The 72,089-nt window shown below is 37.9% G+C and overlaps 4 protein-coding genes and 2 pseudogenes across 4 annotated transcripts; 3 read left to right on the top strand and 3 right to left on the bottom strand.

Annotated features, from left to right (window-relative positions):
• The first annotated feature begins 29,823 nt into the window (after window positions 1-29,823).
• LOC121774730 lies at window positions 29,824-36,069 on the top strand (annotated as a pseudogene).
• An 897-nt stretch (window positions 36,070-36,966) lies between these two features.
• On the bottom strand, window positions 36,967-38,417 carry LOC121762032 (endochitinase EP3-like). Its single transcript, XM_042157781.1, has 2 exons — window positions 38,032-38,417; window positions 36,967-37,535 (listed from the first exon to the last, which is right to left on the bottom strand). The coding sequence occupies exons 1-2, from the start codon at window positions 38,405-38,407 to the stop codon at window positions 37,126-37,128; spliced, it is 786 nt and encodes a 261-aa protein (XP_042013715.1). The 5' UTR covers window positions 38,408-38,417; the 3' UTR covers window positions 36,967-37,125.
• A 7,357-nt stretch (window positions 38,418-45,774) lies between these two features.
• Window positions 45,775-46,760, bottom strand: LOC121774721 (annotated as a pseudogene).
• Window positions 46,761-49,035: 2,275 nt separating this feature from the next.
• Window positions 49,036-50,147, bottom strand: LOC121763171 (chitinase 4-like). Its single transcript, XM_042159164.1, has 2 exons — window positions 49,854-50,147; window positions 49,036-49,556 (listed from the first exon to the last, which is right to left on the bottom strand). The coding sequence occupies exons 1-2, from the start codon at window positions 50,125-50,127 to the stop codon at window positions 49,150-49,152; spliced, it is 681 nt and encodes a 226-aa protein (XP_042015098.1). The 5' UTR covers window positions 50,128-50,147; the 3' UTR covers window positions 49,036-49,149.
• Window positions 50,148-59,650: 9,503 nt separating this feature from the next.
• On the top strand, window positions 59,651-60,550 carry LOC121774712 (basic salivary proline-rich protein 4-like). The gene is made up of 2 exons (XM_042171585.1): window positions 59,651-59,797; window positions 59,936-60,550. The coding sequence occupies exons 1-2, from the start codon at window positions 59,651-59,653 to the stop codon at window positions 60,548-60,550; spliced, it is 762 nt and encodes a 253-aa protein (XP_042027519.1).
• A 187-nt stretch (window positions 60,551-60,737) lies between these two features.
• On the top strand, window positions 60,738-61,433 carry LOC121774703. The gene has a single exon (XM_042171578.1). It carries the CDS (start codon window positions 60,738-60,740, stop codon window positions 61,431-61,433), a length of 696 nt encoding a protein of 231 aa, XP_042027512.1.
• The last annotated feature ends 10,656 nt before the right edge of the window (window positions 61,434-72,089 follow it).

Here is a 72,089-nt window from a genome sequence, read left to right as displayed (position 1 = left end):
CTCTACAATTCACTTTTGACCGGATTCAGTATCATTCGAGCAGTTTGCACGAATAGAATCAGTATATTATTACATTGTGTTTGCTTGTGCGTTTATAAGATATTTTATAAACATTTAAATGCATAAGAAGTAAACAAAGCCTAAGTCTTTTGCTTAGTAGACTGGTTGTGGGCGTCGTCCACTTTAAGGTAAGTACAGTCGGTTCAATGCAATGCTTTGCAAAAGAAAAAGAAGAATTTCACAACCTAGATAGGCTTTGGCTACCTATCGTGAAAGGTTGCAATGTCAGTCCGATTATTTCTAAGCCTTATTGAAATAAGATGACGTTGGTGTGGTATAACACTGAATGGATCTAACAACAAGACGAGTCTTTATGCTATCTACTGAAAGACGAGGTCTTGATAATTAATTTCTTAATCTACATACGTTAGCATTGAGCATACGACATTGAGTATCTACTACTTTGACTTACCAAAGGTGCGGGTTTTTCGTCACTCAACGATCCAGGTATATTGGGTAGTGGTGATCATTATCTAGTGGTGCTAGGATTGCTATTATGTTGAATCGTGCACGAGGTGAGTCTCGTTTGATAATGTCCTCAAGAGGAGCTTGAACAAGGTTTTATTATTCGGAAACTGGCCAGTTGGAGTTTTATTACTCTATGAATAATAAATAAGTGTTTCTTGATAAGTCTACTCTTGGAATTAATAAGATGTTAATTAATTAAGTCCATAGCAGACTTTAATTCATTAATGGGCATTTATATCTTAAGCGCGGGAAATAAATAATAAACAAAATGGAAACCCGGAATACTTATAATTTCGGATTTGGATGGGGAGTTCAATATTACTTCTGTAGTGGCTGCTCGTAATATTCCAATATAAGCTTGTATTAAATTGTGGGTTCAATTTAATTAGTAAAAAGCTAATTGGGGGAGCCCATATCCAAAACCTTCCATAGATCCATGACTGGGCCCAATATGAACTATTATAAATAGGAGAATAAAAGAGACAGAAAATCAATTTTTGAGAGTGAAATTTCGTTCCCCTCCTCTCTACAGTAGGGGACGAAAATTTCAATGGAATTTCTCCTCCGTGAGATTTTCAGCTCCTCCTCCGTGAGAAAGTTCTGTCTTCTTTATTCGAGTCCTAGTGTTTCGATAAGATCAGCCCACCCTGATGTCGGAATACAGTTCGGGACACCAGTCAGAAGATCTGTGGTCTAGTATTGAAGATCATCGTGGAGAAGGCGCAAGCAATCGACGATTCTTTGGAGAATCAACGAGGTAAATTGGCTAACTCCGTAGAATTCATGTTTAGGATTTATATTCTATGAGCATGAATTATTTGCGTTCTAGCATGCAATTCTGTGTTAACATGTGAATAGATTAATTCCATAATCGGTCAAATAGATCCTACGTCTGATTTATTTGTTTGTACAAGTCTTCCGCTGTGCAAGGGGCTCCAAAACCCCAACAATTGGTATCAGAGCCAGTTTTTAGCTCTGATTATGTGGATTAATTTCATGTTATGTGAATTGCTTGAATGCATGACGATGATGAGGGCATGTTCGACGAGAATGTACAGCAGGCTCTCGCGCCGGGCTGCACATTGCCGAACGCGCAAGCCTTACCATCAAAAGGTAAATTACATGTGATTTGGGTGAATTAATTCCCAAAAATGTAATCAAAGTTGATTTATTTTTCATAAAATCGTAATGATTACATGCAATCATTAATAATTCATGAATCAATTGATTCATGTTTCTTGACCGTGGAATCAAATCGTCTGTCGCCGAAATTCTTCAAATTGGTTTGTTTAATTCAATAGTTTGAATAATGATCAATTCGTTTTGCCTTACGTGAACTTACATTCTGAGTCGGCAATCGAGAATTGCATCGATGCTGAACACATCAGCGGCAGCGATTCCAGCGACGATCGAGCAGCACTCTAGCGACTCCGTTCAGCAGATTGGATGGCAGCAGCAGCGGAGGTCTGGCGGCGACGGGTGCGACAGCAGCGTCGGAGATCGCCGGACAGCAGCCGCTGCACAGGCAGCGTCGCAGCAGCGGGCACGGACGGAGAGGATTTCCCTGGCTCGAACGTCGACGGAGATGGCTGCGTTGTGCACAATTTGTTACGGCAGCGACGTCTTCGAGCAACAACAGTTCATGTTCGAGTGGGAACCCGAAGGTGGAGTGCGTGCAGCGATGACGAGGACGATGCAGCGGCGACGTCGTCACGCAGGTAGCAGCGGCGAATTTCGTGTAGGAGTACGACGATGCAAGATTAGGGTTTCCCTATGCATGACGTCGTTTTGTCTAGTCTCGTGACTTCGCTTTCCAAATTTTGATTAGGTTTCCAAATCCTTAGATTCAATTTTGGAAATAATTTAAGATAAATATGAAATTAGATTTGAATATATCTTGTGTGGATTTTATATATTATATAAGATTTGATTTAATATCAAATCATGGATTAATTAGATTCTTTCCTTATTTAATGGATTTATATGGATTTTATTCCTAGATGAATCCTAGTTATATTTGGAAAATAATAATCTAATTTTTATCTATATCTAATGGATTTATATGGATTTATTCCTAGATGAATCTTAGTTGGATTTAGATAATGATAAATTATCTTATTCTTATCCTATGAATTTATTCATAGATAAATTGTAGATGGATTTGGATAGTGATAATATAATATTTTATTCTTATCTTATAGATTTATGTGTATTTATTTCTAGATAAATCTTAGATAGATATGAATAATTATAATATAATATTATCTAATTCTTTGGATTTATATGGATTTACTCCAAGAATAAATCCTAGATGGATTAGGATTAATATTTATATTAATTTATTTTATCCAATGGATTTTAATAGATTTAACTCTATTAAAGACAAATCCTAGATGGATTAAAATAAATATTAATCCATGTTATCCTTATCTATTGGATTTATATCCTAGATAGATTAGGATAAAGATAATATATAAGAAAATCCTTATTTAATTGGATTTAGATAAACTTATTTATCTAAGAAATCCTAAGTAATGTATGATATATTCTAGATATCTATTCTAAATAGAATTAATATTTGTATAAATCTTGGTTGGTTGGATTTTATTTATCGTATGGATTATGATGGAATCGTTTCTGTCTAGTAATATCCTAGAACGATTTAAATAATGACAATCCTAGATCAACGTTATCTTGAATTGAAGGATTTGATTTTATCAAAATAAAATCTAGAATGATCCTAAATGGATTTAGATAGTTAACACTATCTTGATAAATCCTAAATGGTTAAGGATAATAATTATCCAAGATAAAACATAATTATTTAATTGATTCTCCCTTGACTAGATTAAATAATTATCATTAATTATCCAGTGTGTTTAAATGCCATGCATTAAATGGATTTATCTGTTTATTTGGTGTTTATCTTTGTAAGTGGATTATCTGCTTTATCTGGTTATGTGATAATTATGCAAAAATCATATAAAATATCTAAGCGATAATTACAACAAGTGCGTTGTATATGGTCTCCATCAATTGGTCTGCAATTTATGAAGCTTTTTTCTAATATTATCGCCACCTGCTCTGTGGGGACAATAATCCTAAGAAATAGCGAGTTCATGAGGGCGGATTTCTCGAAAATAAATAGTATGAACTAGAATGTGGTTTCCAATATTATCGCCACCTGCTCTGTGAGGACAATAATCCTAAGAAACTGCGAGATTCAGAAGTTCACACAGAATTTATGAGATAGCTTGATCTTGTTAGCAGCACATGAGCATTGTTATGGGAGTGTGTTGTAGAAATGAGACTCTGTAATGCTAAATTCGGTGGTCTTGCTTAGGCAACATTAGGCGGTCATGCCACTCTGTGATCTCTGGACTATTCGTCGGTGTTGTGACCAGTAAAATTGTAAGATTTTAATGCGTATTGACTTCCTCTGGAGGGTACAAAATTTTAATTTTACAGTTGCAAGATACATAATTGTTTTGTGGTTATTTGCGATTATGTATTGAGCATAAGTATGTGATAATAAGTTTATTTGCCAAATCTTCATTATGTCATTCATATTTTGTCTGCGATCTTAATGGAATAAACTCGAATGCCAAAATTATGTGGACTGGAAATGTAAATGGATAAGATTCTCATCGCTAAAACTGAGAGTTTATACTCAATAATTCATGTCCTCCATTTCCTCAACATAATTCTACGAAGATTGTTCGAGAATGCTTTTTGCATGTACTTGACAAGTTCTTTGAGGAATAAGGTCAGGCTATTTTCTTTTAAGTAGCACGACAAGTCTTGGTTAGTGACGATGAAAGTTGGATATCAATAGAATCTGACAAGATGATTCTATTGGAATATCCTAGAGGGACAGAATGTTTTGAGGAATCTTTTGATCACTCAAATAGTTTTCTGACTCAAGTCATCGCCTAAAGTAATAAGAAATGACTACAAGAAGGTTTAACTGAAAAGTAGAAAACCTTCAGAATATTAGTCGTTATATTACTGTTAGAGGAAAGTAACATGATAGATGACGAATTCATGAAGGCTGCATTTTTTTTCTAAGTCCTAGTTCATTTGAACAAAAGACTAGATATGGAAATGGGAGAGCCTGAATTGTCATCAAAGTTTGTCTAAAGCGAGTGAAGATGCTTTGTAAGTTGGATTGACCTCTTTTACAGAAGGACAATGACTTACATGACAATGCAACTTCTAAGTAAGAGATCTTGATCCAGTTAGGATTTTGTTGCAGTGGGAGCTTTTAATGCTCAACTATTATTTTATGGTTGATGTTTAAGGCATCATAGTATTGAAACAATATAGATGCAACAAGATTGCGTAATAAACAACACATCGACTTCTTAAACAATAAATGATAAAGTGTTTATGGCTCTTAGTCTTAAGGCCAAGAAAATACTTTGTTATTGTTCAAACTGATCTAGACTATCAAGTTTTTAACAATTTGTTTGTTAAATAGCTTGAAAGTCAAAAATGTCTATCTGATGCACTATGAGTTAGAATTCTATGATTCAGAAAACTTATACAAGTGCGACATAGAAAGACTAGCAAGTCTTAATGGTTTACACCATAAGAAGACGAGCAATGGGTTATGATCAGTAGTGGGAGTCTAATCTCCATTAACGAATCCAAACATTCTTTCAAAGAATGGAATAGTTATGTAAGAAGGAATCGAAGTCTTTCTAAGACAAGTTTGATCAAGTGATGAGTTGTACTCATAAAAATCTTATCATTGATGGGATAAGCGTTAGATATAACGAGATACACCTTAAAGAGACTACCATCATCATTACCTTCTACAAAACACGAGTTGTGGACTAGAGCGACTCTAGTCTAGCACATCTCAAGGTGTAATGTTGTTCCAATGCATGTTGGAAAGGTATCCAAGTAATTGGAGTTGAGTATTGATCAGGCATGTTTTAAGGTTGTCCCAAATGATGTAAGATTATAAGTTCTGTAATCTTCAAAGATAGAACTCTTGTATGAAGATCAAGAGAGGAACTCTCAGGCTAACAGCGTGATAACTCTCAGGACAAAAGAGAGATATCGAATTTTCCACATTACCAAGGAGTCATACCATTGGAAACTTTTACACTAATAAAATCAACTTCAACACCTAAGATTGTAAGAACCATGTCGTAGTGGGAGCGTTCCTAGGAACATAACAAGTTCATGGGTCTAACAGTGTCGAAAGACTCGGTCTTAGATTAACCTGAACATAATCCCTTTAACTACAATGTATAATTGGTTCATTTGGATATTCATCCTTTGAAAGGTTATAGATTCCAAACTACAATCTTAGATAGACAATATGTTTTACTAGACTTGCAATACTACCTACATGCTGTGTCAGTCAGTGGGAGCTAGTACATTTACAAGTGTAAATGTGGATCTCAAATGGCTAGACAATGACAATGGGCTATGCCCAAAGAGAAATATCATCTTCTCGCTGTCATTGTGCCAAGATTTGTTCGATCCTATTGTCTATCAGCACTTACATAATTAGAATGTATGTATCATTATTGTTAAGACAGCTTTCTATTAATAGAAGTCTTGAAGAAATCATCTACATGGAACATCCTAATAGGTATGTAATAGAGGGAAGAAACACATGATTAGAAGCTTATGAAGACCTTTGTGGTCTTAGGCAAGCATCTAAATCAGAGATAAGTGTTTTGTCGAGATTGTCAAATGTTTGGAATTTGACATATGCTCTTTAAGTGTGTAGTAAGCACAAGGAAGTTGAAAGTGCATTAAATATGGTATTATTGGTACTCTACGATGATGAAATCTACAAAAGTTGCAAACAACTAAGATTGGCATCTAGCGTAGGAAACTGGTTGTCTACCCAGTTTAAGATAAAGGATTATAGAGAAACTAATTACATTCTAAGCATCTAAGTCTTTAAGATTGCTAGAAAGAATGTTGAGATTCTCTTAGTAATCCTATATCTACACATAGCTTGGAATATTTTAGCATTAGAATTTCCATGCAAAGGTTTCTACCTTTCAAGATGGAATTGTCTTGTCTCTAATCAAGTGTCGTTTGACGCTTAGTGAGAACAAGAATTATGAGACTAGTTCTGCAGATAGATGTCTCATGTATGCTATGATGTGTACTAAGTTTGATATTAGTTGTGCTTTTGCATAGCAAGTATATATCATATTAACCATGGCAAAGGACTTTGATTGAGGTAATGAATATACCATAGTACTTGAGAAAGACTAATCACTATATTCTAGTTTACCAGTCATTCATGTAATGTCCTTAGGGTTACACTGACTAAGTCTTATGACTAATCAGTGATCGAGTAAGTCATCCTCAGTTTATGTGTTTACATTAGGAGTATACTCCTAGTAGCTTTGATCGTAAGTTTGAGTATACCTATAAGTATTTTTACTCTAGCAAAGGCTAACTCAAGAGGAACACGAAATCATAAGCTAAACAATCACATAGAGAGATGAAATTAATTAAAGATCAAGTACGCAGCAAAGACATAGTGACGCAAAAGATATTATCAGAGAACAACCAAGCAGATTTTTCACAGAAAAATGCCTTTTGGCAACATGTTTCAAACATGATGTGAAATGAATGGTAGTTCGATATATCGAGCTCCAATACCTGCTTTGTGTATAAGTGGGAGAGTTTTTGGCAGTGGGTATACTCGAAAGCATGTTTTGAGTATAAGTGGAAGATTGTTAGGTTTAGTGTACTAAAAAGCATGTTTCGAGCGAGTTCGCACGAATAGAATCTTGCTTGTGTACGAAAAAACTCTGCAATTCACTTTTGACCCGATTCAGTATCATTCGAGCAGTTTGCACGAATAGAATCAGTATATTATTACATTGTGTTTGCTTGTGCGTTTATAAGATGTTTTATAAACATTTAAATGCATAAGAAGTAAACAAAGCCTAAGTCTTTTTCTTAGTAGACTGGTTGTGGGCGTCGTCCACTTTAAGGTAAGTACAGTCGGTTCTATGCAATGCTTTGCAAAAGAAAAAGAAGAATTTCACAACCTAGATAGGCTTTGGCTACCTATCGTGAAGGTTGCAATGTCAGTCCGATTATTTCTAAGCCTTATTGAAATAAGATGACGTTGGTGTGGTATAACACTGAATGGATCTAACAACAAGACGAGTCTTTATGCTATCTACTGAAAGACGAGGTCTTGATAATTAATTTCTTAATCTACATACGTTAGCATTGAGCATACGACATTGAGTATCTACTACTTTGACTTACCAAAGGTGCGGGTTTTTCGTCACCCAACGATCCAGGTATATTGGGTAGTGGTGATCATTATCTAGTGGTGCTAGGATTGCTATTATGTTGAATCGTGCACGAGGTGAGTCTCGTTTGATATTGTCCTCAAGAGGAGCTTGAACAAGGTTTTATTATTCGGAAACTGGCCAGTTGGAGTTTTATTACTCTATGAATAATAAATAAGTGTTTCTTGCTAAGTCTACTCTTGGAATTAATAAGATGTTAATTAATTAAGTCCATAGCAGACTTTAATTAATTAATGGGCATTTATATCTTAAGCGCGTGAAATAAATAATAAACAAAATGGAAACCCGGAATACTTATAATTTCGGATTTGGATGGGGAGTTCAATATTACTTCTGTAGTGGCTGCTCGTAATATTCCAATATAAGCTTGTATTAAATTGTGGGTTCAATTTAATTAGTAAAAAGCTAATTGGGGGAGCCCATATCCAAAACCTTCCATAGATCCCTGACTGTGCCCAATATGAACTATTATAAATAGGAGAATAAAAGAGACAGAAAATCAATTTTTGAGAGTGAAATTTCGTTCCCCTCCTCTCTACAGTAGGGGACGAAAATTTCAATGGAATTTCTCCTCCGTGAGATTTTCAGCTCCTCCTCCGTGAGAAAGTTCTGTCTTCTTTATTCGAGTCCTAGTGTTTCGATAAGATCAGCCCACCCTGATGTCGGAATACAGTTCGGGACACCAGTCAGAAGATCTGTGGTCTAGTATTGAAGATCATCGTGGAGAAGGCGCAAGCAATCGACGATTCTTTGGAGAATCAACGAGGTAAATTGGCTAACTCCGTAGAATTCATGTTTAGGATTTATATTCTATGAGCATGAATTATTTGCGTTCTAGCATGCAATTCTGTGTTAACATGTGAATAGATTAATTCCATAATCGGTCAAATAGATCCTACATCTGATTTATTTGTTTGTACAAGTCTTCCGCTGTGCAAGGGGCTCCTATACACAACAGTATCCGGATCGATTTGAGCATGGCCACTGGGGACAAAGTCTCGTAGTAATCGACACCTTCCTTTTGGGTATACCCCTTGGCCACTAGTCTTGCCTTGAAGACTTTAACTCGTCCATCGGGTCCACGTTTACGTTTATATATCCACTTGCTCCCAATGGCAGTACAGCCTTCGAGTAGGACGGACAAATCGTAGACGTCTTTGTCTATCATAGATTGTAGTTCTGAATCCATTGCTTTCACTCATTCGCAATGATCGACATCTGCCAGCGCCTCCGCAAAGTTCCAGGGATCTAACACATTGCTGTCCAAGGAGTGATCCATGGATTCCCCCAAACCAATGTATCTATCGGGTTCATGCGAGACCCTCCCACTGGGCGCGGTACTACAATACTTGGAGTAGAAGTTGAAGTTTCGGGAATAGTTTGTACACCTGGTACTTGTTCTTGGTTAATGGAACTTGTGACAGAAGTTAGCTCTTCTAGAGCCACTTCACTACTGGGTTTATGATTCATTACAAAGTCTTCCTCTAAGAATGTGGCGTGAGTGCTCACAATAACTTTCTTATCTTGGAGACAAAAGAATTCATAACCTTTTGTCCCTTTGGGGTACCCTATAAACATACGCACCTCTGTCCTAGATCCTAGCTTAGTTGGATCATTTTCCAATACATGAGCCAGGCAACCCCAAATCTTGAGATGTGCAAGATTGGGCTTGCGCCCAGTCCACAACTCATAAGGAGTAGTAGGTACGGATTTTGACGGTAAATTGTCTAATGTATGGCTTGCGGAAAGCAAGGTATGTCTCCAAAACGAAATAGGTAGTTGTGCATAACTCATCATCGATCGGACCATGTTTAACAAGGTCTTGTTCCTTCTTTCAGCCACGCCGTTCTGCTGGGGCGTCCCCGGCGCAGTCAATTTGGATTGGATTCCCGACTTCGACAAGTAGTCTAAAAACTCGGCACTGAGGTATTCGCCTCCACGATCAGATCGCATGCATTTGATATTCTTACCATGATGCTTTTCCACTTGAGCCTTAAATTCCTTGAATTTGTTAAAGGACTCTGACTTGTGGGTCATCAAATAGACGTATCCAATTTTCGAGAAGTCATCAATGAATGTGATGAAGTATTGAAAACCACCTCTTGCTTAAGTAGACATTGGTCCACATACATCGGAATGAACGAGCTCAAGTACATCCTTGGCCCTATTGCCCTTAGCCTGAAAAGGCCTCTTGGTCATCTTGCCTTCTAAGCATGACTCACACTTATGAAAAGGTTCCTCCTCTAGACCTTTAATAAGATCTTGTTTAACAAGAGAATGGATCCTCCTTTTATTGGCATGACCAAGTGTAAGGTGCCATAAGTACGTTTCGTTCATTGAACTTGAAGGTTCCTTTCGTTTCTTTGAAATTTTCGATATTGTATTGAGTTCTAATTTGCGATTATTAAATTGTGTAGATGTGATTGTGTACAGATCGTTTTCCATTATACCACGACAGATATAAGAACCATCTTTCTTAATAACGCAATTGTCATTAAAAGAAATCGAATATCCATCAAAAACTAATTTAGAAACTAAAATTAAATTTCTTCTTAAAGAAGGTATCAACAAAACATTCTTCAAAATCAAAAATCTATCACTACTAAAACACAAATAAACGTCTCCCACTACAACGGCCGCCACTTTTGTAGCGTCGCCCAGCTGGACTTCGATCTCATGATCACGCAGCCGTCTTGTCACCTGCATTAAGTCAGGATCAAAACAAATATGATCATTAGCTCTAGTGTCAATAACCCAAGTGCGAGTAGATTTTGAAGCCAGACATGACTCGACTACTAAAGCTTGGTGCATACCTGTAGCCTTGCCCTTTTTAGGACAATCTGGCTTCCAATGCCCATTTTCTACACACTTGAAGCACTTCCCCGTGGGCTTCTTGTTTGCCCTCCTCTTCTTCTTTCCCTTAGCTACTTTGCCCGATTCTGAGTTCGGTGCCTGCCTTTTTCCTTTGCTAGGCTTAAAGCCAGGGGAACGAGGCGTCGAAGTCATCATGGCCGCCTTAGCCTGGACCTCTGCCAACTGAAGTTCAGTCAATAGTTCTGCCAAGGTGTAGTTCCTTTTGTTCATCTCGAAGTTGAGCTTGAACTACTGGAAGCTAGAGGGAAGACTCTGAAGGATAATTGTCACCTGGGACTCGGGATCGATCGTCCCTCCCAAGACCTCAACCAATTGTTTAATTTGTGAATTTGTGAATTTTTTTATTGTGGGAATTCCGTCGGGAATTCCACGGGGAATTCCGCCATTGTGCAGTGGAAATTCCGTATGACGTGGCAGAAGGTGTTTTTGGGAATTCTGCGGGGAATTCCGCGCCACTGCGGATGCCCTTATATCAAACGACACGTCATGTTTTTAGCTAGCTTTTTCTAGTATAACAAACATCTAGAAAAGAAAATATATTCTGCATATTTCTGGTCAAAATTCTCAATTATTTTCTTGGTAGCCATTTTCTTGACATGATAATCAAACACACCCTTAGGCCACCCGCAACGCGTCACGCGGGTGGCTCGTAACCCATCACGCCGGGACGAGACGGCGGCGAGACGCGTTGCAGCGTCCCGTCTCGTCTCCAGCCAACTGAGACTAATGGCGAGCCGTCTCGCCACGCGCCCGCGCGACGTGGCGCGCTCCGACGCCATGCGTGACGCCCACTCGCTGGCCCGCGAGTGGGAATCGTCACGCTGACGCAATAAATTTTTTTTTTTTAAATTCAAATTTAAAAAAATAAATAAATAATAAATAATCAAAAACGGTAAGATTACCGTTTTTTCGACCTTTTTTCCTTATTTTTTTTACTCTATAAATACTCCTAATCCATCCTCATTTCACACACAAATACACATCTATTCTTCCCAAATCATCTCTATTTCCTCTCCAATTTTTATCTAACCTCTCATCACAAAATGTCCGGCGACGGAAACTCTGGCGATAGCGGCTTAGGCGGGTTTGACATCAACTTGTTCGGCGACTGGAGGGGCATGTACATTGTCCTGGGTAGTGGTTCCGGTTTGTCGACGCCGGGGGGTACCAACCACCCCATTTTGATGTGGATGCATACGCTCGTCCCTCCGCCTCGAGGTATTCGCAAGGATTATCCTAGATTCGAGAGAATTATTCGGTTGAACTCACTTCGGAAGGAGGCCGAGGCGGTGGAAGCTCCAGGGCGGAGGCGGAGGAGGAGGATCTAGGTCGGCATCCGTACAGCTCCAAGGAAACGCTGGCTGTGTACAACACTTGGATAAGCGTCTTGTACGATCCCATCGTCGGGAATCAACAATCCTGGATGTGCTTCTGGGAAAAGGTCACCGAGGCCTACCACGAGATTAAGCCGAAGGGGTCCCGCCGCCGCACATTTAAGATGTTTCGCGTTCACTTTGACCGAGTCGACAGAGAGGTCAAAAAATTTTGCTCCATCTACCAGAGTGAAGCAGCTCATTACCAATGCGGAGCCACGGGATCTGACATTCTGAGGTCGGCTTTGCGAGTCTACTTCGACGACACCGCCAAACAATTCAAACATGTCGATGTTTGGGAGGTCGTCAAAGATGAGGAAAGGTAGGCCGGCGGTGTCCGGTCCAGCTCGGGCTCGACCTTGAAGCGTACGAAGCACACGGCGGGTGGCCAATACTCGTCTAGTGAGGGCGGTTCGGGTAGCGCCGCACAAGAGTTTGCCTCGCAGGAGGTTTAGGGCACGGCAGGCGATGCCGGGGGGTCCTCCCGTGGGCGCCGTCGGCCGCAAGGGAGAAATGCGACGAAGGCGGCTAGAGGGAGGAGGGGCTGAGCCGAATCAAGCCAGGCGGACTCGGGCTCAGGGGCACCCTCGAACTCCCTAATGTCCATGTACATGACCGCCACAATGGCGGACACTGCCCGCATGACGCCTCTCCAATACCAAGTCTATCTTGCCGGAATTAAGTTTATGGCAAGACAACTTGGTATTCCGCCTCCAAGTGGCTTCAGTGCACCTCCACCTCCTTCGGGGGATGATTCGCCGGCGGAGTAGTTTGTTTTTTTTCCTATAAAATTGTATTTTAAAGTATGTAATTTTTATTTTTTAGGATTTTAATTTTGTGTTTTCTTTTAATTTTTTTGGAATTTTAAGCTGTGTTTTTATTTTATGTTGTAATTTTATTTTATTTAATGAAGTGGGTTTTTTATTACTTGAATTTGTTGGAAATAAAAATAAAAAATGAAAATGAATGAATAGTAATTTAAGAGATGATTAAGACACGGATAAGAGATGGAGGGTTGCAGGTTTTGTCCCTTAGTTAAGATATGGAGTAAAAAGTAAAGTGGAGCCCAAGAATAGTAATTTAAGAGACGGTTAAGGGACGGATAATAGACAGCGTTACAGATTGTCTTAGTGTAATTCTGGACGTTTGCAATTGATCTAACTAGTATAATTATTATCAAGTGGAAACCTTTTTAACAAATCCCTCTTAAATTGCTAAGGGCAGTGATAAGTAGGGGTGTGCATTCGGGTTTCGATTCGGTTTTTTGCCAAAACCGAACCAAAACCGAAAAACTGAATTTAGTTCAAAATCCAAACCGAACCGAACCCGAAAAACCGAAAACCGAACTTAAAAAACCGAAAAACCCGAAAAAAAATCAAAAAACCTAAAAAAAATAAATATAATATAAATATATATTTATATATGTGTATTTTATTTTATTTTATATATACTAATAGAATATTTATATATAATATAAAATTAATAATACATATCATATATATTATATAGTAGAATATATATTATATATAATATAATATATTAAATTAATAGAATATATATATAATTCGGTTTTCGGTTTTTCGGTTTTTTCTTCGCCCGAACCGAACCGAAAAACTGAAGTTTTTTTATTTTTAAAACCGAACCAAACCGAAAAACTGAAAAACCGAACCGAATTTCAAAATTTCGGTTTAGTTCGGTTCGGATATTCGGTTTTTTTGCTCACCCCTAGACTGATAAGAGAAAGGATAAATTAATAAAAATTGTATATATAAAATACCCTTTAATTTAGTTCTATTTTGAGGATATAATTTTATGACTAATCTATCCTTAGTATTTAATATTTGATATTTCTAACTCTACGTGCTAGTTTAGGAAATGCATTGATTTAGATTTTGAACTATTTATGGTAGTATTGATTAACACACTATATCATTATATTACTATATTTATTTATTAGACAATTACTATATTATTTAATAAAGTACTAACTGTATATATTTTTCAAGAAATTTAGAATGAACCATTTTATAACTTAGTATTTAGTTTTTTTTGTCATTTCATATTAACTTTTTCCATAACTTGTTTGAGTTTTTTTTTGTTAATATTTCATTCTAAATTTTCGTGTGATATAAATCATCATGTTGTTACAGTGAAATGATTCAATATATGAAAAGATAAATTAAAATAATAAAACAGTTTTATAATTGAAATGTCAACTACATGAGAAAATACTTATAGTCATAATGATTTAACATTTTTTGCGTTTCTTTTTAATTTTGTAGTACTATTACTTTTCTTTAATACTCATTTTTTTATTAAATATCCAAAAGCAAAGTATATAATTTTTCCTTAGCTTGTTCCTTTTTTTTATTAAATATCCAAAAGCAAATATATAATTTTTTTTATAATTTATAATTTTAAGAATGATTTAATGATAATATAGTTAGATGTAAATGATAATTATCGCTTTAAAGTTTAGTACTAGGATATATCGATTTTATTTATGTTTCATGGTTTTTGAGTGATGTAGAGTCACAACAAATTGATTTAATCATTATTAATTAGTTGTGTGATAATAAAAAAAATTAAATATATATAAATTCGGTCATTTTTTAGAATTATTCAATAATAAAATAGTTGGGTGTGAATGAGTATTATTGTTTCAATTCAATTTTTACTACTATTATATGAAAAAATTACTTTTGTTTCATAAAATTTTTGGTCTACATGTAAGTTACTACTCCATTTAACAGTGAATTAGTTGATTTTGAATAACTATTATTGTTTTTGTTATTTTTTATTATAAATAAATCGAAGTAATAATCTTCAATTAATTGGATGATAATCATAAATACATCATTTTTTATTTATAATTTTGTGACGTTCTTTAAGTGACTAACTTTTTATATATCAATTTATGCATTAAATTTATTGTATGATACTGTAGCATGTGTTGAGGAAATAAAAGAAATTTAATAATATTCTTTAAATACTTGCCTAATATTTTTAAAAATATACGGTGAAAAATGTGATGAATCCATCTTTTTAGTTTTGATCTGCTATAATTATGTAGGTTCAAGATAGAATGAATAATACTTTCCTTAAATCTGTGGTTATTTAATTAAGAAACATAATCATTTCCTAAATAATTATTAAAGGATAAATATGTGATATTTCATCATCATTAATGTATTATAAATATAAAATACCTAAAATGTCCAATTTTGTATGTACAATTTTTTGTTAATTTATCTTTTCTCAATTGCTAACTATAACTAAATTATAGACATTGGATTATTAAATCAAGGCATAAGATCATTCATCCACGAATATCAATACGATGCACAAAAAATATCAATTAGGAGTATTAATGTTATTTAACAAAGAGTTAGTTATAACTCACTTTTAAAAAATATCTCAAACTTTAAATAATTGTAATTATCTCAATTTATATTATTTTTTTACGCAAAATATATCAAATTAAAGATAATTTTATAAGGATTCTAACGAGATCTCATTTGAATATGTTCCGATGTCAAAATTTGATAATATTTTCGTAAATTTTCATATATTTCGTCAACATTATGTTAATATTACTAACAAAATATGTCAACTTAATACATGTAAAATGTCAATATGAAACTGTGTTGACATATTCAAAGCATGGTGATGAAATGTTTAATTCATTGTTTTGAATCTAAAACCCTAAATTTTTAGAATTTTTAGTATTAAAATATAAAAAATAAATTTATATGTGGCAATTTATGAACCATTAGATATTTAAAATCTTATGATGTTAAATTAATTGTAGTTAACAATTAATGGATGAGTTAGCAATTGATCACACCCTTTTATAGATCAGTATAAGTCCGGGAAGAAAAAAGTTGTTTTTGATTAAATTAGTCCATATGGAAAATATTTTTATTAAATTATGAGGTGCCTAACTGTAGCTTTATTGGACGCACGATGTGATATGTTAATTCGTGATAATATATCCTGATTTAGATGGATAATGTAACAAGTTATTAGAGTGTAGCTTAAGATAGAAAATCTGATGTTTAACATATACTCCTTGCGTCGATAAAATAATATCTCGTTTTGCTAATGTGAGATGTCGGCAATTTAAAGTCCTATTTATTTTTTTTCATTTTAAATAAAGAGACCCATCATCGAACTTTACATTTGTATTCTATTATAAAACTAATGTACAAAATTAGGGTCCATATTCCATTAATTCATTTATCCATTTATTCACAAAGTCAAACAATTTCTTAAAATCTGTGCCGAGTCAAAATGTGATTATAAATAGTGGACATAGGGAGTATTTAATGTACTATATACTAAAATAATATTAAAGATAATATGTTACAAGACTTTTGTACTGTTCTTTTATACACTTAGGTTGTGAATATAAAAAAGAAACAAAAATAAAAGTATGGTCAATTTAATTTTCTTATGATCTATCAAAAAAAGTGTGGTCGAGCTACACATAAAACTCTATTGCAACATTTTGCTAACAGATCATATGCATTTATTACAACCTTTATAGAGAAATTAAAATCATTCATTTTATTTATCTATTTATGGGGAACCACAAATATTGATCCAATTTTGCCTCAAGAATCAATTTTTTTGGTTCAGTTTTACAAAAAAAAAAAAAAAAAGCAGTGAACACCTGATGTTTTGGGAATACTAATCGGAGATAACGGCAACACCAAGATTCATTATTGATTCCGTTCAAATTCAATAATGGATTAGCCATTATCATCTATATTCAAATTTAAATTTAGGTATAATCAATCAATAATTTGATTACAAAATGTTAGCAGTTGCGAAAAGGAAGAAAAAGGGACAAAATCATTTATCATCAAAAAAATTAAAAGGAAAAAAAAGGATTGACCACCTCTCAATCTCCACAAACCACAATCAATCATTGATCGTGGATCAGATCAGCACCGGTGTGTGTGAGCAGCCGGACTTCGCTAGTTGCTGTCGAGAGCCAGATCAGTAGCATTCTATCGCTGATCAGCAACCACTAGTGGGTCCTAGCGCATAAAGAGAAGGGGGGAGAGAGACGGTGTTAGGGTTCATACAACAGAAGACTTGCATGTACAAATAAATTTAGATACAAAATCTATTTGGTCAATTATATAATTAATTCAGTTCACACTTATTCAAATAGTCGCATGCTAGGACGAAAACAATTTATGTAATGGGAAATTCAAACCTAGATCTTGATTTCTACACATTGATTTAACGATTCTGTGAACTTGTTTGGCTGCTGGCAATGGCATTGAGCTCAGTTGGAGCTAAGGAAGGACTGAAGCTAAGTGTGGAAGAGCGTTTTCAGCTCAGGATGTGAGATTCATCAGTGACCGTTGGATCAAACTTAGTTGAGCAGTTTAGATCTTGACCGTTGATTGCAGATTAGCCGTTGCGTTTGTTTTTCGGTTTGAATCTGTTTTGTTTTTCATCTTCTTAGCTATAAGGGTCAAATCTCTCAAGATCCCCAATTTGTAGAGTTGTATCAATTCAATCAAAGAAGTAATACAAGATTCCTATTTCCCACCTACACTACCTTGTTCTTGATTTTTCGTCTTCTCATTTGAATCATTCCCGACATTCTCACCAACAAGTGGCACCGTCTGTGGGAAGGGCAAATCGGAGAAGTCTTGGGAGCGATCGAAGATGGCTTCGCGTTTCGAAGCGGAGAAATTCAATGGGAAAAATGACTATGACCTCTAGAAGATGAAGATGCGAGCTCTTCTGATTCAACAGGGATTGGCGAGTGCGTTGCAACCCAAGTATCCGGATGGTAAGGGGAAAGAGCTGATTGCTGAGAAGGCGCAACAGCAACAAGAGGAGATGTCTCTGAAGGCGCACAGTTCGGTGATCCTCTACCTTGGGGATTAGGCATTGCGAGAAGTGCAAGATCAAACCACTGCGGCCGGAATTCTCAAGAAATTGGATGAGTTGTATCTAGGTAAATCTCTGGCCAATCAACTATATCTGAAAAGAAGAATTTATTCATATTGTTTTGTTGAAGATAAGGTGATTATGGAACAGTATGATGAATTTACAAAATCGGTTGATGATTTGGAGGCGGTAGATGTGAAATTAAGTGATGAAGATAAGGCTATTCTTGTTTTGAATGCTTTACCTAAATCTTATGATCAATTGAGGGATGCTATACTATATGGGAGAGATAAGCCTACAACCCTATCTGAAGTGCACTTAGCTTTGATGACGAAGGAGTTGCAAAAGGGAATGGGCAGGCATCCGAATTCTAGGAGCCAACATTCTCAAATCCCTGAGAGCTTGAACATCAAAAAGTTCAAGACCAAGAAAAGAGGGAAAAAAGAAGCCTCTAAGCCAAATTCTAAGGATCACAAAGAGACCAGGACCAGATCTTGCCATTGGTGCAAGAAGCCTAGGCACTTGAAAAGAGACTGCTCCGCATGGAAGAAGAAGCAGGCTGAGGAAGCTGCTGGTAACAAGCAGACCTCTGATTGCGTACACGAACTGGAAGATGCTCATGCACTGAACATAATGGAAGAGGTGGATGAGAGTTCTTGGATCTTGGACTCAGGCTGTTGCTTTCATATATGTTCTAAATTGCACTGGTTTGATTCTATCTTAGAGGCATCAGGTTCGATAGTTCTTGGTAACAACTAGGTCTGTAAAGTTGAGGGTATTGGCAACATTCGACTGAAGTTAGCTGATGAGTCAGTCAAGATCCTGACTGAGGTCAGATTTATTCCAGAAGTGAAGAGAAATTTGATCTCACTTGGTGTTCTAGAAAGGAATGGCTATTCTTTTTGTACCTCTGATGGTGTAATGGTGGTAGGAATGGGTGGAGAAACCATATTGAAAGCTGAGAGAAAGGGCGGTTTGTACTATCTGAGTACCACAGTGATCAAGCATGGTGAGGTGAACTCCACAAAGGCTGAGTCAGTCGGATTATGGCATGAGAGGTTGAGGCATCCTGCTTTTAGGAGCATCAACCAGCTGATAAAGAGACATTTCATTGTCAGTGATGGTGAAAAGAATGATCAAGCCTGTGAGGATTGCATCCTGGCAAAATCAAAGAAGTTGTCCTACCCCAAAGGTAAACACACTTCATCTGCTCCTCTAGAATATGCCCATAGTGACTTGTGGGGCCCAGCTCTTGTGAATTCAGTGTAAGGAGGAAGATATTATATGAGTATCATAGATGATTCATCTAGGAAAATTTGTCTTTATATCTTGAAAGAAAAGAGTGAAGCTTTTAGTAAATTCAAAGAATGGTGCAAGCTGATGGAGAATGAAAAAGGATGTTGTCTAAAGTGCCTTAGAACAGACAATGGCTTTGAGTTTTGCTCAAGAGAGTTTGATACATTTAGTTTGGAGAAAGGGATCAAGAGACATAGAACTGTGCCTTTGAACCCTCAACAAAATGAAGTTGCTGAGAGAGCAAATAGAACAATCCATGAAAGAGTGAGATCCATGCTGCTGTCACTGCTGTCAAATTAATGAATATGTGTCCTTCTTCCAGCATAGGAGGTGATACTCCATATTTTAGATGGTATTGGGAGTTTAGAAGTTACTCTCACCTGATAATTTTTGGCTGCAAAGCATATGCACACCTAAAGCAATCCAAACTTGATGCAAGAGCTTTGATGTTTGTGTTATGCTGGATTATCAGCCGGGCTTAAAGGGCTATAGGCTCTCGTGTGTAGAGACTGGAAATCATAAGATAATTTTCAGCAGAGATGTGGTTTTCTCTGAGTCAGAGATGCATTTCAAACTTGCAAGTCAGACTCGGGTCGGTAAAGAGAAATTGCTGGCTTCTGATGATTCTGGAGTTGAGTTGGAGGAACAGCCTGAATTTGATGGAGGAAAGAAGACTGAGATCACTGAACTAAGTAATAGTGAGAATGAAGATGACACACAATCAGATTCTCAGCTAGATGATGTTTCTCAGGCAGATCCCCAAGCAGGTTTGAGAAACTACCAGCTAGCCAGAGACAGAGTCAGGAGGACAAATATGAGGCCTCCAGCTAGATATGTGGACTTAGAGATGTTATATTTTGCACTTTGTGTGGCTGGCAGGTGGTATTCTCAGAACCAGAAACATATCAGCCAGTAGTCAGTTGCACAGAAAGGGATAAGTGGTTGCAGGCTATGATAGAAGAAATTGATTCACTTATCAAGAATAAAACATGGATTCTTGTTGACAAGGTTGAGGGCAGAAAAATTGTCAGCTGCAAGTGGATTTTTAAGAAAAAAATGAAGTCTGCAAATAATGAAAAAACAAGGTTCGAAGCAAGATTGGTGGCAAGGGGTTTTACATAGGAAGAAGGTGTGGACTACAATGGAGTATTCTCTCCTGTTGTGAAGCACACATCAATTAGGATTTTACTTGCAGTTGTGGCCAAGAAAGATTGGGAGCTATAGCAATTGGATGTCAAAACTGTTTTCTTGCATGGAGACTTGGAAGAAACAATTTATATGCAACAGCCTCATGGATTTGTGAAACCAGATGATGAGAACAAGGTATGTCTTCTTAAAAAGAGCATCTATGGGTTCAAACAATCTAGTAGGCAGTGGCACATAAAGTTTGATAAGCATATTCTGAAAAGTGGTTTCAAAAGGTCTAGATATGATGAGTGTGTTTATATCAAGAAAAGAGGCGGAGCTGTAGTTGCATACTTGTTACTCTATGTGGATGATATGCTAGTGGTAGGGGAGTACAAGAAGGAGGTTCAGATGGTGAAAGATGATATTGTTAGGGTTTGGTATACTAGAAATCACCTTTCGAGTGATTGGATACTGTAAAACTCTAATGGTTATTTTCCAATAAATGCAACAGATTATTTTTGTCATAATGTTGTTATGTTTTACATTTAATGGTTGTTTATTGCATATTTAAATGTATGAGCAAACGTAACAAAGTCTAAGTCTTTGTTTTAGTAGACCGGTTGTGGGCGTCGTCCAATTTAAGGTAACACGGTCAGTTCAAAACAAAGAAAAATAAGAATTTCACAACCTAGATAGGCCTAGACTATCTATCGCGAAAGGTTGCAATGTCAGTCCGATTATTTCTAAACCTTATTGAAATAAGATGACGTTGGTGTGGTATAGCACTGAATGGATCTAACAGTAAGACGAGTCTTTATGCTATCTACTGAAAGACGAGGTCTTGAGAATTAATTTCTTAATCAATGTACGTTAGCATTGAGCATACGATATTGAGTATCCACTACTTTGACTTACCAAAGGTGCGGGTTTTTCGTAACCCAACGATCCAGGTATATTGGGTAGTGGTGATCATTATCTAGAGGTGCTAGGATTGCTATTATGTTGAAACGTGCGCGAGGAGAGTCTCGTTTGATAACATCCACAAGAGGAGCTCGAAACGAGGTTTTATTATTCGGAACCTAGCTAGCTGGAGTTTGATTACTCTATGAATAATAAATAAGAGTTTGTTGCTAAGTCCACTCTTGGAATTCGAAATATGTTAATTAATTAAGTCTATAGCAGACATTAATTAATTAATGGATGTTTCCATCTTAAGCGCGGGAAATAAATCAAATACAATTAATGGAAACCCGGAATACTTGTAATTTCGGATTTGGAAGGCAGTGCAATATTACTTCTGTAGTGGCTGCTCGTAATATTCCAATATAAGCTTATATTAAATTGTGGGTTCAATTTAATTAGTAAAAAGCTAATTGGGTGAGGCCTGTTCCAGATTCTTCCTTAGATCCCTGACTGGGCCCAATATGTGACTTATATAAATAGGAGAATAAAGGAGACAGAAAACACAACAATTTATTCATAAAATTTTCGTCCCCCTCCTTTAAGAGAATTTTTGAAAATTGTGCTCTCCTTCGTGAGCTGAGTTCTGTCTTCCATTATTCGAGTCCTAGTACGTTGGTGAGATTTGCCCACACAAATATCAGCGTATAGTCCGGTACACCAGTCAGAAGATCCGAGGTCTTGTATTGAAGATCTTCACGTGGAGACGGAGCAAGCCATCATCGATTCTTGATTGAATCAACGAGGTAAATTGGATAATTCCGTAGTAAGCATGTTTTAGGAATTTAATGTGCTAAAGCATGTTTTAATTCAAGTTATGAGCATGATTCATGTGATAATTACTCGAATAGATTTTGTCTAAATAATCTGCTAAATAGATCAAACTCATGTGATCCGTTTTGTCACGCACGCTTCCGCTGCCAGCCCCTTCAGTTGGTATCAGAACCAGTCTTTGGCTCTTATTATTTGGATTTAAATATCGCGAAATTCATGTATGCATGTGTTATTTGATTGCGAAGCATGTTCTTGGTGAACTCATGAACTATCGAATCAAGAACTTGAATTACTCGATTGTACGAGACGTGCGATCGAGATAGGGATGTCGAGACAGTGGGAGCCGGGGAGCCGGGATCACGAGGCGACGCGCAGGCGAGCAAGGGCTCGCGCGCGCCGCCGGCCGAGACCGCTGGCCCCAGACGCACCTGCGTCGAGAGCGACATGGTGGCTGGCGTGGTGTGGTGGCTCGTAACTGAACCACCGAGACACTGGGCGCCGGGAGCCGCAACCCTAGGTGGAAGGCCGAGAGTGGGCGCACCTCCGTGTGCGCCGCTGGCCGAGAAGCTCGCGCCGCCGGATGGCTTGGTTGTCCGAGACGGGCGCCGAGACACTGGCCGAGAGCGGGCGCGCCACCGTGCGCGCCGCTGGCCGAGAGATGTCGGCACCCGACGAGCCGAGAAGCCGCGACGGATGCGCGCCGCTGGCCGAGAGATGTCGGCACCCGACGGGCCGAGAAGCCGCGACAGATGCTCGCCGCTGGCCGAGATGAGCTGCGCCTCCGCGCACGTCCTGGCCGAGACGCTGGCGAACCACGACGACCCGCTGGACGAGACGATGGCGCGCCACCTGTGCGCATGTGGCCGAGACGCCATGTGCATCGTGATCCAACGACGAACTCGTCGGATTTTCGTCGTTCATCGTTCGTGCGAACCTCGTACTATGAGATAACGATGAAGAATTATTTTAATGATTATTTAATTATTTTATTAAACGATATCATTAAAATATTATTATTTAATGGAAATAAAATCTTTTTGGAAGATTTATCTAGATTTTAGGAATATTTTGATTATTATCTATATTTATAGAATTAAATAATATTATTTTATTTCTAGAAGATATGGATGAGAATAATTTAATAGTTTCCTAATATTTTATCTAGATTTAAGGAATATCTTATTATTTTCTATATCTATGGAAATAAATAATATTATTTTGATTCCTAGATGATATAGATAAGAATAATATAATAGTTTCCTAATGTTTATATATCTAAGATCCTAATAAGGATAGATATGTATCAATACGTTAAATAATATAATATCTCTTCCTAATCTTGAACATGGAAATAATTTGAATTTAATTTTTCATGTCTTATTAAGAATGAAGTAATTTAATTATTTTAGATATATCTTATAGTAGACATGAATGAGAATTAAATTCTAAAACAATAATTCCTAATGGAAGATACCAATTAATAAAAGATTTAATTATCCGGTAGATTAAATACCAACAGAATTTAATTAAGCCTTCAACTGCCTCGAGGCTAAGGATAATTAAAGAAAAATCATAACCCAAATATCTAAGCTATAATTATGAACTCAACGTTTGTATATGGTCTCCATCAATTGGTCTGCAATTCATGAAGCCTTTTTCTAATATTATCGCCACCTGCTCTGTGGGGACAATAATCCTAAGAAAATAGCAAGTTCATGAGGGCGGACTTCTCAAATATAAATAGTATGAACTAGAATGTAGTTTCGAATATTATCGCCACTTGCTCTGTGGGGACAATAATCCTAAGAAACTGCGAGATTCAGAAGTTCACACAGAATTTATGAGATAACTTGATCTTGTTAGCAGCACATAAGCATTGTTATGGGAGTGTGTTGTAGAAATGAGACTCTGTAATGCTAAAGAGATGGTCTTGCTTAGGCAACATTAGGCGGTCATGCCACTCTGTGGTCTCTGGACTATTCGTCGGTGTTGTGACCAGTAAAATTGTAAGATTTTAATGTGTATTGACTTCCTCTGGAGGGTACAAAATTTTAATTTTACAGTTGTAAGTTTTTGAAAAGTTTTATGGTTAATCTAATCAAACTTCTTACATAAGTTTATGACAATAGTAAAATACTCTGTTTTGCAGTGCAATTCAAAACTTCAATATGTCATTCAATCCTCTTTCCGAAATTCTCAAAGAAAATAAACTCGAGGGCCAAAATTACATAGAATGGAAACAAAATTTGGATATCGTTCTCACAGCCGATGAGTACATCTTTGTGCTCACCACCCCGCGACCTCCAGTGCCGGCGGCTACCGCTGCGGTAGGAGTCAGAGATGCACACAGACGGTGGCATAAGGCGAATGAGATGGCTAAGTGCTACATCTTGGCATCTATGTCTTCAGTACTCAAGCATCAACATTCAGCCATGGAAACAGCCGCCGAGATCATGCAAAATCTCAAAAATCTTTTTGGTACTCAGAATCGAACGGCTAAGTCTCAAGCCTTTCGGAGTATCATGTCGAAGACAATGAAGGAAGGCTCGTCTGTGAGGGACCATGTCCTCGAGATGATGGGCCACCTCAACCAAATTGAGGTCTTGGGAGGGACAATCGATCCCGAGTCCCAGGTAACTATCATCCTTCAAAGTCTTCCCCCTAGCTTCCAACAGTTCAAGCTCAACATTGAGATGAACAAAAGGAATTACACCTTGGCAGAGCTGTTGACTGAACTTCAGTCGGCAGAGGACCTTATGGTCCAGGCTAAGGCGGCCATGATGATTTCGGCGCCTCGTTCCTCTGGCTTGAAGTCTAGAGCAGGAAAAAGGCAGGCACCGAACTCAGGACCGGCCAAGATATCTAATGGAAAGAAGAAGAAGAGGGCTAACAAGAAGCCTACGGGGAAGTGTTTCAAGTGTGGAGAGAAGGGGCATTGGAAGCCACACTGTCCTAAACGGGGCAAGACTACAGGTATGCACCAGGCTCTAGTTGTCGAGTCTTGTTTGACTTCGACATCAATTTGCACTTGGGTTATTGACACAGGAGCCACTGATCATATTTGTTTTGATTCTGACTTATTGCAGGTGACAAGACGGCTACATGATCGTGAGATCGAAGTCCAGCTGGGCGACGCTACCAAAGTGGCGGCCGTTGCAGTTGGAGACATTTATTTGCGTTTTAGTAGTGATAGATTTTTTATTTTGAAGAATGTTTTGTTGATACCTTCTTTTAGAAGAAATTTAATTTCAGTTTCTAAATTGGTTTATGATGGATATTCGATTTCTTTTAATGACAACTGCGTTATTAAGAGAGATGGTTCTTATATCTGTCGTGGTATCATGGAAAACAATCTGTACACAATCACTTCTACACAGTTTAATAATCGCAAATCAGAACTCAATACAACATCGAAAATTTCAAAGAAACGAAAAGAACCTTCAAGTTCAATGAACGAAGCGTACTTGTGGCACCTTAGACTTGGTCATGCCAATGAAAGGAGGATCCATTCTCTTGTTCAACAAGATCTTATCAAAGGTCTAGAGGAGGAACCTTTTCATAAGTGTGAGTCATGCTTAGAAGGCAAGATGACCAAGAGGCCTTTTAAGGCTAAGGGCAATAGGTTCAAGGAAGTACTTGAGCTCGTTCATTCTGATGTATGTGGACCAATGTCAACTGAGGCAAGAGGTGGTTTTCGATACTTCATTACATTTATTGATGACTTCTTGAAAATTGGATATGTCTACTTGATGCGTCACAAGTCAGAGTCTTTTGACAAGTTTAAAGACTTTAAGACTCTTGTGGAGAAGTATCATGGGAAGAATATCAAATGCCTACGATCTGATCGTGGAGGCGAATACCTCAGTGCCGAATTCTTGGACTACTTATCGGAAGTGGAAATTCAATCCCAACTGACTGCGCCGGGCACGCCCCAGCAGAACGGCGTGGCTGAAAGAAAGAACAGGACCTTATTAAACATGGTTCGATCGATGATCAGTTATGCACGTCTGCCTATTTCGTTTTGGGGACATGCCTTGCTTTCCGCAAGTCACATTTTAGACAATTTACCATCAAAATCCGTACCTAAAACTCCATATGAGTTGTGGACTGGGCGTAAGCCCAATCTAGCACATCTCAAGGTTTGGGGTTGCCCGGCTCATGTATTGGAAAAGGATCCAACTAAGCTAGGATCTAGGACGGAGGTATATTTGTTTATAGGATACCCCAAAGGAACGAAATGTTATGAATTCTTTAGTCTCCGAGATAAGAAAGTCATTGTGAGCACTCACGCGACATTCTTAGAGGAAGACTATGTAATGAATCATAAACCCAGCAGTGAAGTGGCTCTTGATGAGCTAACTTCAGTCACAAGTTCCATTAACCAAGAACAAGTACCAAGTGTACAAACAATTCCCGAAACTTCAACTTCTACTCAAAATATTGTAGTGCCGCGCCGCAGTGGGAGGGTCTCACATGAGCCCGACAGATACATTGGTTTGGGAGAATCTATGGATCACTCCTTGGACAGCAATGTATTAGATCCCTGGAACTTTGCAGAGGCGCATGCAGATATCGATCATTGCGAATGGGTAAAAGCAATGGATTAGGAACTACAATCTATGATAGACAAAGACGTCTACGATTTGTCCGTCCTACCCGAAGGTTGTACTGCCATTGGGAGCAAGTGGATATATAAACGTAAACGTGGACCCGATGGACGAGTTAAAGTCTCCAAAGCAAGACTAGTGGCCAAGGGGTATACCCAAAAGGAAGGCATCGATTATGATGAGACCTTCTCCCCAGTGGCCATGCTCAAATCGATCCGGATACTGTTGTCTATTGCAGCTTATATGGATTGGGATGTATGGCAGATGGACGTTAAGACTGCATTTCTAAACGGCAGTCTTGAGGAGACCATCTACATGGAACAACCCGAAGGATATGCCATAAAGGGCAAAGAACACATGGTTTGGAGGCTTAAGAAGGCCATTTATGGCCTCAAGCAAGCATCTAGATCGTGGAACCAATGTTTCGATCAAACTGTTTGACAGTTTGGATTCGAAAAGTGCCCAAGTGAAAGCTGCGTGTATAAGAAAGTTGATAAGGGGAATGTGGTGTTCTTAGTTTTATATGTAGATGACATTCTTCTAATTGGAAACAATAAAAAGATGTTGTCATCAGTTCGAACATGGTTGTCAAACTAGTTCGAGATGAAGGATATGGGAGACGCGGGACACATCCTCGGGATCAAGGTTCTTCGGAATCGAGATAAGAAGATGTTGTGCTTATCTCAAGAATCTTACATCGAAACAGTACTTAGTCGTTTTAGCATGCAGGACGCCAAGAAAGGTTTCTTACCTTTTAGACATGGCATCCATTTATCTCAAGAGATGTGCCCTAAAACGCCGTCTGAGATACAAGCAATGAGAAGGATTCCATATGCTTCGGCATTTGGAAGTCTCATGTATGCTATGCTTTGTACTAGACCAGATATTTGCTTTGCTGTTGGCATGGTGGCAAGATATCAGTCGAATCCGGGCCAAGGACATTGGACTATCGTAAAGAACATACTCTAGTACCTTAAACGGACTAAGGACTATGCTCTAGTTTACAATGCAGTCGAGCTTTGTCCTTTGGGATATACTGACTCAGACTTTCAAGCTGATCAGGACTCGAGAAAATCTACTTCAGTATATGTGTTCACCTTAGGAGGTGGAGTCGTAATTTGGAAGAGTGTGAAGCAGAAATGCATCGCGGACTCGACCATGGAAGCTGAGTATGTGGCCGCTTCGGAGGCTGCAAAAGAGGCTGTATGCCTCAAGAACTTCCTTATGGATTTAGGTATGGTTTCGAATCTGCCCAAGAGCCATTTATTGTGACAATTCTGGTGCTGTGGCAAACTCGAAAGAACCAAGAGCTCACAAAGCGAGCAAACACATAGAGCGGAAGTATCATATCATTAGAGATATAGTGCAGAGAGGAGACATAAAAGTGGTCAAGATTGCGTTAGAGAACAACTTGGCAGATCCTTTTACAAAGGCTTTGGCGGTAAAACCGTTCGATTGCCACGTAGAAGGGATGGGAGTTCGACTCATTCAAGACCTCAACTCGCTTTCAGTATAAGTGGGAGATATTTAAGACGTGTGCACTACCATTTTGTATACTCGAAAGTTGTTTTGAGTATAAGTGGGAGATTGTTAGGGTTTTGTATACTAGAAATCACCTTTCGAGTGATTGGATACTGTAAAACTCTAATGGTTATTTTCCAATAAATGCAACAGATTATTTTTGTCATAATGTTGTTATGTTTTACATTTAATGGTTGTTTATTACATATTTAAATGTATGAGCAAACGTAACAAAGTCTAAGTCTTTGTTTTAGTAGACCGGTTATGGGCGTCGTCCAATTTAAGGTAACACGGTCAGTTCTAAACAAAGAAAAATAAGAATTTCACAACCTAGATAGGCCTAGACTACCTATCGCGAAAGGTTGCAATGTCAGTCCGATTATTTCTAAACCTTATTAAAATAAGATGACGTTGGTGTGGTATTGCACTGAATGGATCTAACAGCAAGACGAGTCTTTATGCTATCTACTGAAAGACGAGGTCTTGAGAATTAATTTCTTAATCAATGTACGTTAGCATTGAGCATACGATATTGAGTATCCACTACTTTGACTTACCAAAGGTGCGGGTTTTTCGTAACCCAACGATCCAGGTATATTGGGTAGTGGTGATCATTATCTAGAGGTGCTAGGATTGTATTATGTTGAAACGTGCGCGAGGAGAGTCTCGTTTGATAACATCCACAAGAGAAGCTCGAAACGAGGTTTTATTATTCGGAACCTAGCTAGTTGGAGTTTGATTACTCTATGAATAATAAATAAGAGTTTCTTGCTAAGTCCACTCTTGGAATTTGAAATATGTTAATTAATTAAGTCTATAGCAGACATTAATTAATTAATGGATGTTTCCATCTTAAGCACGGGAAATAAATCAAATACAATTAATGGAAACCCGGAATACTTGTAATTTCGGATTTGGAAGGCATTGCAATATTACTTCTGTAGTGGCTGCTCGTAATATTCCAATATAAGCTTATATTAAATTGTGGGTTCAATTTAATTAGTAAAAAGCTAATTGGGTGAGGCCTGTTCCAGATTCTTCCTTAGATCCCTGACTGGGCCCAATATGTGACTTATATAAATAGGAGAATAAAGGAGACAGAAAACACAACAATTTATTCATAAAATTTTCGTCCCCCTCCTTTAAGAGAATTTTCAAAAATTGTGCTCTCCTCCGTGAGCTGAGTTCTGTCTTCCATTATTCGAGTCCTAGTACGTTGGTGAGATTTGCCCACACAAACATCAGCGTATAGTCCGGGACACCAGTCAGAAGATCCGAGGTCTTGTATTGAAGATCTTCACGTGGAGACGGAGCAAGCCATCATCGATTCTTGATTGAATCAACGAGGTAAATTGGCTAATTCCGTATTAAGCATGTTTTAGGAATTTAATGTGCTAAAGCATGTTTTAATTCAAATTATGAGCATGATACATGTGATAATTACGCGAATAGATTTTGTCTAAATAATCTGCTAAATAGATCAAACTCATGTGATCCGTTTTGTCACGCACGCTTCCGCTGCCAGCCCCTTCAGATATGAGCAGGACATTTATTATGAAAGACTTGGGCTCTGCTAGAAGAATTCTTGGCATGAACATTGTGAGAAATAGAAGCAAGAAGGAAATCTGCCTCAATCAAACTGACTGTGTGAGTAGGGTGATTGAAAGATTCAAGATGGAAGAAGTCAGAGAAGTTGGGACTCCAATGGCCCAACATTTCAAACTCTCAAAACAGCAGGCACTAGAAAATGAAAAGAAGAGGGAAGAAATGCAGTTGATACCTTATGCTAATATTGTTGGCATCATTATGTATGCCATGAATAACACAAGGCCTGATGTAGCACATGCTATTAGTGTGACAAGTCGATTTATGGCTGACTATGGCAAGTAACACTGGCTGGCACTCAAATGGACTCTGAGGTACTTGAAGGGTGCTAAGGAGTATGACATCTTGTACAAAGGAAATGAGGAGATGAAAGGTAAGGCTTTGGTAGGTTACTGTGACAGTGATTATGCGGCAACATTGATAATAGAAAGTCACAAACCGGCTATGTATTCACTTTGTTTGGTGGAGCTATCAGCTGGAAATCAACATTGCAAAATGTGGTGGCCTTGTCCATCACTGAGGCCGAGTATATGACCATCACAGCCGCAGTGAAGGAGAGTTTTCGGCTGAGGGGCATTGCTGGGGAGTTTGGAGTGGAGCAGAGGGCCATTCAATTGGTGTGATAACAATGGTGCTATTAGTTTGGCGAAGCACCAGGTTTTCTATGAAAGAAGCAAGCACATAGACGTGTGGTATAATTTTGTTAGAGAGAAGATTGAAAATGGGAATATCATTGTGTTCAAAGTGGACACAGCATACAATCCGGCCGACATGCTCACAAAGCCTTTGTTAAAGAAAAGTTTGATTTGTGTATGAAGTTGGTTGGGATGTGCAGGAGAGGTTCCTGATATCGGAGCCGAGCAGTCAAGGTGGAGATTTGTGAACTTGTTTGGCTGCTGGCATCGAGCTCAGTTGGAGCTAAGGAAGGAATGAAGCTAAGTGTGGAAGAGTCGTGTTCGCTGAAGAGCGTTTTCAGCTTAGGATGCGAGATTCACCAGTGACCGTTGGATCAAACTTAGTTGAGTAGTTTAGATCTTGACCGTTGATTGCAGATTAGCCGTTGCGTTTGTTTTTCGGTTTGAATCTGTTTTGTTTTTCATCTTCTTAGCTATAAGGGTCTACTCTCTCAAGATCCCCAATTTGTAGATTGTATCAATTCAATCAAAGAAGTAATACAAGATTCCTATTTTCCACCTACACTACTTGTTCTTGATTTTTCATCTTCTCGTTCGAATCATTCCCGACGTTCTCCAATTGATTCTCCAAAGAAAAAACAATTGTCTGTTACGTCTCCACGTGAATCACTGTACTCTACTGCAGATCTTCACTCCTTATTCAATCTTTGTATTTATTCAGGCTTTGTATGGGCATAGCTTATTAAATACTATTCAATGACTAATTAAAATAGAAAATGGATATATATTTGACTTTTAAAGCAAAACCAAAATTTATGAAAAAGGTTACATTCACTGCTATCAAACAAGTTCTTAACATTTTGGGTCATCCTATCCAAGTCTATTGGGTGAGCTTGTTCTAATTGGGGGAAGTCGAGTCAAATTTTGACTTATTTTAGGAAATGGGTCGGAAAAAATATATTTTTGTTGAGTTTTCTTGTGGAGCGATAGGTATAATTCCAATTTGACGAAAAAAATTGGTGGTTTTGGAATTTATGAATATCTTATTATTTCTTTCATAAAGCTATGAATATATTTCACCCTTGGGAGGCCCCATTTATCTAGACAATATGTTAGTAGTTTTTTAATAATTAAATTAATATAAATTTAAAAGTCTTGTAAAATGCATATGTATTTAAAAGTCATACTCCCTCCGTCCCAATAAATATGAAACATTTGGTTTTCACATGATTTTATGCAATGGTGTTTTGTTGTTTTCGGCACGGGTTTTTGTTTCCTTTTTAGGAAACTTTTCATTTTTAGTGGGACAACCTAAAAAGGAAAACGTTTCATTTTTAATGAGACAATTGGAATATACTGGACTTGAGTTTGAGATATTTGGCCGAGGTGTATTACTATTTTCTTCTTTTAGAAAAAGAATATAGGCGCTATTTTAATTTAATTATAGCATAATAAAAAGCGAAGGAGAACCAATCGACGTTGATGTATGATATATTTAAATGTGAATTCAGAAGGCTAGTTGGTTCAAAATTTGGATATAACATCATTACATTGGCGTATCCAGGAATTTCGGTTTGGGGGTACGATAAATAATTATAGCGAATTAAAGTTTCAAAATCCGATCTTTTTTCTTCTTTTTAATTTGTTCTCTCAATCAAAATTTTTATTTTTATTTTCAATTAAGATTATACTTTGAATATAGATGTGAATTATTTTTAAATTAGTGTTACTACTACTTAAATGACATTCATTATTCAAAATAAAGGTTCTTAGATTTATATATTATAGATAAATTGTTTTGGCATTCATAGTGTATTACCTTTTAATAATTTATCTTTTTGCGGGTTATTTTACCAAGAAATTATCATTTGACTATTTGAGCAATGTTTCAATTATTTAAAAAAAATAGAAAATAAAAAAAATAAAACATAATACAATAGAATAAATTAAAACAAAAAGTTAATATTAATAATCATTAGAAAATAACTAAATGCATAATGCTTTATAAGATAAGAAATTGTTTTAAATATAAATGCATAAAATGTATAGATGAATTTATATTAGAAATATATGTACCAAATAATACGCATTACAAGAGAAAGTGAAATTCATTAAAATAATTAAAATACTTTTCAAGAGAATTAACTAATTTGAAAATAAATAAATAAATGCATAATATTTTATTAAATTGCTAAAATACATAAAAAGACTTAAAACTGAAAGAGAAAAATACAAAATAAAACAAAGAAACTAAAATAACAATAAAACGGGACTAAAAATCTGAACTAAATGGGAGTCGAACTTGGGCTACCAAATTGGTAAAGGAAGATTCTACTGCTGGGCTAAGGAACTTGCTTGGTTATTTGCATAATTATATATTGGTAATAACACATTTTGGGGGTACAGTTGTACCCCTTGTTCCTTAGTGGATCCGCCAATGCATCATTACACATTTTTAATCCGTCACTAAATCTCATGTTAGCATTTTAAAATGTTCACTATTACATGTCTTATTTTATTTTTATTAATTTTAAAAAGTGAAATTCATACCGCACAAACTCATGTCATTCATTTATTGTTATAAAATTAGTCCACTATTTTTTTCCACTATATTCTTTTTTATTTCTTAAAACTTGTAGCGAGTAATAAGGAGACTTTAATCTCATATGGAGAGAGTGTCATTAGCAAAGCATCCACAATGCAGAAGCTCTAGAGTCTAGATCGTCCCACAGAGGCATGACGCGCAATGAATGCATTGCAAAGGTGTTTAAGGGACACACGTCATTTAGCTAAGCGCTAACGTTAATAAAAGTTTGTTTGGATATGCTATATACTTACATGTTTACGCTGATTTCATAATAAATGAGTTTATTTTCGTCTTTTTGTTGTTTTTTGCAATTTATATATATTTCGGTGATGTCGTGTCTGATAATTTCTTCAATGGGATCATATCCAGTCAGGGCCGACGCAACTGCCCCGGAAAAGGTTTCTACACGCGCTCCCTATTTGTCGATGCGGCCGCGTCGTGGCCAAGCTTCGGCGCCATTGGCCCAGCCGATGACTCTAAGCGCGAGATCGCTGCCTTTTTCGCCCATGTTGCGCATGAGAGTGGGCGTAAGTTATTAATTAATTAATTAATACTCCCTCAGTCCCATAGCGATTCACATTTTTATTTAATGTCGTCTCACCTATTATGATTTATTTTTCTGTTTAGCTAAAACTAACATATTTCCTTTTCTTTTACTTTATTTTTTTATTTTCCTAAAAAGATGCATACAGTATATACACTACGAAAAAACAACAAATTTACTGATGGTAAACTGTGTTACTGACGGAAATTTCTGTTGCTAATTTGGTTTTAGCTATGAACTACAGAAATTCTGTCGGTAATTCCTTCGGTAATTCATCGAATCAGGTAACACCGTTTACCATTAGTAATTATTGGCCATCGTCAGTAATTCAACATTTTTTTTGTTTAAATATAGAGGTATGTGGTTTATTGAAGAGGAGGGTGGGAGATCGAGAAACTATTGCGACAATAGAAATAAAGACTGGCCGTGTGCGGCCAACAGGCGCTACTATGGGCGCGGACCGCTGCAGCTGACGTGGAACTACAACTATGGGGCAGCCGGGCAAGCTGTGGGATTCGACGGGCTGAGAAATGATGCGAAGCATATTTTCTACATTTTTTCCCCTTAGACTATACATCTTTATGTTAATTACGACTCATCATATCGTGTTTCCATCATTGTTTAGGATGTAAAAAGCTAGAAGTTCACCGGAAATCCATCGGAAATGACGCCCAATGCTCCGAACAGAACCACCGTCTGCAATTTCACTCGACAAAGCCACTGACCCGCCCGGGTAGATATTCCAACACCCGCCCGGGTGAGGTTTGTAAGGCGTGGAGACTCCAGAGAGTATCACCCGCCCGGGTGGATTTGTTGGTTTAAAAATACACCCGGTCGGGTGAGATTCGACATGCATGCGGAGTCCAGACGAAAACACCCGGTCGGGCGATTTTCCCTTTTAATTTCACCCGGTCGGGCGTATGCAATCTCAACTGCATTTTAGCAGTTTCGGACGGCAGTTGGAGAAAGGGAAAAAATAAAGAAAGGAGACGAAATTGGAGAGGATTGAGAGGACTAGGACGGAAATTGGAAGAAGGGGGAGAAAAGAGAGAGAATTCAATTGAAGAGGAGTTTTGTTTTGGAAGAAATTACGTGATCTAAGAACGGAGAATTGCCGGTTGTTGTTGGGGTGATTATTGAAACAATTTGTCATCAATTTCTCCAAGCCTACTCCATGGTTCTGAGGGTTTTACATCTCTTTTCTATTCTTCATAGTCCGATAGGCTAAAAATTCTAGTGTTGCTCCAAACATGTAAACGGATAAATTGTTCTTGTGGTTTATTCTATGTTCTTCTTTATCTTATGATAGTCGTTATCATAATTTTATTGTTTGAATCTATTACTTTTGGTGCATCATTCGTAGTAGAAATATTTTCTTAATCAAATGTCTCTTTAACTTTGAATAAGATAAATCTTTGTGATAATGAATTATCAATTAGATTTGTTCAAATGATAATTTGATAATGGATTTCTCATGCTAATAGTAGTTGATCTTTGAGTCTCACGCTTCCGTAGGATCTTTAGATTAATGAAGATTAGTTCATAGAATATGTGTTCAACTATTCTTAATCTATTGTTTTATCCGTGTATGTTTGGAGTAACAATCTCATCTCTTGATTCATCTTGCTCGTTTTATTTCTTTTAATTGTTTTTGCATGATCTTGAAATCAAAAACTTCAAACCAAAGTTTTTTTATAATGTGTTTTGTCTGCTTTAGAATTAAATAATCTTTGCCCTCCCTGTGGATCGACACTCGAAGTACTACATTCGACGCTGTATTCTTGCAGTATCGTTGTAATATTAGAGTTATTTTTATTAAACTTGTGTGATCTACTTTATTTATTTTTGTAATTTCTACTCAATTTATTTTTGCCAATTATTTTTTGAATAAGTTGTTTTAATTACTTTCTTCAATAATTAAACTTCATTAGTAATTTGAAATTTTTTTTTTTTGAATCATGTTTAAGTATTTGCGTATAACAACTTCCGTGAGTTATAATAGGAGCAAATCACCATTATTGTACTTAATAGAAGTGTGAGTATAGGACTGTTGAACTGACATTTAACTCTAGTGTAACATTAGTGTATGATATAAATGTGAAGAAAGATCAATGTATTGTTTGAGTATATATCCTCACAGTTTTAATAAAATGTGACTAATTTAATGTGATAACAGGCTATTTTTTTAGTAGTGATGGCTGAAAATCCGTCAGGACGGCCGTATGGTTTTGGAAGGAAAATTGCCACGCGGCTTTTGTTTCGGGTAATGGGTTTGGCGCCACGATCCGTGGTATTAACAGCATAGAATGCGATGGCCGGAGGATCCCGCCCAAGTCAGCTCTCGGGTCGACTACTACAAGGAGTATTGTAGGCAGCTCCGGGTCGACCCTGGACCTAATCTTCGCTGTTAATTAATCCAAAAGAATTAATGACTTTTCTTATCTAATTAAGCAACATATATATGCGCACCATCTCTAAATAGTTCCACTTATAAGACATTAGGTTGATGTGTGCTTTTACCAATGTAATAAATGGTGGACTCAGTTATGTGTGGAAATTACAGTATATGAAATAAAACTTGATGTGTTTGATTATGGTGTCTTATTCTCTTAGGAGAAAGAATTATATACATTTATCTATATATGGGTTGAATATATTATAAATCAACATTGTGGAAAGTGATCACACTTCATTTTAAGGCATAAAGTTGTTGCATTCACCATAAATTTTACTGAATTGGACCTAAAAATCTGCATTCATCTTTCAAGTAGACACGTGCATCCATAGTACATGGAACATAGATACTCCCTCTGTCCCTGAAGCTCAAAATATGAATTTTTAAAACGGCACCAGTTTTAATAAAAAATTAATAAAATAATAAAAAATAAAAAAGAAAAATGTGTTAGTGAAAATGAGACACACCTAAATTATTTTTATGGGACAGACTAAAAAGGAAAGAATTTCTATTTTTAGGGGACATACATAATATATGTAAGTAATTATTCTAGTAATATTGATTCAAGACTTAAAAAATAGATTTATCTGTGACTCTAGGATATATAATCAACTGGAATAGTTAAAATACATTGTAAAATTAATTACATTTTTTAATATAACATTGCTTTGATTAAAACGGCATAGATGTCCCAAAAAATTTTCTTATAACGACATTTTTTACTCTACTAATCGGGAAAACAGATATAATCAGTTAGTAGATCATTTTGTGAAACTAATTTTAATTTAAAATTGCTACAAATAAAATACGAGTAGGTTGAGACTTTAACTTCTAAAAGATTAAGATCATCGTATATCTCGAGTAAATATTCATTCAATTCAAAATTCAAATGCCATTTCAAAGACGTGATTCGTCAAATTTATTCTAGCTGGGTCCATATAATTTGTTCATTACATAACAATATGTTGACCGAGTCTACTCGAGGTGTAGACTGAATCTTGAGTAGTGGAAATCAACATCGTAGATTAGCCCCCGGGTCCACACCGAGCTGTCCACAGTAACGTGTGTACAAGTCAACCCTACTGGTCACCAGCTCAGGCTCCTTACCGTCGCATTCCACGTTGCCATTGATGGCCCGAATCGTGGCCCCGAACCCCTGCCCCGAAACAATAGCATTGTGACAATTTTGCATCCAATACCACAAGGCCGCCTTGAACGATACCCCAACGTCCGTGCCCACAACCTCCGGGTTGTTCAGCCCGTCAAACCCAATGGCCCGCCCCGCTGCCCCGTAGTTGTAGTTCCACGTCAGCTGCAATGGGCCGCGGCCGTAGTAGAATTTGTCTGGGTTGCACGGCCAGTCCGTAAATTTCGGGTCGCAATACTTATCTGATTTTTTTATCTCCTCTCTAAAGCAAAGGTCTACATTGCGCACACAAAAATAATGATATGTCACATTTCAATTTATGTAACACACAAGTCTAAGTAAATAATACTCATTCCATCTCATGCACTCTTTCCTTTTTAGTCCGTTCCATAAGAATATGCACTTTCCAATTTTAGAAACTCTTTTCACTCTAATGAGGTGGGACCATTCTCCACTAACAATACTTTAAATACTTTTCTTTTCTACATCTCTCTTACTTTACCAATTTTACATTAAAACTCGTGCCGAACTCAAAGTGTATACTTTTTGGAGACGGAGGAAGCACTACTCATTGTTTCCTAAAAATAGAAACTTTAGAAACAATATAGGTTTTAATGCAAAACTAATAAAGTAAGAGTGAAAAGGAAGAAAAATAGTGGAATCAGTGTTAATTAGTGGATTATGGGGTCCACCTCCCAAAATGAAAAAGTTTCTAATTTTAGAAAATCAAAAAAAATCTATTTTTAAGTAACGGTGGAAAAAAAAACTTACTGCCTGTTTCATGAGCAACATGGGCGAAGAAGGCCGCGATCTCCCGGCGACTGTCGTCGGCGGTGCCGTCCGTTCCGAACCCGCGGAATGATCCGAGGGCGTCGAGGAAGGCGGCGCGAGTGTAGAATCCACGGTCGGGGCAATCCGCCCCGGCCGCATTGGCTATGCCATTGAAGAAAGCATCCGTCACAACCTCCTCTACTTTGACTCCGTTGGTGGTGCACGGCCCGGACTGACAGCCCGGCCCGCAGTAAGTGGCGTTGGTGCCGCAGAAGCCGTATTGGCTGCAGCACTCGTTGGCCGCACAGCCGCAGTTTTGGGCCGAAGCCCAGTTTGCTGCGGCAAGGAGGGCGAAAATAATGAGCAAATGCTTCATTTTGGTTTAAAGAAATGATGTGGATGAACAAGGGAGTGGTTCGATGGATATTTATAGTGATTGATCAAAGTTTAAATTCGATTTAGTTGAAAATTCAACTAGTAATTGATTGGTCTTTTGACGTGTAGAAGTATCATACGTAATTATACTATGACTGTTGTATTCAATTCTCACTGTGTTGATTTTGGAGTACAATTTGGATTATGTTTGGATAAGGATATGAATATGTTCATCTAAAATTTTGAGCTGCAAATTAAATTTTATGAAGTGTTTTATTCCTAGTAATTCTTTTGGTTTGGAACTAAGAATCTAAGATAATTGATTGAGAAATTTTGAAGCTCTATTCCATTTTTTTTATTATCAATTTTTTCGTCATCTAATTTTGGGCATTAGATAGGAATACATGTTTAAGTCTCTCATTTAAGCTCATTAAAATTTATGAGTAGAAGGAACAAATTTCGAAACAAATTAGACAATTTAAAGTATTTCAACAACGTCCCAACTGTTTTGTCGATTTTGTGATAAAGGTATGAGGATAAAGATGTAAGAACACCCTGCGTCTGAATTGTAGTTCAATTAATTAATGATTCATAGTAATAAAACTATAACCATTTTCTACAACTGTAATGGAAGTTTCAAAGAATGTTAGGAGTATTACTTATTAATTTGAATTGAAGAATAATGTACGTAGTTGACTATAAATAAAGAAGTGAGTATATTGATTATAGATGAGAAGGTATAAATAAAAGAGAAAAAAAGAACTTAAGTATTTTCAGAGATACGATTTTATTTTTTAACACAATAGATAGAATTGAATATTCAACTGCTGAATTAAATCAAACACTCCATATATCATTACGGAAAAGTCTAATGAATTGAATATTAGTATGATTTTGATTTTGACAATGACACTTCAATAACTTATTTTTTTCCGCATTTCTTTCAAAATATACGTCGTCGTTTAAGCTAATTGTATTGGAAGCATTATTCATTGTATCCAACAGTGAACAAATTACTCAAAAATATAATCTGAATTAAACCAAAATTAAAAATTTAGGTGGATTTTTTTTGGGTTTTGATTCATTAAGATTCAGATATATAAACCAACAAAACAAATTTAATTTGAATACTCCGTCCCACAAAAATAGAGATTTTGTAGACCATGCATGTTTTAATTGGAAATTAGTAAAATAAAAGAGAGATAGGAAGAAAAAGTGATTAAAGTGAACTAATATTATGGATAGGTCAAAATAAAAAAAATAATCTAAAAAGACTATTTTTATTAGACACATGTCTAAAAAACCATGTTTGTATTAATTGATATTATGATTTAGATTTTGAAGACTGTAGTTATTGTATGGATATATTAGCAAGTGACTTGAAATATATTTAAATGCAAATTTTAGAAAATAATTTTGAATTTTTTGTTTATGCAATATATTTAGGCGATTTCAACTTTTGGATTCAAATAAATATTTGTAATTTCAGTTATAGTCTTTCTAATAATATCTCCAAATGAAGAGCTAAATAGAGCTTTTTTCATAAAAAATCATTTTCTAAGCTGAAAGTTATTTGAGAAAGGTATTACACCTTTATTTAGATATGTATTTGAATTGAAATTTATCTTTTATTTAGATAAGAATAAATTCATTTTGTAGAAATGGTTTTCTTTATTTTCTATTTCTATTTGTGGTGTTTGAATTGATGATATGTTATTTATAGTCTTAATATCACATGTTTGGTTTGTTATTTAAAGTCATACTATAATAGGAAATTCCAAAACTATCCATTTTCTTTTTCTATATTTCCAAGGCTGAGGGCTATATTAGTAAATTTCACGTAATATTTATATAGTTTGCACATGTTATTATCACCCAATTTCCATGATAATAAAACACCATTTTTCAGCCTTAATTCAACGTGTCCTTGCTCATTGAACGGGTCAAGCAGAAAAATTAGCCAATATATCAAACACTAGATTGGACCATTAAATGCACTTTTAATGTTTCAGAATGCTTTTTGTACTATTGTTTTATTTTAGAAAATAATTTATCTTTCTATATACCTTTTCTTTTTGGAATGTGTTAATTTTCAAAAGGTTATATTTCACTTTTTGAAAATGTAAATTTAGAATATACCTCTTCCATTTACCTTTTCACCTTAAAAATGCCTTAATATGGGTTTTCGATAATTCAGTTCAATTAAATTTTTGGTTTCAAAAGATTTTGATTTGTCGATTTAATTCAGTAAGAAAAAAATACTAAACGGTAGTAATAAATGTGCATAAGTTAAAAAAATTAAATCCAAAACTGAATAATTATATACCTAACTGTATTTGACGGCGTGGAATAAGCTAAATTTTTGGCATCCTCCTGTAATTAAGGATATGACTTGGTCTTTTCAATAAGAATTAGTACTAACAAAGAATCCAGCTCTCTAGAAATTGCCCCTTAGTTGTCCCAATTACATTGATTATTAGTAGGATATTGGAGTCACGACTCTAGTGCTACCGCTATGTTTGAATCTAGCGATTTGAAATATGATATGGTGAAACTTATGAACATTTAACTTTTTTATGAGGGCATCTCCAGTGGCTTTCGCCCAGCAATAGCCCAGCCACAAACTCCTCCTGTCACATCATCAGCATTAAAAATCCTCCTGCCACATCATCAGCATTAAAAATCCTCCTGCCACATTATCAGTACAAGCAAATAGTTCAGCAATAGCCCAACAATAGCCTAGCCACATCACCCCTAATTATATAAAATAAATAATTGACAATCACACAAAATACGGAATTAAATTTACGACACAAATACGGAAAAATCCAATTATTTTATTTAAATTTTAAAAAAAGTACATTTAAAAAAATTACATAATTAAAAAAAAACTAACGTCGTGCAATCCTCCGCGCCCACAACTCTTCAATTAAATCCTTTTGGAGTCGAATATTAGCATCCGTTTGGCGCATGTCGGCAAGTGCTTGGAGGAGGCCGGCTTCATTGTGCGGGACCCCATTTCGTACGTTGGGGGCGGCTATGCCGTGGCTTGGACCGGCTTCATTATCGTCGTTGGCCCAACTAGTCAGTCGTACACATTCATCTTCGACAATCATGTTGTGCATGATAATACAGGCGTACATTATATCAGCAATGCAGTCGATATGCCACAAACGCGTTGAACCCCAAATTGCCGCCCATCGAGACTGGAGCACACCAAATGCGCGCTCCACGTCCTTGCGCGCCGACTCCTGGCGTTCCGCAAAGTAGGCCTTCCTCTCATCCGATGCGCATCTGATCGTCTTCACAAAGACGGGCCACCTAGGGTATATCCCATCCGCCAAGTAGTAGCCCATATCATGCTGGGTCCCGTTGGCGACAAAACTGATGGCCGGACCGACGCCCTGGCACTGCTCGTTGAAAAGAGGCGACGAGTTGAGGACGTTGAGGTCGTTGTTCGACCCGGCTATCCCAAAATACGCATGCCAAATCCATAGCCGGTAGTCAGCAACGACCTCCAGGATCATCGTGGGATTCTTTCCCTTGTAGCCGGTCGTGTAGAACCCCTTCCAGGCAGCGTGACAGTTCTTCCACTCCCAATGCATACAATCTATGCTACCTAACATACCCGGGAACCCATGCTTCTCCCCGTGCATCTGCATCAAATACTGGCAGTCTTCGCGAGTAGGGCTTCGAAGGTACTGATCACGGAAAATTTCAATCACGCCCTGACAGAAATACTTCATACATTCAAGGGCAGTCGACTCACCGATGTGGAGGTACTCGTCCCACATGTCTCCCGCGCCTCCGTAGGCCAACTGCCTGATTGCCTCAGTGCACTTTTGAATAGGTGTGTGGCCGGGTATGCCAGCCGCATCATGCCTGAAGCGGAAATACAGATATCGCTGCTCCAAGGCGTTAACAATACGCATAAACAGGGCTATGCTCATCCTAAAATGGCGCTTGAAATGGTTGTCGTTGAACCGCGGCTCCTGTGCGAAGTAGTCTGCGTATAGGCGCTGATGTGCAGCTACGTGATCACGTTCAATCACTGTTCGGCGGTGGACAACTGGTCGTGGTCGAGGTCGAGGTACCGCCGACTGCAAGGCCCTCTGCAGCAGCCGATCAATCTCACGGTTCGTATAGGCCTCTAACGCTTCGTTCATTCGACGATCGTACTCCTCGTCATCCCCACCACTACCACCACTACTACTACCAACGTTGCTCATTTTCCGTTGTTGATCTTGTACAGAAATTAAGATAGAGAGAGTACTCGTTAAAACAAGTGGTGTGAATGAAAATGACATGCAAATCGCGTATATATAGTGTTTCGAAAATTAAAAAAAATAAATAAATTCGCTTGTCGAACGCTCGCCGGTCCTGAGCCTGCAATGGCGGTGAGCGGACCGGCGAGCGCTCGCGAATCGGCCAGCGCTAGCCGATTTTTTCACCGAAATGGCGCTCGCCGGTTCCAATGGTTCGGCGAGCGGACCGGCGAGCGCCGGAAATTGGCTGGCCGGCCCGCTCGCCGCCATTGGAGATGCTCTGAAAAGTAACACATTAGAGAATTGTAAATGTTCATAAGTTTTACTATGTAATGTCATCAATGTAGGATAGACGATTATTAATACGATGTGATAACAAGAACTTGTACGAAATTAATGGATTTTGGTCAAATTTATATGATTTGGGATCCTTATGATTTTGGGTTGGGTATGGGTTTGGGTTATCCGATTAGAAATAAAATTATTATTTTAATAATTGTATCAAGTAAAAAATATTATTACTTTAATTTTATTATTTAGATTTAAATCGTGATAAAGTTTAAATCATGTTGTAACAAGTTTTAAATGTATAATATTGTATGTTTAATAGTGTAATATCAAGTTTCAGTTGTGTAATAATATCATGTTATGGTCGTTATCATATTGTGTCAGGTTAATTTGTATAGTAACTTACTAACATTAATGGAGAGACTGAAATTTTTTGACATAGCACGATAATTTGCATGAACACCCAAAAAGTTAATGGGTTGAGAGTTGAGACCCAATAAGAATCCAAGATTTTGGGTTGGGTTGGGTTAGGGTTTGGCTGTATTTGCCAGCACTACATCAATGCGACGTTGGAAATTGAAGTAGTGAGTAATAATACATTTGCAAAAAGTTTGAAAATTGAATAAAATTTTGATACTATTTTATAAAGGATGCGATATATTTGAAAGTAATACTGTATAAAAAATTAGAATATAAATTATAATCAACTCTAAAGTGACTATTGAAAATTGAATAAAAATTTGACACTATTTTATAAAGGATGCGATATATTTGAAAGTAATACTGTATAAAAAAATTAGAATATAAATTATAATTAACTCTAAAGTGAACATAGTCAGGTACTTGTCGTTTTTTAGTGGATAACGTACATTGAGATATTATTGGAAATAAACGTGTAAAAAATCCAAAACTCAAGATAAATTTAAATTATGTACAATTTCAATTAAAACTATAAATCAGACTAGGCTGCTTACCTCGTGAAAAATTCATTGATTAAATGAGAAAGACTATAGAAAAATTTATAAATACGATTTTATATTAAAGATAATCTGTTTTCCTTTTTGTTTTGTCCCAATTAAGATGATCTATTACTAAAAATAGATACACTTTTATCTACTTTATTCACTTTCCTATTTTATTCTCTCCACTCAACATATAAAAGAATGTTGCATAACACTACATATACTCCCTCTATCTCCAAAGAATATGCACTTTGGGTTCGGCATGTTTTAATGCAAAATTGGTTAAGTAAATGAGAGGTAGAGAGAAAAAGTAAAAATAGTATTGTTAGTGGAGAATGTGTCCCACCTTGTTAGAGAGAATAGGGTTTCCAAAATTAAAAAGTGCATATTCTTATGGGACGGACTAAAAATGAAAGAATACATATTCTTGTGGACGGAGGAAGTACTATATAATCTATCTACCAAACTCATTGATTAAATGAAAAAGATGATAATTTTTTTTATTAATACTTAAATTAGTATAGTACCGTTTTTGCTATAAGGAAATAAATTTAGTAAATATATAGTGCATGAAGGAAAACTACATTGCGTGGCCACCTTGACTTTGATGCGGCTATGGTTTACTTAGTCATATTCTCGGTCTAGGTCTAACAATGGTTCCAAACATATTTATTCTGCTTAGACTATCGATTAATGCATTTATTATATTTTTATAATCTTAGGTGCCGTTCGGTTTCCTAGATAAAATATTATCAAGATATAATCTAGAATAAAGTTGTGAGATTATTTTAGTTCTAGGGAGTTGGTTAGCCATTACTAATTATCTCATAATTATTCATCTAGGATTGAATTGTGAGATTGAATCTCATGAATCAAACATACTACATATTTAATCCCGGAATACAATCTTACAAACCAAACACCCCTTAGAGTATCGAATTCTTCAGTCCACTTTTTATTTTCTAATTTACGTTTTGGCATATTCCCAAATTCTACACAAGCAAAAATTGTTAACTTCTAATTACAAAAGGGGAAACAATTCACAAAATGTAGATGGATCTTTATGATCAAACAAAATTAGATAAAACTATTGAGAGATACAAGACTTGCCTTATAGTCAAAGGATACACTTAGACATGCGGAGTTGATTATTCAGAGACATTCTCAATAGTGGCACAAATTAGTTCGACGTGACAAATGTAATTTTGCACAGTGAATTATAGAAGGAAGTTCACATGGAAGTTCCTCCATGATTCGCAGGAGATAGTAAAGATGGAGAAGTATGTCTGTTGAAAAAACTTTATATGGGTTAAAACAATATCCAAGGGCCTGTTTTGAAAGATTCGTTGAGGCAATGAAGATACTACCTCCGTCTCAGCCTAAGCAAGACATTGCATTTTTGCACGTGTTTTGAAAAAATAGTAATAAATAGTTAAGGTTGAGAGAAAGTAAAGGTCCCTTGAACGAGGTCCAAAGGTCCCAAGTGATTTCTCACTTACTAAAACTTCCTTCGTCTTCTTTTTTGTCATCATTTTACTTGTTGATCCTTTTTGTTTGATTGAGCTTGAGTATATTGCAAGTCAAGTCTCCGGGAAGCTACTATTGAACATGAGTTTATATGTTTTGCTTTTATAAATTTTTATAAGAGATCTTATCTTGCTAGTTTTGTGTCGGTTAATCTTCTTCCCATGTATTGTACAAATATCTATATAGTACTTCATAATTTTTTTTTGCATTTATTAGTTTAAGTACACCATTAGTTATCACTCTGATTTATCAAATTACTTTTTTTTTCAGGAGGCTTGTTATTAGCTCAAACAAAAGGCCACACTTAATTACTAGCGTAAGCTTTTCTAACAACGAAGATTACCCCCGGGATTAACTGAGTAGGACCAGTAGGCTACAATAGCTTGTATAGTAATTAACACGAGCGATCACAGTGGCCGGATTCGCGCCGTTGCATTCGATGCTGTTAATAGCCCTAATCGTTGGCCCAAAACCCTGACCAGATGTGATAATCGCGTGCACGTTATTCATCCAGACCCACAATGTGGTCTTGAGCGAGATAATATTATTTCTGGCCACGATATCAGGATTGTTCAATCCATCAAAGCCTACAGCTCGGCCGGCTGGACCATAGTTGTAGTTCCATGAGAGTTGTATTGGGCCTCGGCCGAAGTAGCTCTGACCCGTTGCACATGGCCATTGTCTATTGTTGCTATCGCAATAGCGGTTAGCTTGGTTGATCTCTTTTGCGTAGCATAGATCTGCATGATAAAAAACATTGTTTTACATGTGACATATAACACATGAGTTCTTAAAATAAACACACGGTCTTAAAATTACTTAGTGTCATATTCTTATTAGCCTATATGTTATGTAATGTTAGATAAAATATAAACAAAAAGTGAAATAATTTGTTAATATGCCTTGAACATGTATTGTTTGCCGCTAGCCAAATGAGGTCTCGTTATATTATGTTTTGGTCCTATTTGTCATATTGGGCCTAGCACATCTTGTGTGTCCATTTATATAGAAGTAGGGTACAAAACACGAGGAAGGCGGTGCGTGTGTAGAAGCCCCTTCTGGCGCAGCCTGCGGCCGCCTGATTAGCAATGCCATTTAAGAAATTCTCGGTAACTATATCACTAACTTTATTTCCCGAGCCGAAGCATGGCCCGGAACGGCAGCCAGGGCCGCAATAGTCGTTGGTGGTTCCGCAGTAGCCGTGTTGGCTGCAGCAAAGGGTGGGAGCGCAGCCGCAGTTCTGGCCGGAAACAGATTTTCCAGTGGCCGGAAGGAGAGCGAGGACGGTGAAGAGAGTGAGAGAGGGTTTCATATTTGGAGATGGAGAAATTGTTGTGTATATGAAGGGATGGAAGTGTGGCTATTTATAGAGTGAATAACGATATTTTTGAAGTTTGGGATATTGGAATTTTATTGCAGTTGTTAAATTTTGTTGTATTCATGTTTTTCAGCGTACCTTAATTTTGCGGCGGGGGTGTGTTTATTTATTTGTCTTGCTGCTTTATAAATTGGAATAGTCAAATTTTAAATTTTCCTCATTTAATTGACACGTTTCTTTTCAACACGTAATTTAAGAAAAAATATATTTAGTAAGTTAGTTAAAGAAAGAATAAAGTAGAAAATGAAATTTATAAAAAAAATGAAAAGATAATAAAGTAAAAGAGAGTAAAGTAAGTGAGAATAAAACTTAATACTCCCTCCGTCCACGATTTAAAAAGTCATTTTGCAATTTTGATTTGTCAACGATTTATAGAACAATTTTCTTTATTCTCCCTTTACACTCTCAATCCGATATAAAACTAATATTTTAAATGGGTCTCACATTTCACTCACTTTTTTCTTTTACTTTCTTCATAAATTTAAACAATTTTTTAAAATCCGTGTCGAGTCAAAAGGGTTATTTAAATGGTGGACGGAGTGAGTAATTCTTTCACGTGGAGTCAAGGTCAATCCTAACAATTGTTTAATTCGAAATACTATTCAACACTGTTTTTAGAACCACAGACTCATTTACACGTATTCCATTTCCTCTTTTTCTTTTTTTATTATTTTTATTTTTTTAATTAGAGTGAAGTACGCGTCTAAGTTAGGCATGCACACGGTTCAAAAATCGTCGGTTCTGGTTTGGAACCGGCGGTTCACGGTTCAACATTTTCATGAACCGGGACCATCCCGCCAAGGGTTTCGGGGGTTCCGGTTCCGGTTCAAAAAACCGTTGGTTCATGGGGAGGTTCAAAACCGCCGATTTTTGGCCGAAACCGCCGGTTCATGAGGCCGTTCGTAATTTTTTTTTGCACTTTCTTATTTATTTATCTATGAAATGTGCGTAAATAAAATTCAAAAAATCACGATGAAAATTGCAATTTTATTGAGATTACAAGTTACAACAATTACAAATCACAAAAAATTTAAATACAATGACACTACTAGTCTACAACGAAGCTCATTACAAATTACAAAAAATACTTGAAGTTCTGAACAATAAATTTATAAGTATATATACTCTTAGTCGGCGAAGGAGATGTTTCTACATAAATAAATTGAGGACACCTTTAGCAATTCAACATTAAATGTTGAGTTTAGTCTAACAATCAACAATTATAGTAAAATCGTCAAAAGTTTCCCGGATTTAGCCATATAAAGAAATCTACTTAACCGACTAGAGTATATACACATACAATTATTTAATTGTATTTGCATATTTTTAAAGTAGAAACAAATGGAAAAAAAAAAGAAATAAAGGAAAAAAGAATTTTCGGTACGGTATAATACCTTACCGAAAGATTTCGGTAAGGTAACGGTATGAATTTTCATATACCGCGGTATACCGCTTCATACCGAAGTTCGGTATGTACCGTAAATTAAGGTATATACCTTAAAATATAATTTAATAGTATAAAATATATTTTATATATTTTTAAAATTATAAAATTTATTGTGAAATATAAATATAATTATGAATAAAATATATGTAATATATATATTTTTAAAATAAAATATAAATAATATTCTAAAAACTCAAATTATCTATTTTCATTGATGTTGAAAGTAAGGTATACCGCAAAAGTACGGTATACCGAACTTTGGTACGTATACCAAAAATGAGGTACTGCATCGGTATGGAAATTGGTCATACCGAAAATAAGGTATACCGAAAAACTTACCCTTTTAAGGATACAAAAATTGAAAAGCAATTGCTTGCGTTAGAAAATTTAGAAAATAATAACAATTTAGGACGCAAAAGAAAGCGTCCAAGGAAAAATTAACTTAATCTTTTGTTTTTTAAGATGTTTTCATTTGTATCCTCTAATTTTAGTTGGGACATTAACAATAAGGACGTTTTTTAAGCGTTGATGGTATATTTAGAAATACAAATTAACATCCTTAATTGCATTAAAAAAATCCTTAACGAAATTTTATTTAGTGAATATGGACTCGCTTTACATATCAATACTTATCCGAAATAAAACAATTGATTTTATAATTTTTTATAAGAGGTCTTATTCTGCTAGTTTTGTGTCGCTTAATCTTCTTTCCAAGTATATATGTATTCTTCAAATATCTATACACTTCAAAACTTTTATGCATTTAGTTCAAACACACCATTAATTATCACTCACATATATCAAATTACATTTATTCCAGGAGGCCTGTTATTAGCTCACACAAGAGGCCACACTTGATTATTAGAATAAGCTTTTCTAACAACGAAGATTACCCCCGGGATTAACTCCGAGTTGGCTACAATAGCTTGTGTAATAATTAACACGAGCAGTCACAGTGGCCGGATTCGCACCGTTGCATTCGATGCTGTTAATAGCCCTAATCGTTGCTCCAAAACCCTGACCCGATGTGATAATCGCATGCACATTATTCATCCAGAACCACAATGCGGTCTTGAACGAGATAACAGAATCTCTGGCCACGATATCAGGATTGTTCAATCCATCAAAGCCTATAGCTCGGCCGGCTGGGCCATAGTTGTAGTTCCATGAGAGTTGTATTGGGCCTCGGCCGAAGTAGCTCTGGCCCGGTGCACATGGCCATTGCCTATTGTTGCTATCGCAATAGCGGTTAGCTTGATTTATCTCTCTTGTGTAGCATAGATCTGCATGATAAAAAAAAATACATATTGTATTACATGTGACAAATTATAACACTTGATTTCTTAAAATAAACACATGGTCTTGAGTTTACTTAGACACATGTTATCTAATGTTAGATAAAATAAAAACAAAAAGTAAAATAAGTTACTACATCTGTCCACTAATTTAAGGAATGTTTGACCAGAGACGTGTTTTAAAAAATATAACGGAAAATGAATAAGAAATAGTTAGCGGAATATGAGAAATAATTTTTATATATTAATTTTATAATGAAATGTGAGTGAAATAAAAAGACCTACGTCCAGTTTCATGGGTGATATGAGCGAAGAACGCGGCGATCTCCCGCTTAAAATCGTCGGTGGAGCCGGTGGTGCCGAATTTCGGGTAGGACTGAACTGCTTGGAGGAGGGCGGCGCGTGTGTAGAATCCCTTTCCGGCGCAGCCTGCGGCCGCCTGATTAGCAATCCCATTGAAGAAATTATTGGTGACTATATCACCAACCGAGCCGGAAACAGATTTTCCGGCAGCTAGAAGGAGAGCAAGGAGGGTGTAGAGAGTGAGAGAGGGTTTCATATTCGGAGACGAAGGAGAAAATGTTGTGCATATGAAGGGAAGGAAGTATGGCTATTTATAGAGTGAATGATGATATTTTGAAGTTTGGGATATTGGAATTTTTATGCAATTGTGGAATTTTGGGGTATTTAGGAGTATTTTAATTTTCGGTGGAGGATATATCTAGTTGTCTGGCGGCTTTAAAAATTGGAATAGTCAAATTTTTTTATAATTGTTAATTAGTTATAATCGATAACTGACTTATTTTTATAATTGTTAATTAGTTATAATCGATAACTGACTTATTTTTATAATTGTTAATTAGTTATAATCGATAACTGACTTATTATTTAAATTATACTATATCAAGTTTTTGCATTTTTGTTTGGATGACTAGGGAAGTCCCATATTGAGGCATATGAAATCTCTATCGTATGTATATTATGCAAATTATATATTTCATCGGTCCCATGTTAGTCGCACTAATTTATTTCGACTTATTTTAAACTACTACACGATTTATATTTTAAATAAGAATTAGGATATTTAATTAATATATTAGAGTTAATTAAGTATTTCTCTCATTACTCTTAAAATACTAATTTAATTACACTAAAAAATCAATTCCAAATTAATTACTAAAAATGAAAAGTGTGAGTAATATGAAATGAAATATGGACTAAGAAATATAATCAATACTAATAAATTCGAGTGTAATATGCTTGGTTTGCATAATTTGAAATTTAAATTTCTCGCTCCATCAGTTGAAACGTTAATATATTTTCATGTTAAATTATTATACATATGTACTCCCTTCGTTCCAATTAAGTTGAGTTAAAACTTTTGGGCACGGAAATTAAAAAATTGTGTAGAAAAGTAGAAGAGGGGAATAAAGTAGAAAAGATAAAGAGATAGTAAAGTAAGTGATGAGATAAAATAAGAGTGATCGGATGTTTTGTTTTTTTATCAAAGAAGGAAATGACTCAACGTAGTTGGGACGAAGAGATTACTAGTGTATTTATTGAATTAGTTCTCTGACAATACTCTATCTATCTCATTAAAAATGAAACATTTTTTCTTTTTGGGTTGTCCTATTAAAAATAAACGTTTCCAAATGAAACAACGTATTGTATAAAATCTGCCGAAATTAAATGTTTCATATTTATTAGGACTTTATTAGGACGGAGGGAAGTAAAAATTATCAATAAAAAACCAAATCATTTAGCTCCAAAGAAATTATTTTTTATAGTTATTATTATTATTATTATTTAATTATTTCTAATTTATTGTATATAATTGGTTGAGTTGGATTAAGGGCGTATATTAGACCTAAAATGTATAGAGGTCCTAAATGGTTATAGATAGTTTCTTCTTACTCTATCAAATAATTATAGCAAATATTAATCATGTTTGAGAATCATAATTTTTGTTGCGTGATCACACAAGTTTAGGGTTTTCACGAGTTTATCGTGAATTATTATTAAATTAAAAGAGATCTTATTGTATGAAAAAAGTAATAATTTAATACTACTACTAATCATTTCACATGATCATGGAGTCAAGGTCAAGCCTAACAATTGATAAATCTAAATTCTACTATTCAACGATGCTTTTAGTAACCATATGCTCATTTCACACGTATTCCATTTCTTTCTTTTTCAAGTGAAAGTCCCTAGAATTCTCCCTTCACACTAATAGTCCAAGGAATAAAAATATTTAAGCATTTTTATAATTAACTCCATCTGTCCCGCTTTAGCAGTCCCAGTCACTTTTATGCCCTCGTTTTGTAAAATGATAATAAATAGTTAAAGTGAAGAAATAGTAAAGTAAGCGAGAGAATAATGTAGAGAAGAGTCTTGTTTACATTATTCTCTCTCTTACTTTACCATTTCTCCACTTTAACTATTTATTATCATTTTTACAAAACAAGTGTACAAAAGTAACTGAGAATGCTAAAGCATAACGGAGGGAGTACATTATTAGATTATACGTGACATTAATCTAACCGCTAGATCATAAGATTTAATGGACTAACAAATATTTATTTTTGAACAATATTTACCATATGAATATGAATACATCCGTACCGGGTTTTAATATGTCAAAAGAATGGCCTAAGTAAAGAAATACAACCCAGCGCCGGTCCTGAGGTTCCAAAGACCCGGGGCGAGACTAAAAGTTGAGGCCCTATTTATATATTTTTTCCTTCCATTTTATAATAAGTTTCATCCAGCAAAAAACTAATAGCATATCAAAAGAAATTCACTTCAAATAATTATTACATATTACCTTCAAAAATTTCTTCTAACATTTCTTGATGCGAAGTCGTTGATGATGGTGTTGCTGTCAACCTCGTCTAATAATTTCTTCTCAATACATAAAGTGGCAAGCCCGTTCAGCCGTTGTTGAGACATCGTAGATCTTAAATAATTCTTCAACAGTTTCAACTTTGAAAAGCTTCTTTCTGCCGATGCCACAGTCACAGGCACAGTAAATAATATGCGATAAGCAATTGAGGTATTTGGATAAGAATCCATTTTTTCTAACATACTAAAAAATGTCCATAGAAGACATTGGCCTTTCCGGCAAACTTAGCTTCAAAACCTTCAACTCAGATATTAGATCATTTACCTCCACATCAGATGTGTCATGCGAAGAGAATGTTTTCGCAAATTTGGTGCAACAATCTTCTAATTCAGTATCATTTAGTGACTTCAAAGTTGTTGAGCTAAGTAAAAACCCAAACATACTTTTGAATGTTTGTAGTTCTTCAAATCTACTTTTCAATGAGGTGTTTGCCATATCAACCACGACCAAGAAGTAATTGACCTCAAAAGCCTTCTCAGCTTGTAGAATTTCTTCATTGGTGTCAATTTCATCAAAATGTTTCTTCCTTTGAGCCTTGCGCTTCACTGAAAATGATGGCTCTACACCCATTTCAGATGCAATACTTTTGGCAATGGTCATACTAGAAGCAAATCCTTCATTCCTGTAATTGTTGAAATAATTCCTCATGTCTTCAATTTGATGCAAGGTAGTATCAATGCACATAGATGGTGATTGCAACCTCTTGCTTACAGTATTTACAGCAAATAAAATGTCATACCATATAACCATGCCAAGTATAAACTCAAAGCTACCAAGAGCCTTCAATAAGTTGTTTGCATCAGTCTTATCAATTAGTTCTATATCACTAGCTTGTTGTAACTGAGACAAAGCTGACCTGAACTGAGGTGCTTGATATCTAATTGCTTGAACACTTTTTATCCTGCTCTCCCAACGAGTATTGGATAATGATTTCACTGTTAAACCTAGAATATGATCAAGCAAAACATTCCATCTTTTAGTAGAACCAGAAAATAGTATATATATCCGTTGCACAATTCCAAAAAAGCTAGCTGCTTTAGCACAAGATTTAGCCATATCACAAAGTGTAAGGTTAAGACTATGACAAGCACATGGCATGTATAAAGCTCTTGGATTAATATCAAGCAATCTCCTTTGTACTCCCTGATGTTTTCCTTTCATATTAGAGCCATTGTCATATCCTTGACCCCTAATATCATCAATATCAAGACCAAAGAGCTTGATGGAATCAACCAATACTTTAAACAGCCCTAAACCAGATGTGTCATCCACCTTCATGAAACCCAAAAAGTACTCTTGAATTTTTATTTTGTCATCACACATCTCAACACATCGAACCAATAAAGTCATTTGCTCTTGATGACTCACATCTGGGGTACAATCAAGGATAATAGAGAAATATTTGGCATCTTTAACAACCTTTATGATAGAGTCCGTAATGCTAGAAGTCATAAGATAAATCAGCTCATCTTGAATTTTATGACTCAAATAATGATAACGAGTCTCTTTGTTTTGAATACGTCTAAGGATAATAGAATGATACTTTCAGCCGATAGAATGATAGGTATTTTTGGTGTATAAAATGACATTTTTGTTTAATAAAATGATACTTTTACCTGATAAAATGATAATCTAAGAGGATAAAATGACAGTAAACTTATAAAAATGATACTTTGAGTTGATAAAATGATATGTTTACTGCTTTGTAGGTTTGTATATTATGTATTGTGCCGATTATATTAGGTTTATTGCATAGAATGATAGTTTTGCCGGATAGAATGATACTTTCAGCCGATAGAATGATAGTTTTTCCGGGTAGAATGATACTTTTGGCTTATAATGATAGTTTCGTCATTTTTTATGTCGAAGTATCATTTTATCGGCTGCGAAATTAAATGAGCGAAATGACAGTTTTACCCCTCCGCCTTTTTTTTATGAAGTAAATCTAAGTTTGAATCTCAACCGCGTGATTTTAAAAATGTGCGGTCCAGATTTAGTTATAGGGTTATTATGATATTTAGGGGTTATCAATATAACGCACCCATATATATATATATATATATAGGATTGTATTCAAATCCTTTTTCCATATTTTCTCCTATTTCCTTCTTGATCTCAGCCCCACGATTTTGTCATCTGACGGTTAGATTGATGCCACGTGTCATTTAATAATGCAGATTTTCAGTTAAATAATGCACACCGACTAATAATGCACCGTTATAGTGTAATAATGCAGATTTTCAGTTGAATAATGCACACCGACTAATAATGCACCATTATAGTGTAATAATGCAGATCATCTGGACCGTTGATGAATGAGATCTAACGGTCCAGATTAAGAAGGAACTTAAATCTAAGGGGAGAAAAGGAGTTTAACACTACCCTATATATATATATATATATATATATATATATACCTGAGGCTAGGGAGGGGCCCTGCAAATTTGGGGGCCCAGGGCGGCCGCTCCACTTGCCCCCCCTCAGGTCCGGCCCAACCCATATATGAATCGTTTGATCTGCAGATGAATGGCCACGATCTGAATTGTAAATTTTTTCTTTTGGGTCATAACAACAACGGCTTATGTTAGGAATCAAAAATTAATGAACCGTCCATCCGTATTTTAAGCGCAGATTTAATGGGAGTAATTACTCCACACGCTAAGTTGATGCTTGGGTTCCCATGCCATTCAATTACACTCTCTTTCACCAAAAATCCTTTCCAATTTCATATAGCCTACAAAATCGACCAAACAAAAACCCTAATCTGCAGAATCAACGAAGATCAAAATCCGACTCGAGGAATCTAAAATCAACGACCACGACAAATCCTTCTCTATCTTCAGTAATGGCAGACACACGAGCTTCTGGAATGGCAAAGCATGACGGAAAATGTTAGTATGCTTTTGTATACCGTTTGACTGAAACCAATCTCAAATCTGACCCAAATTTTACCTCAATTGGTTGGATGTTACCTAATATATCAAAGAATTAATGTGAAGAAGAAAGGTACCGCCAGAACCCAGAGCACAAAAAGGTATGTCGACTAAATTTTCTAGGTTATTATTTGAAGGAATGTAGTTTTAATTCTTAGTTGGATCTCTGTTTTCTGATTGTGGTTTTTTTCATAAGCAATAGGTCAAAGTTCAACTCAAAAGTTGACTGAATTGAGACGTGGTATCCATGACCCAAATCAAGGTTAAAGTTATATGTATTTACCTTCTGTACCTCTGCTTTTGTAGAACCCATGAATTGAGATTGGAAATACTTTTATGATTTGTTTGGGTCAATGGAATGGTGGACTATCGACTAAAAATAAAGGTGTGCTTCAGTATTTAAGAGTTAAATATAATCGTGTGTTGATGGTGGCAAGAAATAATCATAGCGCATTATTGAATAAAGAGGCGACATCCAAACATTATGCAAAGGAGAGCAAGAAAACAAAGATCGACGTAGAAAAGATGATAGCAAACTACGGATCTTAATCAATGGTTATGTCATACATAAAAATACTGAAACTTTTTGTTCATTTCTTTATAGTCTACCACTATTTTAATTAAACGAGGTTTAGACCTTGTAATTCTCGTTTTTTGGACCTTGTTTTATAAATGTCAGCTGGATGTTATTGCCACTATATATTATTTCATCTGTTTTTATTCTGGAGTCTCTATGTACTAGTAATCCAGCTGGTGCTGCAATTTACCAATTAGTAAAAAAATAGAGCAATCAAAGCTCTTCGTCTATACAATTATTCTTCTGGTATTGACAAACACCTAATCTTTTCTCCATCCAACAATATTAATAAGACTGAAAACTGCACTTCAAATGACCTAAAGTTGACCTTTTGAAATAAAAATTAGTCGTTTCGGTAAAATTGCACTTCCAATGACCTTGTAATGCTTTCCTCTTGTTTCTTGCAGACGAAATATCGTATGAGGAGAATTACTTAATACATGGGGTCATAATAAATGAATATGTGGGTCATAGCATCGTATGGTTAATTTGTGTCATAATAAACCAACATTCGAGTCATTATATATCACTCTGGAGTACCAGAATGCGTCATACAATTCTGATCGAAATGTTCGTATCAAACAAACTGAAGTAAAATACACGATTATTCTCATGTTTTTGACATATTAAAATAACCAAATATTAATACGACCGAAGAATACACAAACAATAACCCAAACATCATCTATTCTTTAGGGTCATACTTAACGAATATTTGGGTAATGTCAACTTATGGGTAAATTGGGTCATAATAATCCAATATTCGAGTCATGACATAAAACTACTGAGTACCAGGATGCCTCATACAAATCTGAACGAACTGAGTAATTTCAAACAACCACATACAAATCTGAACGAACTGAGAAATTTCAAACAACCAGACATTGCAAATAAAATGACGTCTCTTTCAAAATATGCATTGGTCTAGTGGTTGCTGATGTCTCTTCTTATATATATATATATATATATATATATATATATATATATATATATATATATATATATATATATATATATATATATATATATATATATACTTCATCCGTCCCTGAAAAGTATGAATATTTAATTCGACACATGCTTTAATGCATAATTAGAGGAATAAGAGAGAGGGAGAGAAAAAGATTTTAATATATTGTTAATGGAAAATGGGTCCACCTCATTAAAGAGAAGAGTTTCCAAAATTTAGAAATTTCATACTTTTCAGGGAAGACGTGAGTATATACTTCTTCTTCTTCTTTTAATATTTTGATTTTAGTATCGGCGAATCAAGGGTTATAAAATTTTAGTACAAAATTACAGCAGAATGGTTCAAGACAATGTATTTATATATGGAGACATGATACATTAGACCACTTTTTCAAACTGAATACTTGCCACCAGTGCTCAGCACAATCCACTTCCGTCAAAGTTGAACCTGCATATTTTGAAAAGAAACATCTATGATTGTGATAAGGCCTATTTCATGCATTGGTTTAGAAGGTAAAATGTAGGCTACTTGATCAGTTTTACGCGAAAAGCGAGTGTTAATTGTGCAGGAATGCCACTTGACCAAGGCAGCAAAGCCAAACTGATCATGTTGGCGCAGAAGGTGAAAAAGGTCCAAAACAGTGTGGGTTGATCAAGTTGATGGTCAAGCAGTTAGCCGGGGACCACTGCAAAACAGAAAGAGGGCACGTATAGCCGATGCGCTGGAAAGCGATCCTCAATCAGTTATCCAAGGACCACGGCGAAATAGAAAAGGGGACACGTATCGACGGATAAGACGCGCAATTTCAGCAAGGACGAAGATTCGCTGCCAAATTTGTTATCACAATTGGAGGCTATTATGAAAAGCCTATAAATAGAGGACGCATCACCATAGGAGAATATCTTTTTTTGGATCTATCTTTTTCTTTTCTTTATCAGTAGTTTTAGTTTAGTTTCCATTAGAGAGTTAGAATGGTTAGCTAGAGAGTGAGAAGGAGCGCGACAGAGAAATCCAGATCCGTTCGCCGCCGTTTCAGTTTCCGACCGAGAATCTCTTGGATCTATCACTTTCTCTCATTTCAGTTCTAGTTACTTAGTTAAATTTTGTGTTGTTAAGTAGTTGAAAGCAATCGTTCTTGTTTTGTATTCCGCATTTTCCAAGTTCTGTTCAGAATTCTGTTTTTAAATCAAAGTTATTTGTTTTTGGAAATCTTATTGACTGTTATAGCTTAGTTTTGGTCTTAAATTCCCTGATCCATAAGTTTGAACTTGCATAATATTGAATGGTAAAGTATCACGTAGAATCGTAGCATGCTTAGGTAGTTAAGTCATTTATTTCAGTTTGTCACTTACCTGATCAGTTTACTTTTTCCATCATGATATGTCCCTTGATAAAGTAGATAGTTTACGTTCTGCCTAGTTTAATCCAGTAGTTTAAAACTCCCAACTTAAAGTGTGGCCGTAGCTAAAACCCTGTTCACTAAACACACACTAACGCACCAGCTTCTCGGTGGGATCGACCCCGTACTTGCCGCTTCATGTATAAAGTAGGATGCATGTTAGGGAGTTATAAATAGTTTTTGAAAAAGAGAGAAGCGCCTTGATCAAGTCGCAATGACAGTTGCAAACTGATCCACCCGATTGGTTATCTTTCCATATAACTTGATCGGTCTCGTCTTTTCTGTCCTCTTTCCAAATGTAGTCGTTGCCGGGGAAGCATGGTGTTATTACAAAGATGTGTTTAATTCATAGGTGTAAATAGTTTTATTTCTTGTTTTTAATTTGTTTTTCCTTCTTTTCATGAGAAGGTACCACCGCGGAGGACACTGGAATCATCCTCTCATTTACAGAAATACAAACGCTCAGTGGTGAGTCCAGGAGGCCAGTGTAGTAACCACTCGCTACAGAGCCGCGTTAGCAGCAGCCGCATCATCATCTACTGCTGAGCAACTGACCAGTGAGGAGGAAGGAGAGTTGTCCACGCCACCTAAACCACTACTCGAGGAAGCAGAAACAAAGATGGTCGTCGAAGACAACGATTGGGGAATTGGCTCCCTACACACTCATGACGAGAAGAAGCTCACTCATGCCATCGCAGTTATCCAGGAATACGGGCAACCGCAATCAAATCGGGGGTACTCGCGGTGTTGTCAACTTTCTACGGACTCTCGAAGGAATGCCCTTATGCCTTTTTGGAGGAATTTTGCAGATATTGTGACATTCAACCAGTACCAGCTGGATCCACATCAGAAGATTTCAAGCTCAAGGAGATACCCTTCGTTTTGAAGGGTGATGCAGGAATCTGGTTGTCAAGGCTGCCATAAAGCTCGATTAGAACCTGGACCGAGTTCCGCATTATCTTCCTGGACCGCTTCTTCTCAACATCAAAGACAAGTGCCCTGAAGAGAGAAATTACAGATTCCAGGGACTGCTGCAAGCGTGTCCTAATCACAAAATCGGAGAGCGGGAGGTCTATTCAACCTTTTATGGTGGATTGACGGTGGACAGCAAGAATGATCTCAATATAGCCGCCCAAGGGGATTTCTCCAAAACCCCATTCAGCCAAGCAAAAATTATTCTAGAGAGATTGATCGAAGCAAGAAGATCATATGAGACCTCTCGAGGCTAGTACAGAAGAGGAGAGGTGCACGCAGCAGAAGCACGAAGCAACGAGAAGTTGGAGGCTCGATTTGAGCAAATGGAGAAGAAGCTTCTAGAAGCCGTGGAGAAGGCCAGAGCACCTCCACCTCTAGCCCCTAAGGAGAAGACTTATGTGCCACCACCTCCGGAGGAGCACCATTATTACTACTGCGAGTTTCCTCCTGAACCAGAAGCTCTGAATCAGGTAAACGCTGTCGGCCATTGGAGCCCGGATGACCACTGGATCCAGGGAAAACAGAGGGATGCTCCATAGAGAGATCACCCAAATTTCAGGTGGACTGATTAGAGCCAAAAACAACTGCCTCAACCATCTATTCAGCAGACACAACCCTCCGAAGGGCAGCCTAATTGGCCTGCTCGAATTCAAGAAAGACCGAACACCGGAGGAAATAGAGGGCAGAGTGGTCAAGGCAACTGGTCAGGCGGACCCCAGGGTAACTGGTCCAGCAGAAGTCAGTCCAACTGGTCAGGAAGACAACAAGAGGGAAACTGGGGATACAGACATCAAGGCCCCCAGTCAAGCAACTCCGGGAGGCAACCAAACAACCAGGTGGTGAGCTATATTCCGCCGCATCAAAGAGGAAACCAACAAGCGGGGAGCCAACCATACCATCAGCCCCAGTATCAATCTGAGCACTATGGGCAGCAAGACTACCCTCAGCCTAGCCACGGTGGAGGACCTTCGAATCAGAGATACAACAGGCACGCCAATGAAGGTCCTGGAGAAGCTATGGCTCCGCACCATCAGAATGATGCGATGCGCGAAATCCAAGAGGCGCAGAAAGAGCAGAGGGCATCTCTAGACATGCTTACAAAGCAACTTTATCAGGTTGCCATGTCGCTAGGGGAACTGAGAGGGAATGAAGGAAAGATCCCTGCTACGGTGCAGCCCATCAGGACTGAGAAGCGAAGAAGGAGCAGAGTCCAGTTCCCTTGATCAAGCCACCGGAGGAAAAGATAAGGGAAAGGCGAAAGTATGCGGGGAGACCTCAGGAGAAGGTCAAGGCGATGGAACTGAGAAGACCAAGCCCTACCCCTACCGCTGCATGATTACAAGGAAGAGAGATGCCACGATTGATGTGGCCAGTTTATTCAAAGACGTGGAAGTCAAGGTGTCACTCCTGATGGCGTTGAAGATACCCCCTATCAGTAAATTTGGCAAAGACTACCTGACAGGAAGGGTCACTGAAGAAGGAAGGATGGTTACAGAGGAGAATGTCTCTGCAGTGATCCAGCGGAGTGACCTCCCATCAAAGAAGACCGACCTAGAGATGTTCACACTACCAATCTCAATTGGAGACATTCAAGTGGAGCACGCAATGTGTGATCTAGAGGTGTCTATCAGTGTGCTGTTGTATTCTATATACAAGAAGCTGGGAGAGCCTAAGCTTCTCGACACCGACATCATGATACAGCTAGCCGATAGGTCTTGCATTCACCCCGAGGGAATTCTTGAAGATGTGATAGTGAAGGTGAACAACTTCATGTACCCAGTCGACTTCTTCGTCATCAAAATGACAGAGCCAGCAGCGAAGGAGTCTAGTGGAGTCTTATTGGGGAGGCCATTCTTGTCTACAGCCAGCACAATAATCGACGTCCGCAAAGGGACGATCAGTCTGGACTTCAATGGAGAACAATTCACGTTCAACATCGATGAAGCGATGAAGAGGTCGAGGGACAGTGAGAACATGCACTCAATGTACACAGTCGAGCCTCTGGTGCAAGAGTATCTAGAAGAGGAGTCCTACAGAGACAATTCACAGACTCTGCAGCAGACGAAGAAATTGAGAAAGAAGTCACTGACTGGTACGACGCTATGAAAGTGGGCGAGATGGATGATCAAGCCATCGTGAAGACGGTGATGGATTTCTGTGAGCGACCGCGGCCAGCTGGGTCAAGCGGGAGAGCTCAACTGTCAAGCGTCGAGAAGCTGCCTGATCAAGGCACACCACTGAGAAGAGAAGCAGACGAGAATCCTCTGCCGACTGAAGTACCCATGCCAGTGAAAGAATTGAAGCCGCTTCCAGCGCATTTGAAGTACGCCTACCTGGGAGAGAAGGAAACGCTACCAGTAATCATCAACAACCAGTTGACCCAGAGGCAGGAAGAGCAATTGCTGGAGGTGCTTAGGCGCAATCAGAAGGCGATCGGATGGAATTGACGGACTTGGTGGGAATTAGCCCAGATCTATGCATGCACCACATCTAGCTGGAGGAAGGAGCCAAGCCTCACCGTGATCAGCAGCGCAAGCTCAACCCTAATATGTGGGAGGAAGTGCTCAAGGAGATAGTCAAGCTGGTCTCCATCGGAATTATTTACTCCATTCCAGATAGCAAATGGGTCAGTCTACTTCACATGGTGACAAAGAAGGGTGGAATCCAAGTGGTGAAAAATGAGAAGAACGAGCTGATTCCGACGAGGCCCGTCACTGGATGGAGAATGTGCATAGATTACAGGAAGCTGAATGCTGCCACGAAGAAGGATCATTTCCCGTTGCCATTCATTGATCAAATGCTCGAGAGATTAGCTAGGAAGCAATACTTCAGTTTCCTTGACGGGTATAGCGGCTACTTCCAAATTGCGGTGAATCCAGACGATCAAGAGAAGACCACATTCACATGCCCCTTCGGCACCTACGCTTACAGAAGAATGTCGTTCGGACTCTGCAATGCCCCAGGTACCTTCCAGAGATGCATGATGAGCATTTTCTCTGACTTGTTAGAAGATTGCATTGAGATCTTCATGGACGACTTTACCGTCTATGCGGACACATTTGAGCAAGGGCTCCATACTCTGAACAGAGTGCTGGAGAGATGCCGACAAAAGGACCTGGTCTTGAACTTTGAGAAGTGCCACTTCATGGTGACTGAGGGCATCGTACTGGGCCATGTTGTGTCAAGCAGAGGGATTGAAGTTGATCAAGCCAAGGTGGTTGTTATTGCGAAGCTTCCATACCCAACTAATCAGAAGGAAATCCAGGTTATTCTAGGCCAAGCGGGCTTTTACAGACGCTTTATCAAAGACTTTGCAAAGATTGCCCAACCCTTGACGAGACTGCTCCAAAACGATCCAGAGTTTGAGTTTTCAAATGCCTGCAATGTCACTTTTCAGATCTTGAAGGACAGATTGATCAGTGCGCCGATTATCCGCGCCCCCAACTGGATTCACCTTTTCGAGGTGATTTGCGACGCAAGCGACTACTCGGTGGGAGCGGTTCTTGGCCAAAGAATCGATGGGAAGAGCTATGTCATATTCTACGCTTCGAAGACTCTCAACCAAGCACAGAAGAACTATGACACTACAGAGAAGGAGATGATGTCAGTGGTTTACGCCTTCAAAAAATTCAGACCCTACTTGCTGGGCTCAAAAGTGATTGTTTACACAGATCACGCGACTATGAAATACCTCCTGGCCAAGAAAGAGTCGAAGCCGCGTTTGATCAGATGGGTGCTCCTGCTGCAAGAATTTGACTGGGAGGCAGTGGACAAGAAGGGCATGGAGAATAGAGTGGCCGATCACCTGAGCCAAATTATACAAGGGGATAACGGGGAAGCCATCTCTGACGCATTCCCTGAAGAACATCAGTACCTGATCAAGTCCAACTATAAGTCCAGCCTTGAGAGGATAAACTGAGTTGATCAAGGGAAAGAGATCCACCAGTAGGGAGAGCCATGGTTTGCTGATATGTACAACTATCTGGTAACGGGCGAACTGCCCACAAATGCTGAGGTCACGAGAGCACAGAAGCAGAAAATCAAGAGCGACTCCCACTACTTCTACTGGGACGATCCATATTTGTGGAAAATGGGAGCTGATCAAGTCATCCGCCGCTGTACACCCGAGTGGGAACAAGATGACGTACTGGTCCACTGCCACACACTAGCTTGTGGTGGTCATTTCGGTCCAAAGAAAACGGCGAGGATGGTGCTTGACAGTGGATTCTATTAGTCTTCCCTTCATAAAGATGCCTCCGAATTCCGCAAGAGATGCCCACGATGCCAACTGACTGGAGAAATCTCGGCGAGAGATGAAATGCCGCAGGTCCCCATGACAGTCTGTGAGATTTTTTACGTCTAGGGGATGGATTTCATGGGACCATTCCCATCATCTGAGGGGAATCTATATATCTTGGTGGCGGTGGACTTTGTGTCCAAATGGATTGAAGCGAAGGCAACAAAGACTTGTGAGTCCAGGGAGGTGGCCAAATTTTTGAAGACTAATATCTTTACCCAGTATGTTGTACTGAGGGCCGTCATCTCCGATCAAGGCACTCATTTCGTCAACCGGACCATCGAAGCCCTGATGAAGAAATATGGAGTCCACCACCGACTGTCTGCACCCTACCACCCCCAGGCGAATGGTAAAGCAGAGGTGTCCAACCGAGAGATCAAGGTGATCCTAGAAAAGATAGTGAATCCGACAAGGAAGGACTGGAGCCGCCAACTGGAGGACGCGCTCTGGGCATACCGGATCGCCTTCAAAACTCCGATTGGAATGTCCCCCTACCGACTGGTGTTCGGGAAGATGTGCCATCTACCGGTGGAGATTGAGCATCAAGCCTTCTGGGCTATAAAGGAGATGAACTTGAACACCGAAGCTTGCACTGGAGAGAGGAGATTGCAGCTGCAGGAGCTTGAAGAGCTTCGCCTCGATGCATATGATTCGGCCATATGGTACAAGGAAAGAACAAAGATGTCGCACGACAAGAATCTCCGGAGGAAAGAGCTCAAAGTGGGGCAGAAGGTGTTACTCTTCCAGTCCAGACTCAAACTGATGCCGGGAAAGCTGAGATCAAAGTGGGCATGCCCTTATACCATAGTTGTCATACGCGCGAATGGAGCAATCGAACTCCAAGGAAGCGACCATGATTCGTCTTCCTTCTTGGTGAATGGTCATCGGGTGAAGCTCTACAGAGACGGGAATGAGGTGTGCGTGGTGGAAGAAATTCCACTACTTACACCTAAATCTTTCCACTGATCGACAGGTAAAAGGAGTTAACTGGGTATCCTTTGGGTAATCTGCTTGATCGAGCTAAATGTGGATTTCAAATTGATAACTGATCAAGTGACATCCTAAGGGCACTCAGTCGACTCCTTGGTAACTTAGTATAAATATGTTTCTTCTCTTTATTAAAGTTAAACAACTAAAAAGCATAAAAATATATAAAAAAAAATATATTTTCAAAATCTGATCATGTGGTTATTCCTTGAATATTCATCTGGATTTCCTTGTCCACTTGATCAGTTGGATTCTAGATTTGTTTTGTGGTCTAATGCAGTGGCTTGATCAAGGCAGGGAAATAAAAAGGCGCGCTTGATTGCTGACGCACCTAATATATGAAGCGTCGTGAGGAAGCCAACAGTCGTTTTTTCAAATTAAAGGGGTTTAATCTGAAACGTCCTTCACTTTTTCCCCCACACGCTAATCGTACCCAAATTTCTCTCTCGATATTTCTCTCTCTCTCTTAAATCGCAGGAACCCTAGCCCAAATCGCCACCGATTTCAACGAAAAATCCACAACTACCAGCAAAATGAAGAAGAACGGAGCCAACAACCAAGCTACCTCCTCAAGGAACGTCGGTTCCGGTACCAGCAGCAGTGGATGACGGACTTCCGTCCCAGCCTCGGCGGCACCGCCTGTAAACCCTAGCACCGTCGCTCTACCTCCCCCACTTCCAACAGTAGATCCGCGGTTGTCAGAGCAATTCGAGAGGCTCCTAGACAGCCTGCCGATAGGGACGGACGCCGCGAAGGTTTTCGCCCTCCTTAGAGTAAATCTGGTGTTCCCCAGATCTCAAAACCCAGTTCCTACTCCCGAAGCCCAAATCCCAGCATCTCCCCCCAAAACACAAAGTCCGTCTCCCTCCCCTAATTCCCACAAGCCTATATCTAACCCAATGGATTTACTGGACAACTACAGTGGAGATACTGTACCGACAGAAGACCTTGATGCTATGGAGAAGGGGGAGGACGTTGAGCAGCCTATTGCTCACCCCGCCGAGGGCATACCTACCTCGAGGCTGGAGGGGGCAGACGTCGAGATGCCAGTCGAGGAGACTGGTCGAGCTAGCCCTAGAGAAGAAGAATGCGCCCACGCCTTCAATATCCCGTCACCATCGAGTGGCGGAGGCTCTAACTCCAACCATACCCAAGAGCCAGAGCCGATTAAAGTGGTGGAAATTGACGACGACATGGAGATCCGACGACCCCTCCCCATCGACATCTTGCTTCAGAGCAGGGGGGCAGATCTAAACTTCCTAAGGACGTTAGATGATGAACCCTTCCTCGAAAGAGAGAAGGAGCAGTTACACCGAAGGTCGCACCGTATGCGGCATCTTATCGATGAAGAAAAAGCTGTGGATGACGGCCAGCTAAGGATGGAGAAGAAGAGGAAGGGAAGGAGATAGCCTAGCCTTCCCCCAAGAGAACACGCCCTGTCAACCAGGGGATACTGATTCGTGAAGCTGACCAAGCAGCTCCCCCACTGCCCCGTGATAATGAAGAAGGCAGTGAGACTGGGGAGCCGGAACCACGCTGGACAAGGACCTCCAAGCGAAGCGCGGAGAGGAGGCTTGAGCCAACCCCTGCTATGACTTACTCCAAGCAATCCATGGTGCTGACCGCAAACCTCCTCAAGCAAATGCTTGAATTTGACAACCCAACGTGGCAAGAGGAGGTCAATCAGAGGGTGACAAAGCAGAAAAGGCTCACGTCAGGGAAGAAGCTCCACCAACCCACCCTAGAGAAGATAGAGGTCGAGGAGAAATTCACTGAGTATATCACCGGTATAGGCTTCGAGTGGCTGCTAGAGATCGATGCAACCCTTGTTTCAGAGGATCTAGCCAAGGAGTTCTTTACCTCCTTCCGGTTCACTGGAGAAACCGACCTCGATGCCAGGAGCATCTCATTTAAGGTGTTTGGCCGCCAGCAAAGAATGAGCCTTAATAAGTTATCCATTCGTATGGGGCTCTACGGCAATGATCAGGTGGCCAACGGTGAATGGTTTGGGCGCGACATAGGCCTCCCAAACAAGAAGGCAGACTTCGACCAGCAGGCAGCCTGGCAAGCTATCAGCCACAATCATGCTCCAGCGTTCAAGGCGTCTGAGTCCAGGTGGAACCAATACCATCGCTCAAGTCTACCTTAGCTGCAATCTATTGGGCCAAACCAATACCACCGCGATGATCACCTTGGCCGAACTCTACTTTATGTGGTGTATGAAGGAGCAGCGGAAGGTCCACCTGGTTCTGGCTGGCTTATTCGATTCATTAGATCGCTACACGCCCGGCACGCCACTTGAATGTGTGCCACCTATTTGGAGCCTACTTAAGAAAAAACTGGAATTCGGAGAACCAGGAGAGTGTATGGCACCCCCTTCGTTGCCCTCTGCCTGAACTTTTTGACCTTGATTACTTTTTGCAGAATACAGGTGTTGGAGAAGGGACGGCAGGGGAGGTTCCATTTCTATACTGCCGGCCTGCGTGAGCAATCAAGAGGTCAGTTGGAATCAAGGCAGAGGCATACTGAACGCCCAGCCAGCCCAAACAAGCATCAAGGGCCCCAGCTAGCGATAGTGGCCACCCCAAGGGTTGAGCAAACGGAGGAGGCTGCCCAGAGAGACGCCGACTGGAAGCTGCGCATGGAGCAGATGATGGCGCAACTGGTGGAGAACTCTCAAGCCCACCTGGTGCAGATGAACATGATTGGGACTATCATGGAGAGGTTGCTGGAGGCAGTGCGTGATCCAGCCAGTTCCCTGGCACGACAAACAAGCACCAGGCACCCACCACCTCCCTCTACTCGCTCCCCACAAGGAAGGCATGCCACTGCTCCTACCTGGCCCACCTCTACTCAACCTGCCCAGCCATCAAGGAGGAAATAGTATAACATCTTACCCAGCTCGTTTCAGTTTCCAAACAATTTCTGTGTTTATTTTTGTTTTTGGTCTGTAATTACTATGTTTTTATTCATTTCACACTTAGTCCAGTGTCTGGTCTGAGTGTGAGAAGTTTATGGATTTCTTGTTCTTTTTCTTGAATATGTGTTCTTGTTTTACTCTTGTTTTTCTTGTTTTCGGCATGATTTTGATTTGGGGCACTGTAACATCCCCAAAATTTTTTGACTCTTATTTTAATATGTCGATTGGGAATTTTATTTATGAAATTTAATTGTTGCTACGTGATTGAGTTGGCCATGTGGAATAAATTGTCATGGGTGATTTGGAATGAAGTGTTAGTTACATTTTTTTTCAATGTGGGAAATTAATCTAAATAAGAGCATGCATTTTTTTCTAGCCAAATAAAGTGGCTATTTTCGGCCCCTCCAATTATTGGAAACTATATTCTTTTTCTTGGATTTAATTAATTATTTTGGGATATTTATCCAAATTAAATCCAAAACAAACTATTCCAAACTTGTACTACATGAATTTCGAACCCTAGCATATTCTTGAGGGATTTCGAAAAAAATCCCCTAATTTAATTAGGAGGATGGATTATTTCTTTGATTTAATTGGTACCTTGTTGATTCCCTTCATTATTTTAAATCCAATTAAATCTTGTCACATTTTGTTTCCTCACCATACTTTGATTAATATTCGAATTATTCCCTTGTGGGAATAATACCCAAATTTTCGGCCCCTTTGATTAAGAAGGAAATAATAATTGTTTCCCTGCTTTGTGGAATTCCTTCTATTCAAATAAATACCAAATTAATACCTAAGTCAAATTAATTGGGGATGTGAATATTTTTCTTGTATTGTGTTCTCCATATCACACGCCCCTTATGCTTCAAATTTCCTTGTGGAAATTTATTTAATTATTACCTATTTTCTAGGAGTCTTTTCCTATAAATAAATTATCAAATTTAAATCCTATTCTTATTTAATTGAGGATTTAAATAATTTTCCTTATGCACCCATTAAAGTTTCGCTCTCCCCCTTTTATTTCCTACTTTGAGATTTAATTTATTTTGTTCCCTTGTTTATGAAATAGTCATTTTTTAATTCCTAAGTTGTGAATATATTTGTAACGCCCCACTTTTCGAACCCTAATTTTGGAACCCTAAGACGTTGCATTTATTGCCACTAATCACACGCCTACCCCCTCTCCCACACGCCCCCTCCCACTTTTCATCTCCTCTCCCACTTGTTCATCCATTCTACTCAAGATCCCCTCAATTTCCCAAGACATTATTGAAGAACCAAGGTTTTATTCGCTTTCTACCGATTGTTTCGTCCAAGAAAGGTAAATTCAAACCCATATTCTTCACTCCTCTCCATCTAAACCTTCTTTGACTCCGTCATGCATGTAGAGAGTGTAGGGAATGCAGATCTAAGGGTTTAATCGGTGGGAATGTGTAATCGTATGTGTGAATGCATTTTGATTTCAATTGGTTGATGATTTAATGAATCCTCGGTGAATGATATATGATTTCATGAAAATATGTGTCTAAGGACCCTTTTGAGCATGCTTGTATGTTAAAACCATGAAAAGGTTGATTTTAAATAAGTGGGGGTAAACCCTAATTCGAATTCCTAAAAGCATGAGAAACTGTGATTCCGAACAGTAAGTTCCGACTCGTTTTTGACCGACCAAATGAACTCCGATTTGACCGATTCTTTTTCCTGAGTAAACTTCATGATGTGTTCTATGCTTTTTGTAAATTTCAACCCATTTGGATAAAAGATGAATTTTTGGTGAATTTTTAAAGTTGACTGCGCAATTCTGCCAGAAACATGTTTTCTCGACCAGTAGGTTACGTCTTTGATTTGACCGACTTAAAAGGGGTATTTTGACATAAAATTTAAACTGGAAGTTATTTGATGAGTCTACTGCATTGTGGTAAAGTTTTAGCCCCAACGGAAGTCGGGTGAAATTTTAATAATTTTTATAAAATGGTTGCGCAGTGCTGCCAGATTTCTATCTTGACAAAAACACTATGTTGTTATAAGTGAATTACTTGATTGATATATGTGATGACATGATGCGCTGTTCAAAGGGGGGGAAAAGGGAAAATGATAGAGACGTGCATAATATTAAGTCGATGGTTGTGACTGATAAGATATATATATTATCTAAAGGTAATAACTCGTGCGCGAAGCGTGATAACAAAGGGAAAGCAGTAGTCGAAATCTAAACGGTCGAGGTGGGCTTCTTTTCTACCCTACATTTTTATGGGTTTTCTTTTACTAAAATCTTTTACGTATGACTGTGGAGCTATAAGGGTGGTTTAAAGCGATTATCATGTCGTGATTTGTTTTAACGTGCCTATCTGATGTGGCTGTTGCCACTGTTATATAAATCGAATTCGGGTCCTCGTAGGCCCGCAAACCCTACTTGGATTAGTGTACACCTATGGTAGACTGTGTGCTAGCGTACGGGCTGACCGGTCTAGTGACCTGGTTTGCGGCCGCATTCCTTGTCATGTATTGACAGATATGGTTGATGACGATGGGGAAAAATGACTGCGCAGTCGCTATTTTGAACAATGGAAAATATTTTGGTGCCTCGGGCCTTTATAAAGCTCAAACCCTGATGGTTACCTACGTATGGCATGATAATATGTACTCTTATTAAAATGTTTTCGGCATGAGCCACTGAGTATTTTCAAAAGTACTCAGCTCTGCATATGTTTTCTCTATGTGCAGGTTGAGCGGCGACGAGCGGTTGGTGGTGTTGAGCAGGAATTAATAATGAACTGTGGTAGTTTTTGAAACTCCGAGTGTCGTTGTGTCCTCACACATGACGTCACTCTTCTCTTAGATGCTTCCGCTGTGATGTTTTCTTTACATACTTTTATTTAAACTAAAACTGTTTTATGTGGGATATTTGAAAACTCGTTACTTTTGAATAAATGCTAAACCCTTAGTCCTTTATTTATTAAACGTAATTACTCTTGGTCGCTTTATTTATTAAACTTAAATTTTGGTCACACTTTTATTGAAAACCCTAGCCTTCTTTGAATGTCCTTTAAAACCCTTTTTATCACGATCGTCCGCTTTTATTAACCCTAAGGGGCGGTCGTGACAATATTTCTCTCCAAGTAAATACCAAATAAATTCCTTGTTAATTTAATAGCCAATTTTTGAAAATTCCCTTGTTTTAATTGTGGGATTTTATTTATTGGCCTCTATTTTATTCCTCCACAATTAATTAACAAATAAATTTAGTTGGGGATTAAACCTACTATAAAATCACCTAAACCTAACCCTAGCCCCCAATAAACTAGTATTCTCGCCCAGAGAGTTTCGTTTTTGATTTGACCGACCAAATGGCCTTATCTTGATGTGAAATTTTGACTGGATGAAATTTGAAGAGTCTTCTGTATTTTGTGAAAATTTCAGCCTTGTTGAACATCGGATGAATTTTTGGTAAATTTTTCAATCGAACCGCGCAGTACTGCCAGAATTTTTATGTTCTGACCAGAGGGTTGCATTGTTGTTTTTACTGACCAAATAATATGATTTCGGTGTGAAATTTTAACTGGACGTGCTTGAATGTGTCTACTGTGTAGTGACCAAAATTTAGCTTCATATGAGGTCGGATGAATTTTTGGTGATTTTTACAAAATGACTGCGCAGTTCTACCAGATTTCTGTTATGTCAAAATAATACTTTTTGCCAAGTTTGGGTGAATTATATGATGCATGTATGATCAAGGAATGTATCTTATGACGTGATTATGTGTGATAAGTTGAGAAATATTATGGCATGTTTTTCCTTATGTTGATGAATGTTGGGGTGGGTAATTTAAGTGAACGATGAAAGGAACGATAGGACATGCATGATAATTTGTATTGATGGAAGGCTGATTGTGTTGTGGTGTTGGCAAGGGGATTGTGTGTACGTGATCACAAGGAACGAGGGTTGCTTTGAGTTGGGTATTGTGTTGTTTAAGCAAACAAGGTTGGCTTTCTTTTACAAATCTTTTATTTTCCAAAAATATGATGTGGTGTTATAAGGGTGGTTTAACTTGTTATGTCATGCCATGATGTTTTGTTTATGAGATTGTTACCTGATGCCTAGTTCGTCTGAGCTTGCTCCGTTAGGCTACATGGCTGTGTTGTGAAACAAATTCGGGTCTGAGTAGGGCCGCAAACCCTATCAGGCTGTGTACATTGGTGGGATCATGAGCCGTCCTTGCTAGTCGGCCGGTCTCGTGGGCGAATAGTGTGTCTACACTTTCGTCGCACATGGAATGGTGATTTTGATTGATGGATTGTTGAGAAAGTGGGGAGATTATTTGACTGACCAGTCTATGAAACGTTTTTTGTGTTCTCGATGATATTTCTTAACTACATGTAAAACTCGAGATCACTGGTATGGATGACATAACTGTTATAAAATATTTTCGGCATGAGCCCATTGAGTACAACAAGTACTCAGCCATGCATATGTTTTCCCTATGTGCAGGTTGAGCGGGGTGTTGCGATGGATGTTGAGTCGGCCTAGGAATTTTGGATGCGTTGTGTCCTCA

This window comes from Salvia splendens, chromosome 2 (assembly GCF_004379255.2).
Source record: "Salvia splendens isolate huo1 chromosome 2, SspV2, whole genome shotgun sequence".
Taxonomy (NCBI): domain Eukaryota; kingdom Viridiplantae; phylum Streptophyta; class Magnoliopsida; order Lamiales; family Lamiaceae; genus Salvia; species Salvia splendens.
The sequence above is the reverse complement of the archived record's forward strand: the minus strand, read 5'-3'. Positions and strand labels throughout refer to the sequence as shown.

Bases quoted from the DNA above. Each gene is read 5' to 3' on its own strand.
- LOC121763171 (XM_042159164.1), bottom strand. From the start codon at position 50,127: ATGAAACCCTCTCTCACTCTCTACACCCTCCTTGCTCTCCTTCTAGCT. The intron at 49,557-49,853 runs GTAGGTCTTTTT...TTTATCATGCAG, and splicing joins TATCACCCATGAAACTGGAC to ATCTATGCTACACAAGAGAG.
- LOC121774712 (XM_042171585.1), top strand. From the start codon at position 59,651: ATGGAGAAGAAGCTTCTAGAAGCCGTGGAGAAGGCCAGAGCACCTCCA. The intron at 59,798-59,935 runs GTAAACGCTGTC...TCTATTCAGCAG, and splicing joins AACCAGAAGCTCTGAATCAG to ACACAACCCTCCGAAGGGCA.
- LOC121774703 (XM_042171578.1), top strand. From the start codon at position 60,738: ATGGCGTTGAAGATACCCCCTATCAGTAAATTTGGCAAAGACTACCTG.
- LOC121762032 (XM_042157781.1), bottom strand. From the start codon at position 38,407: ATGAAGCATTTGCTCATTATTTTCGCCCTCCTTGCCGCAGCAAACTGG. The intron at 37,536-38,031 runs GTAAGTTTTTTT...TGCGCAATGTAG, and splicing joins TGTTGCTCATGAAACAGGCA to ACCTTTGCTTTAGAGAGGAG.